The following is a 71,854-nucleotide window of genomic DNA, read 5'->3' on the forward strand; positions in this document are numbered from 1 at the left end:
CAATTGATCACACGAATCAGCCGATGACAATATCATCTTCTTCAGACTCACACAACAGGAAAAATATCCTTTTTAAATGAGCTAAGTTTAGGCGAAGCTTTTATCTTCCAACTCTCCAAGTTGTTGTTTAGCTTAACCAACTAGCTCGGGGTATCCAACCCGGATTCTTGGAGAAGATGGCTTATAGAGAAACCAACTTGATCACGAGCTCTATCATAATAGTCAGGAAAGAACCTGGTAATACTTCTGAGAAGATATTTGAAAAATCACGAACCACCGATATGTTATTAAGCTCGGGAACAATCTCTCTTTTCAGGGCAAGATGATGTGATCAAAGAGCGAAGGATTGACAAAATCATAACTCATTGATCGAAAAGTGCACCATGAAACATGGACTAGGTAGCACGGCCATTCTTAGGATGACGACTCAATCACCATCACCATAAGAGTGAAATTATTGTCCATTAGCTACCAAGCAATAACATTGCTAGAAGTATTGATTTCTCACATCATGGTTCCCTTGTCGATATTCCAGTTACAACCAACACGGAAACCGAGTGATGAACAATGATAGCAAAAAGTATCACTACATCAAGAGTTCATAAGAGATGGTGCAATGCTCACGACACTCTTGACAAAAAGAGGGTAATACTCCCAGATAGAACAGAACAAAAGCTGGGTTAGCATTTCGATCTGCAGAGTACAGCTGCTTTGACCCAATCCAAGAATGAATGAGGTACTGGAGTTTCCTTCTCTCAGTCATTCAAAAATAGAACAACTTGACACACTACAGGAATAACAGACATCGATGACATGAATGCACAACTACTGTTGACTATCCTCTCATGGATGAAGGTCAGAATACAACTAGATAGGGCCAACTCAAGAGCACATGATTTCTTGAGTTGTGGATGCATAGATTAGCATGTCGAACGAGTTCAACATGATTCTTCCAGATAACCCATGCAGAAGGGATAAGTAGGCAGAATCACAATATGGAGTAGAGAACTCATCACGACAACTCTTGTTATGATCTTTAGTTCACGAAGAACTTCTGCCAAAGATGATCCATGGTGTTGGAACAATGATATACCACGAACCTTGGAAACTACAACAAGGTTACTAACCATTCTAAAGGAACTAGCAATACTATCAACAGAGGTGAGCAGAATGATCCTTGGATTCAAAGACCCAGAAATAGAATACCTACAAACTAATTAACATCACGAGATGTTTTCGGAAATGATGGCCAGAACTATCACACTCGAAACATAGCACACATCTAGACTATTGGGTAGTTTTCGGAGTAACATGTTTTCCTAATACTTCAACAAAACGTCGAGGTAATAGAGTACCTCAACACAATAATTACTGTGCTTTGTCTGGCCAAAAAGACATTAAAAATAAGAGGAAGGAATTTGCAATTGCATCAGATTGTTTAGAAACCTTGGAAAACTCGGACATCATAACGGTTGTACGGGCATGAAACATGAGGCAACCTGCAAGAAAACTGACAACATAACAATTGAATTCTTATGGAGACACTGGTTCGGGAAGACAACAACTTTTCTATAAGTCTCCAGCATAGTAACTCGTCATACTAATGATTAGATGAGAAAGCCTAATTCTTAAACCCCATAGAATAAAGAAGAGGATGACTCAGAATAAGAATGACACAAGGAAAGGAGTAAAAAGAGCCTTACGTTCCCTTCCACAAACAATTCCCTTATATAACTAAAGAGTTACTAGACAAAACATCGACCAGTTTGGCTCGGTTATCCTACAGGCAGTCAAGCTCTGATACCAAAGCTGTCGGGACCCCGATCCTGAATCATAAGAACCCAGCCTGTAACACATCACATCACTTTGCGGCCTCACGCACGGTAAACTCCAGGGCTGCCACCTTACCTTCGCAGGGACCGTTTGCGTCTTTTGGCTCACGTATATGAATGTGTCTCTAGCATTCAAACGACAACAACCCGGGTCGACATGGCTAGTTATAAAACCAAGTAGTACATCCGTATAGGGACATGCATACATAACCCAGCAAAGCTGGTGTCGGTCATCAGCGTGTGTAGACGAGTTGTAGCAAGCTACAAGGACTCCATTACACCGCGTGACATTTCCCCGAAGGGACAGACACAGCAGCAAAGAAGGATACATGTCGGTCAATCAATGTGTCCGGAGCAGTAGCAAGCTACCAAGGCTCGATGGAAGCACAAAGAGGCATTTCCCCGTAAAGACTACTACTAAGGGCACACAACTAGGTGTTGAATCCCAAAAATATAATGCATTTCATAACATACACACAATATGCACTATATTTGTAGATACAACATGGCATCACAACATAACTCTATGACTCAAGCTTTTATTAAAGACTCATAGGAGTCAACATAGTATGATATTACAAACAGGGGTCTCGTGACCCGTCACTCAAGTCATACAAACATCAAGCGGAAGCAAAACATGTCTGGGTACAGACATCTACTAAAAATGGCTGGAGGAGCCTGAAAAGCTACCACGACCCTACCAAAGGAGCCTGACCTCTGTTTGGGATTCCCAAGTTATTCCGGTCAACATCGAACACGTTGCGTAGAACCTTTTAAAGAGACTAAATCTTCTCTGCAAAACATAAATAAAGCAACCGTGAGTACAAAGGTACTCAGCAAGACTTACATCAGAACTATCTACATATGCATCATGTTTCAATGAAAGGATTGTGCGGTTTGATTGCAGAAAGCCAGCTTTGACTCTTGGCTAACCTGTACTACGACTACAAGTTCTTTCTTTGAGGTGGGATAGCGCACACAAGTCCACATATTCACCAATTCAATACATCACTATGGATCCACTCTCGTCTCCCTACGAGAAGGCCTTCCATAGCACTCACACTTATCTTGCATGTTTTAGAGTATCCATTTAAATTGTCTATGTACCACGTAATGTTTCCAAGTAGTCCATATCCGAGGACGCGGCGATTCAAACAGATTAATTCACCCTGCAGGGGTATACTTCTTCACACATGCTCTCACCACTTAGCACCATATGCACATCATGCATCTCAGCAACCTTCAAGCGGAAGCACTGGCGTGGGTGTCGGCCACGACCGTTAACCACACAAGACCCTAGTCCAGGTTTATCGCCTATTTGAGACTGAACCCGCAAGGAAGTCCGACCCTAGTCCCGTCGGGAAGAGCTAAACACGGCCACCAACACTTTTCCTACAAACACCAGAAACTATTTGCAACTCCTGGACAGAGGTCTAGGTAATTAATAAGCCGGGCGGGGTCATATTTCAGGGCCCAATGCATGGTAGTATCTTGTGCTAAATAACATACACAGAACTCAGTTCTTAAGGACGGTCCCAATGAGACAACCCACCATGTACTCCTACATGGCCTCTCATCGCTACCTTTACCAAATCGGATTCACACCTTTACTCTCACACGGTACAACATGAACACAACCATTCCGATTCATCATCCAGATGGATCAGACTCGACACAACTCTAAGCATAGCGGGCACAGTAAGCAAGCACGGATGAGTAAGCACATCATGGCTCAAGCAGTTGCTACTCATGCTAAGTGGTTTCAACTATTTACTGTGGCAAAATCAGGTCATGCAGGGGAATGGGTTCAACTACAGAGAACATGAAACAGTTGAATCGTGTTTGTCCTAATGCAATAAAGAGATCAGGAGTGAGAGAGTGGGTTTATATCAGTATGCTCAAGGGGGTTTTGCTTGCCTGACACGTCTGAAGATAGCAATGAGTCTTCATCAATGTCAACGATCACATCGTGGGAACCATCGTCTACCAAGAGGTTACAGCACCCGCAAACAAGAAAGGAACAACAATTACTTCACAAAAATGCAACACTATGATGCATGATCATGACATGAAAATGAAAGGTGGCAGGGCTAATATAGCTATCATTTCTTAAGTTGAAGTTGGTTCGAATCAGGATTCAAATACCACTTCAAGCAGGGTATTTTCCGGATATCCTTTCAATTGATTTGACCTGATGCTCGGGTAAAACTTGTTTTAGCATGCATGAAGATGGCATTTTGAGGTACTCGTTTTCCTAGCTCAATATTTGGTCTTGTTAGTTGAAGTGGAATTCAAATATATACCAAATTCCATCTCCAAACTATTTATTAAATTTACCCTAATCATCATTTTGCCAATTTGGTGATGTTAACTTTCTCAAACCAGTATGAAAATGCCATAATCAGATTCTTTGGATTTTTCTGATCATTTTTCATATATAAATTGTTTTCATTGGACTTACAGATTATTTTCTATGATTTTTAGAAATTTTAGCAATTTTCTGGAATATAATAAATCAGAAAAAACTATTACTGTGTCAGGCTGATGTCATCCCTGCGTCAGCAGGTCAACCAGCCGGTCCAGGTCAAACCTGATCAGTGGGACACACTAGTGACTGACCCAGAGGCTAAACCCGCGCTGACCAGCCCCTAATTGGGGTTTGACCAGGCGTGGGGCCCTCTGGCAGTGACTGAGGGGGGGTTTAATTATGCGCTAATGGTCGGCCACGTCGACGCCTACCGTAGGGTGGTCGCCGGCGACCAAGCCCACGGCGGAGGGCTCGCCGGAGTTGGCCGGAATTGCGCTACGGGGCACTATTTGGCATGCGGTTTGCGGCTACGGGATGCTGGCGAAGCGCCCGATCTGGCAGGGGCATCAGGAGAAGCTCAGGTGGCCGGAAAAGGTGCCGGCGACGAGCATCCGCGGCGGCCGGAGGTCGGGCTCGTCGGGGAGGAGCTCAGGGGGAAGCTATCACGCGGGGAAGAGAGGGGAAAGGAGCAGGGGCTCACTGCAGCTCCATTTTTGGCATCGGGAAGATCGGAGAGGGTCGCTGGCTGGCGAATCGAAGCGGGGAGCTCCGGCGACTGGAGGAGGAAGAAGGTGGCGATGGCGACACTGCGGTGGCTCGGGTGCTCGGGGAGGTTGATGGTGAGAATCTTCTCGGCGAGGCGGAGCTAATGAGTCCGTCGGGGAGGCGAGGGGTGCCGGAGACGAGCTGGAGGAAAGCTTGGCGATCTCGGCAATGGCGGCAGCGAGGGGAAAACAGAGAGAGAGAGAAGAGGGGACTGGAGAGAGGAGAGGAGATAAGGAGAGGTGTTGCTCGACGTGCTGGCGCGGAGAGGCAGGAGGGAGCTCCACACGAGCAGGAGGTGGCAAGGTGAGCCGCCGTGCTCATCTTCTCCCCTGCCCACTGGCAGGAGGAGGAAGACGACAAGGGTACCCCCCCTGGTGGGCTGGGCCTGGAGGTAAGCGTTAGATAGGTTATTTCCCTCTGTTTTTCCTATTTTTGTTTCATTTCTTTCTGACATTTAGGTTTTGGATTTTAAATAAATTGTTTAACCAATTTATAAAACCCTAAAATAGTGTTATGTGACAGTGATAAAAATAACCAATGCCACATAATAGTTTCAATATTTTTGAAACTTTTAATTTATAAAAATCAAAATAACTCCATTCTAAAGAGTTATTTGATCAAATCAAAAATCCATTTCAAAATGTTCGTGTGACCTAAAATTTTGGTTTGACAAATTTATTTCACGTCACTATTTTCTCAAATATTTCGAACATTTTCGAGGTTCATTTTAAGGTAATATTTTTATTGCCTTTTTGTCAAAGTTCAATTCATTGGGGCTTGATCACTTCCCATTTTCAGATTCAATGCAATTTCAATGCATGCATTTGAAATGCAATGGCAAGCAAGGCAAACTTGGGCTGTGACATGTTGTTGCTCCTACTGCAGCAGTTGGTCCTGCTGCTGCTCCTCCTGCTGCTACCACCGAGGTTTCTGCGGCTGAGCAGAATGAGGAGTATGATGATTATTATGATGGTGATTACGATGATGAGGGAGATGTTGCTCCAGTTCAGCACTAGGAACAACAACCACCACGACAAGTCGCCGGACGTCCACATGGATACAATCACAACGGTAGGGATGCACCACACCCTCAGGTACGGGATCATGACCATCTCCCTAAACTTAAATTGAATATTCCTACTTTTGATGGTCGATATGTTCCTGATATATATCTTACTTGGGAGTTAGAAACACAGCAACGTTTTACATGCTTGCAATTTCCTCAAGATAGATGTGTTGTTGCTGTTGTTTGTTCTTTCACTAGTTTTGCTTGTATTTGGTGGTCTGAATATTGTAGAATACATCATGCTAATATTCCAACTACTTGGCCTGCTTTGAAAACCGCTATGCATACTCGTTGGGTTCCACCATATTATCAACGTGAATTACTTAAAAACTTGCAGCGTTTAAGACAAGGGAAAAAGTCTGTAGAAGAATATTATCAGGAATTACAAACTGACATGATTAGATGTGGTATTGTTGAGGACAATGAAGCTATGCTTGCACGTTTTATGGGTGGATTAAATAGAGATATTCAGACTATTCTCGAATATAAGGATTATGACAATATCACTCGTTTATTCCATCCTGCTTGCAGAGCTGAACGTGAAGTGCAGGATCGACAGGCATTGGCGAGAACTAATTTTTCTGCAGGTCACACTTCCTCATGGACGCCACGAACCACATCTACTTCCACATGTCCTCCTGCATCAACACCGCCCCCTTCAGCCGCCAATTCAACCAGAGATACCAGGAATCAAGCCCCTGCACCACACTTCGCCAAGAGCACACCTTCCGGGCCCGCACAGAGATCTTCTTCATCCATGGCATCCACAGGTCAAACACATGAGGTTATTTGTCGTTGTTGCAAGGGTGGAGGTCATTATGCGAGAGAGTGACCATCCAAGCGCGTGATGATTATTACTAAGGATGGTGGATATGACTCCGCCAGTGATTATGACAAGGAGACCCTAGCTCTTATTGCAAGTGAAGAACGTGGTGTTGATGATACTGAACAAGAGACACATTACATGGCTTCTGAGTACGCTGACACGTATGAAATCTTAGTTGCTCAACATGTTTTAAGTGTGCAGGTAACACAGGCTCAGCAAAATCAGAGCCACAACTTGTTCCATACTAAGGGAGTGGTAAAGGAACGTTTTGTTCGCGTAATCATCGATGGAGGGAGTTGCAACAACTTAGCTAGCATGAAGATGGTGGAGAAGTTGTCTCTCACCACCAGACCACATCCTCATCCTTATTATATGCAGTGGTTCAACAACAGTGGCAAGGTTAAGGTAAAACATACTGTTCGTGTGCATTTTAGCATTGCTACATATTCTGATTTTGTTGATTGTGATGTGGTACCCATGCAAGCATGCTCCGTTTTACTTGGTAGACAATGGCAATTTGATAAAAACTCTGTACACCATGGTAGAACAAATCAGTATACTCTTGTTCATAAGCATCAAAATATTACTTTGCTTCTTATGTCTCCTGAACATATTATGAAAGATGACATTGCTAGAGTTAGTAAAGCAAAACAAGACCTCCATAAGAGTGAAAATTATATTGTAGCAAAGGAATTTGAGCAACACAATAAGCCTACTAAATCATCATCTAGTGTTGCCTCTGAAATAAAACTGAAGAGTGGTTGTTTACTTGCCACTAAATGTGATATTACTGATTTGGATATTACTACATCTGTTTGCTATGCTTTCGTTTGCAAAGAGGTAATATTTTCATTCAAGGACATGCCAACCTCTTTGACTCCTGTTGTCATTAACATTTTGCAGGAGTTCGCTGACGTCTTTCCACAAGACGTGCCACCGGGATTACCACCTATTAGAGGGATTGAGCATCAGATTGACTTAATTCCCGGTGCATCGCTACCCAACCGTGCACCATACCGCACCAATCCAGAGGAGATGAAGGATATTATGTGTCAAGTACAAGAGCTGCTCGACAAAGGTTATATACGTGAATCTCTTAGTCCTTGTGTTGTTCCTATTATTCTAGTGCCGAAAAAGGATGGTACATCGAATATGTGTGTTGATTGTAGAGGCATTAATAATATTACTATTCTTATCGTCATTCTATTCCTAGGCTAGATGATATGCTTGATGAATTAAGTGGCTCTATAATTTTCTCCAAAGTTGATTTGCGTAGTGGATACCATCAAATTCGCATGATGAATGGAAAACGGCATTTAAAACTAAGTTTGCCTCATATGAGTGGTTAGTTATGCCTTTTGGATTGACTAATGCGCCTAGAACTTTCATGATATTAATGAATGAGGTTTTACGTGCTTTCATTGGACGATTTGTGGTAGTCTACTTTGATGATATACTGATTTATAGTAGATCTTTGGAGGAACACTTGGATCATTTGTGTGCTGTTTTTAGTGCTCTATGTGATGCATGTTTGTTTAGTAACCTTGGGAAGTGCACCTTTTGCATAGACCGAGTATCTTTTCTTGGCTATGTTGTTACTCCACCGGGAATTGAAGTTGATAAAGCCAAGATTGAAGTTATTGACAGTTGGCCCCAGCCCAAAACGGTCACACAAGTGAGGAGTTTCCTTGGACTCGTCGGGTTTTATAGGCGTTTTGTGAGAGATTTCAGCACCATTGCTGCACCTCTCAATGAGCTTACAAAGAAGGACATGCCTTATTCTTAGGGTACCGCACAGGAAGAAGCCTTCACGGTTTTGAAAGATAAGTTAACACATTCTCCTTTACTCTAACATCCTGATTTTAATAAGACTTTCGAGCTTGAATGTGATGCTAGTGGAATTGGATTAGGAGGTGTGTCATTACAAGATGGTAAACCCGTTGCATAATTTTCTGAAAAATTAAGTGGGCCTAGTCTGAATTATTCTACTTATGATAAGGAATTATATGCTCTTGTTCGGAATTTGGAAACATAGCAACATTATTTATGGCCCAAAGAATTTGTCATACATTCTGATCTTGAATCTTTGGAACATATTAAAAGTCAAGCAAAACTGAACTGTAGACATGCTAAATGGGTTGAATTCATTGAGACTTTCCCGTACGTCATTAAACACAAGAAGGGTAAAGAAAATGTTATTGTTGATGCTTTGTCTCGTCGTTATACTATGCTTTCACAACTTGACTTTAAAATATTTGGTCTGGAGACCATCAAAGATCAATATGTGCATGATGCTGATTTCAAAGATGTGTTGGAGAATTGTAAAGAACGGAGAACATGGAACAAATTCATCATTAATAATGGATTTGTGTTTCGTGCTAACAAGCTATGCATTCCAGCTAGCTCGTTCATCTTTTGTTGTTACAGGAGGCGCATGGAGGAGGATTGATGGGACACTTTGGTGTAAAGAAGACGGAGGGCGTACTTGCTACACATTTCTTTTGGCCAAGGATGCGATGGGATGTTGAGCGTTTTGTTGCTCGCTGCACGACGTGTCAAAAAGCTAAGTCACGACTCAATCCTCATGGTTTATATATGCCTTTGCATGTACCTAGTGTTCCTTGGGAGGATATATCTATGGACTTTGTTTTAGGTTTACCTAGAACAAAGAAGGGGAGGGATAGCATATCTGTTGTCGTCGATAGATTTTCTAAAATGGCACACTTTATACCCGGTCATAAAAGTGATGATGCCGCTAATGTGGCTGATTTGTTCTTTCGTGAAATTATTCACTTGCATGGTGTGCCAAATACGATTGTTTCTGATTGTGATGCTAAATTTCTTAGCCACTTTTGGCGATGTTTATGGGCTAAGTTGGGGGATAAAATTGTTTTTTAGTACTAAATGACACCCCCAAACTAATAGACAAACTGAAGTAGTCAATAGATCTTTGTCTACTATGCATAGGACTGTTTTGAAGAACAATCTAAAACTGTGGGAAGAATGCTTGCCTCATATTGAATTTGCTTATAATCGTTCGCTGCATTCTACTAAAAAGATGTGTCTGTTGGAAATATGCCCTAGAGGCAATAATAAAATGGTTATTATCATATTTCCTTGTTCATGATAATCGTCTGTTGTTCATGCTATAATTGTATTAACAGGAAACAGTAATACATGTGCGAATAAATAAATCACAACGTGTCCCTAGCAAGCCTCTAGTTGGCTAGCTCGTTAATCAATAGATGATCATGGTTTCCTGATCATGGGCATTAGATGTCATTGATAACGGGATCACATCATTGGGAGAATGATGTGATGGACAAGACCCAATCCTAAGCATAGCACTAGATCGTATTGTTTGTATGCTAAAGCTTTTCTAATGTCAAGTGTATTTTCCTTCGACCGTGAGATTGTGCAACTCCTGGATACCGTAGGAGTGCTTTGGGTGTATCAAACGTCACAACGTAACTGGGTGACTATAAAGGTGCACTACGGGTACCTCCGAAGGTGTCTGTTGGGTTGGTACGAATCGAGATCGGGATTTGTCACTCCGTGTGACGGAGAGGTATCTCTGGGCCACTCGGTAGAACATCATCATGTGCTCAATGTGATTAAGGAGTTAGTGATAGGATGACGTGCTACGATACGAGTAAAGAGACTTACCGGTAACTAGATTGAACAAAGGTATAGGCATACCGACGATCGAATCTCGGGCAAGTTCTTTACCGACAGTGTAACGACTAAAATGCGGTCCTTTCCGATTTGGGGAACGAGGCCCCAAATTGGAAAGAAGCGCATATATGCGTTTCGCAAGCACGATAACATAGCACATACATAATAACAGACGAATGACAATAAGGGTTTCAACTGCCATTCCATAAATATATCAGAGTTACATCACGCATCCAAACAAGGTAGTTCCGCTACGGACTACAAAACATGAGAAATGGCTATGCTACCGTGCATGCTTGCCCACGATCACGACCATGCCTCAGTCTTCTGGATAGTTCACGTACAGGCGGTCATTCTCCTCATCGTACTGCCACGCCAGCTGCATGTCGTCGGGATCAACTGTCTCGAGGGTAAGACAACACTAGCAGGACCTCGCGACGTGTTGACGACCCTGATAAGAGCTGCGTATCTCAGTCTCAGGACACGCCGGATGAGCGATGGTTACCACGCCAAAACACCGAGTTGCCCCGGGGAGCGTAATAAGCTGCTCTGGGTTGGACCAACACTCATGAGGAGCACTGGCCCGGGTTGTTGATTAAGTTCCTCGGGGTAGCTATTCCCTATGCAGATTATTATTAAGTGATTAGCAAATTAACACCAATGTTGGGTCCTGCCGGACAAGTCTTAGCACTACGCGATTTATCAAGGCGGTCCCCATAACAACCCCGAACGTGTTAGGAGCGATCATTATGGAATCAAACACCGGTAACCGGTAACTATGGCGGAAATAACGGAACAAAACACCCGGCAAAAGGCTAGGCCTTCCGTTATTTACCAAGTATATAGTTGCATTAATTAAATAACAGATCTATCAATAATGATATCAACCTCATTTATCACATGAGATAAAGCACCTGCAACTAGCAACGCTAACATTAGTAGCTGAGCAAAGCCTACTTAGCCATACAAGATTTGCTAGGAAGGGATAAGTGTTTGGGTTTCATGGTAATCCAGGAGGCAATTATTTCAGTGGTAGGCAGCGAGCATATGACGAAGGAAACGTAATCTAGCATAACAAGTCTAGAGATGGAATCAAGGTCATATCATCTTGCCTGTGATGTCCTCACCTTGGAACTGCTCTTGTTCGTCCTGCACGTACTCTCCCGGATCCACGTACTCGTTCTCCGATCCCGGTGCTACCCAACATAAAAGTAGCATCCAATGAACAACGGCACCTCAAGATGCAACAAGCACATGATGCATGAGATGAATATGAACATGCATCTCTATTCTACTCACTAGCACAAGCATGAGAAGTAAATACATGTTCCTAGACAGAACTTCACTCTAAGCTATCTTGACATGCATGAGGATGACATGAAAAGATGCGTCACACGAAAACGATGCAAAAGGATATAAAGAACATTACAAGTGGAGCTACGGATCAACGGGAAACAACAAAACAAGAAAAGAAGTGCTACGTGTCAAATACATCACAACACACTCCAATGCCATAAGTCTGGTGTTTCCAGGTTGCCAAGACATAAAACAAACCAACATGTATGTGGTGGTGCAAAGAATAACACCACACCATCATCTATGCACTCACAATCATCAAAACACCAAAACTACACAATCTGCCATAAACAGCATCATAGCACTTTGAGAGCTACATGCAAAGCACCTACAGCCACCCAAACATGCCAAATAATATATGTGGCACAAGCTATCCAAGAGTACTACAAGCACAAGCCAAAATATAATGCAAAGGAGTTTTACACAGAAAGTTACACAGCTGCTAACATGGCCAAAAATATCAGTTTTCAGGGACTTAGTGAAAATTCCAGATTCTCAATAGATGTTTATGCTCTGAAGCATTTTGACAGCACCCAAAACAATATCTACAGGACTCCAAATGGAATGAAAATTTACAGAGAGCTAGACAAACACAAAAGCTACAAGTTCCTAGTTGAAAGCTAAGGCTGAATCACAACACATGGACCTGCACAAGCTCAACAACAGGAGAAGAAAATATAAGCAGATTCTCAGACTTATAAGCTATTGCACATATAGTGAATAGTGCATCATCACATATGCAAATCACTAAATCAACAACTACATAAGCTATTGCACACTCTCACAAGGCCAATGGAGACATGAGGGTTTAGACCTCATGCATGTGTGCCATTGCACATCACCATTCCCACACAAATACCACAAGCACAAGCATCACAACACCTACACATGCTAAATAGAATTCACTTCTACATTGCACTCACATAAGCATTTCTACACCTACTCATATAATCTACTCATGTGCTCTCCAAGGCACTTCATGCCTTGGGCATGTGTGAAACCACACACACAAACACCAAAGATATATGCTCAACTATCTACACACACACACAAACACAAGGGCACCTACACAACACACTCACAAGGTATGTGGGGGAACCCACACACACATCACCACACTTGCACTCACTAGTGCATCAACTCATCACCAAGAGGATGATCCGCTCACACACACACAACACTAGGCTAGTGCAAGGCCCACAAGGTGCACACACACACATAGTTGGCACTATACTTACATGTATGCAAAACAACCCACACATGCTCTTCTACCAAGTAAATCTACAAACCCACACAAGCCTACACCATCATATATTCACAAACTAGCAAAATTTCTATGCACCACATGCTGATTTTGAGAGGAGGAAAAAATACCCTCATGGTGTAAAGCACACCACATCATCATCTACAACAAGCCATAGGGAAAACTGCACAAGAAAGCAAAATAAAAAATAACAGGAGGGGGTAGGAATCGAAGCCTAGACCTCCTGGATCCAACACTGCAACAATGCCACTGGGCTGAGATGCTCTGGTTTGACAGATACAGAGAAGAGAGTAGGAAGTGCTCTCTACTAAGCTACTGTGCCGACAGAATTAAAATGCAAAAGGGTGCCGAGGGGGAATCGAACCCACAACCTCCAACTAGCATCAAAACCACCCTACCACTGCGCTACTACTTCGGAGCTTAACACGAGAGGGGAGTTTACTCTTTTGTGTAACCCCTCTCAGCAACTCATCTGCCCGACGGTGGCCGGAAGAGGGGACGTGCTCGCCGGCGATATACTGGAAATCCAACTACGGCTCCTAGATGGAAGGGAAAACGAGTTCCCATGGTTCCATTTCTAGTCTTAGCTCTGCCCGAGAGGCTCTGCATCGATGACTCGACGTAACGCAGCGGCTCCGGTGACAGGGAAGAAACGCCGACGACCCTATGGCCCGCTGCTCGAGATATGGGACAGGGAGGAAGGGGAGATGGCTCTACCTCACCTACGGGATGAGGTGGAAGCTTCGGCCGGAGAGGAAGTAGAGGAAGAAGCAGGAAGTAGCCGCTCGAGGAAGCTCGTCGGGGAAAAAAGCCGTCGTCGTGGAGGAGAGGAAGCAGAGCAGATCTTGACGTCCTAGCCGCGGGAATGGACTCCTGGAGGGTCCCGCGTGCTCGTCTAGGAGTCGGAGGGGAAGTAGAAGTACGGGCGCGACGGCTGGAACTCCTCATGTCACGCCCATGGTGGAGGAGCTGATCCTCTTACCTGGAGTTCGTTGACAGAGAAGAAGAAGGCGAGGGAATGGTGGTGCCGGCGCGAGAGGGAAACCCTAGGCTGCACGGACGCCAAGGGGGGCCTTTTTACGAAGGAGGAGGGGCGAGGCAGGCACCTCGACGTCCGTGACGGCGTCTGTTGCCGTCGCTCTGTCCCTGACTCTAAAGAAGAACTGACGGAGGAAGGGGGAACATTACACGGCGTCTACAAGAGAAGGAGGCAGCTGGGCTGCGAAGGAAAAGAGAGGAGGGGGGAGATGGGCCTGCTAGTGGGAGGGAGCCCACTAGTGGCGACACATAGATAGGAATTAAATCCCTAGGGGTTTCCAATATAAAAAATAAACAGGGAAAGAAAAAGAAAGCCAGACAAATCTGTTGGGGTTTAAAACAAAACAAAAATGCCCCTGGTCATGATAAATTATGACCTACTTGAATAAATTATAAAATGAATATTTGAAGCAACTAAATATTTACAAAACAGAATTATTGGATCCGTTTTGTAACTATTTGCACCATTTGCACACCTATTCAAAACAGCAAAACCACATCTCAGATCCACCACCAAAAATATCCTAAACCTTGGGCATTTTAAAAACAAGGAAGAGACAAGTGAAAATAGAGCTTAGGATAAAGAGAGGGGGGAAGTTTAAACCCTAGAGCAAGCACATAGCATTACTACTAGCAATACACCACTCCAACTCTCACACACACTATCATCACATGACTTAATCATCAAAGCACATACACACATATATTCACAAAGCACCAAGACAAGACAAGGACATGAAATGATATGGCATGCATGCATGCAAAGGAAGAGTAAAAAAAAGTGCCATCACATGAAATCATATGCATAGGAAGCTCTCATATCAATGACAAGTTGGACCCACATGAAGGAGGTTCCAAAAAGGGAAAGATACACTCTTGGGGCATTACAGACAGATAAAGGTAATTATATACGGGATTGATTGAATCCTTGACATCGTGGTTCATCTGATGAGATCATCATGGAACATGTGGGAGCCACCATGGGTATCCAGACCCCGCTGATGGTTATTGGTCGGAGAGTGTCTCGGTCATGTCTACATGCCTCCCGAACCCGTAGGGTCTACACACTTAAGGTTCGATGACGCTAGGGTTATAAAGAATTGTTATACGAGGTTACCGAAGGATGTTCGGAGTCCCGGATGAGATCTCGGACGTCACGAGGAGCTCCGTAATGGTCCGAAGGTAAATATTGATATATTGGATGGATGGGTTTGGACGCCGGAAATGTTTCGGGCACCACCGGCAATGTACCGGGACCACCGGAAGGGTTCCGGAGGCCCACCGGGAGGGGCCACAAGCCCCGAAGGGCTACATGGGCCAAGTGCAGGAGGGAACCAGCCCCTAGGTGGGCTGGTGTGCCCCCCCCCACACCCAGCCCATGCGCAACCAAGAGGGAGGGAGGGGAAACCCTAGGCGCTGGTGGGCCTAAGGCCCACCTAGGGGTGCGCCACCCCCTCTCCCTGCCCTGGCCGCCGCACCTCCCATCTGGGGGCGCTGCCGCACCACCTAGGGTGGGAACCCTAGGGGTGGCACACACACCCCTCCCCTCCTCCTATATATAGAGAGGGTTTTGGGTCTCTTTTGCACACAGTTTTCCCTCTCCCTCGGCGCAGCCCTGCTCCCATCCTTCCTCCTCTCCCACGGTGCTTGGCGAAGCCCTGCCGGGAGACCTCATCCCTCCATCAACACCACGCCGTCATGCTGCCGGATATCTTCCCCAACCTCTCCCCTCCTCCTTGCTGGATCAAGGTGCGGGAGACGTCACCGGGCTGCACGTGTGTTGAACGCGGAGGTGTCGTGGTTCGGCACTAGATCGGAATCACACCGCGATCTGAATCACCGCGAGTATGACTCCATCAACCGTGTTCTAGCAATGCTTCCGCTTAGCGATCTTCAAAGGTATGAAGATGCACTCACCCCTCTCTCGTTGCTGGTCTCTCCATAGGAAGATCTGAATATGGCGTAGGAATGTTTTTGAATTTATGCTACGTTTCCCATCAGTGGCATCCGAGCCGGGTTTTCTATGTGTAGATTATATGCACGAGTAGAACACAAAAGGTTGTGGGCGATGATTTGTCAATTGCTTGCCGCTACTAGTCTTATTCTTTTCCGGCAGTATTGTGGGGTGAAGCGGCCCGGACCGACCTTACACGTACGCTTACGTGAGACAGGTTCCACCGACAGACATGCACACCGTGCATAAAGGTGGCTAGCGGGTGTTTGTCTCTCCCACTCTAGTCGGATTGGATTTGATGAAAAGGGTCGTTATGAAGGGTAAATAGCTTTGGCTTATCATTGTTGTGGCTGTCACATAGGTAAGAAGGCGTTCTTGCTAGAAACCCAAATCAGCCACGTAAAACATGCAACAACAATTAGAGGACGTCTAACTTATTTTTGCAGGGTTTGACATGTGATGTGATATAGCCAAAGTTGTGATGTTGCATGTGTGATGTATGAGATGATCATGTCATTGTAATAGGATTCACGACTTGCATGTCGATGAGTATGACAACCGGCAGGAGTCATAGGAGTTGTCTTAATTTATTGTATGAGATGCAACGCCATGTGTTTACTACTTTTACTTCATTGCTAACGGTTAGCTATAGTAGTAGTGGTAGTAGTAGTTGGCGTGACGACTTCACAGAGACACGATGATGGAGATCATGATGATGGAGATCATGGTGTCACGCCGGTGACAATGATGATCATGCGATGCCTGAAGATGGAGATCGAAAGAGCAAAGATGATAATGGCCATATCATGTCACTATATGATTGCATGTGATGTTTATCATGTTTTTCATCTTATTGCTTAGAACAACGGTAGCATAATAAGATGATCCCTATTAAAAATTTCGAGAACGTATTCCCCTAAGTGTGCACCATTGCGAAGGATCGTTGTCTCGAAGCACCACGTGATGATCGGGTGTGATAGATTCTAACGTTCGCCAGATTTACACACGCGAAACGCTTAGGTTGACTCAATGAGCTTAGCATGTACAGACATGAACTCGAATACAAGAGACCGTAAGGTCGAACATGAGTCGTATGGTTGAATACGATCAGCATGAAGTTGCTCACCATGACGACTAGTCCGTCTCACGTGATGATCGGACACGGGTTAGTCAACATGGATCAGGTATCACTTAGATGACTAGAGGGATGTCGATTTAAGTGGGAGTTCATACTTAATTTGATTAAATGAACTTAATTGTCATGAACTTAGTCTAAAAGTTGTCTTTATAAATATTGTAGATGGCCAACGTCAACCTCAATTTCAATGCATTCCTAGAGAAAAACAAGCTGAAAGATGATGGTAGCAACTATGCGGACTGGGTCCGCAACTTGAAGCTCATCCTTGAAGCAGCTAAAAAGGATTATGTCCTTGATGCGCTGCTAGGTGACCCTCCTGCTCCTGTAGCAGCCCAGGACATTCTGAACGTCTGGTAAACGCGGAGTGATGACTACTCTCTGGTTAGGTGTGGCATGTTATACAGTTTGGAAACGGGGCTCCAAAGGCGTTTTGAGCAACACGGTGCATATGAGATGTTCCAAGAGCTGAAAGTAGTTTTTCAAGCTCATACCCTTGTCGAGAGATATGAAGTCTCCGACAAGTTCTTTAGCTGTAAGATGGAGGAGAACAGTTCTGTCAGTGAGCACATACTCAAAATGTGTGGGTTACACGGTCGTCTGACTTCACTTGGAGTCGAACTTCCGGATGACGCTATAATTGACAGAATCCTCAAGTCTCTCCCACCAAGCTACTAAGGTTTTGTGCTGAACTACAACATGCAAGGGAAGGAAAAGACCATTCCCGAGTTGTACTCGATGCTCAAGTCTGCAGAAGTAGAAATCAAGAAAGAGCATCAAGTGTTGATGGTCAATAAGACCACCAGTTTCAAGAAAGGCAAGGGTAAGAAGAACTTCAAGAAAGACGGCAAAGCCATTGCCGCGCCCGGTAAGCAAGATGCCGGGAAGAAGAAAAAGAATGGACCCAAGCCTGAGACTGAGTGCTTCTATTGCAAGGGAAAAGGTCACTCAAAGCGGAACTACCCCAAGTACTTAGCGGGCAAGAAGGCCAGCAACGTTAAAGGTATATGTGATATACATGTTATTGATGTGTACCTTACCAGCACTCGTGGTAGCTCCTGGGTATTTGATACCGGTGTTGTTGCTCACATCTGCAACTCAAAGCAGGAACTGCGAAATAAGCAGAGACTGACCAAGGACGAGGTGACGATGCACGTCGGGAATGGCTCCAAGGTCGATGTGATCGCCGTCGGCATGCTGCCTCTACATCTACCGTCGGGATTAGTTTTAAACCTTAATAATTGTTATTTAGTACCAGCTTTGAGCATGAATATTGTATCAGGGTCTTGGTTAATGTGAGACGGCTACTCATTTAAGACAGAGAATAATGGTTGTTCTATTTATATGAGTGATATGTTTTATGGTCATGCTCCGCTGGTGAATGGTTTATTCTTGATGAATCTCGATCGTGATGTTACACATATTCATAGTTTGAGTATCAAAAGATGTAAAGTTGATAATGATAGTCCCACATACTTGTGGCACTGCCGCCTTGGTCATATCGGTGTTAAGCGCATGAAGAACCTCCATACTGATGGACTATTGGAGTCTCTTGACTTTGAATCATTTGACACATGCGAGCCGTGCCTCATGGGCAAGATGACTAAGACTCCATTCTCAGGAATAATGGGGAGAGCGACCGACTTATTGGAAATAATACATACTGTTGTGTGTGGTCCAATGAACGTTGAAGCTCACGGTGGCTACCGTTATGTTCTCACTCTCACCGATGATTTGAGTAGGTATGGGTGTATCTACTTGATGAAGCGCAAATCTGAGACGTTTGAAAAGTTCAAGGAATTTCAGAGTGAGGTTGAGAATCAACGTGACAGGAAAATTAAGTGTCTACGATCTGATCGTGGAGGAGAATATTTGAGTCACGATTTTGGCACACACCTAAGGAAGTGTGGAATCGTTTCACAACTGACGCCGCGTGGCACACTGCAACACAATGGAGTGTCTGAACGTCGTAATCGCACTTTATTAGATATGGTACGATCTATGATGTCTCTTACCGACTTACCGCTATCATTTTGGGGATAGGCATTAGAAACTGCAGCAATCACTTTAACTAGGGCACCGTCTAAATCCGTTGAGACGACACCGTATGAACTATGGTTTGGCAAGAAACCTCAGTTGTCGTTTCTTAAAGTTTGGGGTTGCGATGCTTATGTGAAGAAACTTCAACCAGAGAAGCTCGAACCCAAAGTGGAGAAATGTGTATTCATAGATACCCTAAGGAAACTATTGGGTATACCTTCTATCTTAGATCCGAAGGTAAAACCTTTGTTGCCAAGAACGGATCCTTTCTAGAGAAAGAGTTTCTCTCGAAAGAAGTAAGTGGGAGGAAAGTAGAACTTGATGAGGTAATTACACCCCCTCTCGAACCGGAGAGTAGCGCAGCACGGGAAATTGTTCCTGTGGCGCCTACGCCAACTGAAGAGGAAGTTAATCATGATGATCATGAAGCTTCGGTCCACAAGGTTACACTCTGCACCAGAGTGGTATGCCAACCCTGTGATGGAAATCATGTTGTTAGACAACGGTGAACCTTCGAACTATGAAGAAGCAATGGCGGGCCCACATTCCAACAAATGGCTTGAGGCTATGAAATCCGAGATAGGATCCATGTATGAGAACAAAGTATGGACTTTGCTGGACTTGCCCGATGATCGGCGAGCCATAGAAAATAAATGGATCTTCAAGAAGCAGACTGATGCAAACGGTAATGTGACCGTTTATAAAGCTCGGCTTGTCGCAAAGGGTTTTCGACAAATTCAAGGAGTTGACTATGAAGAGACTTTCTCTCCCGTAGCGAAGCTGAAGTCAGTCCAAATCATGTTAGGAATTGCCGCTTTTCATGATTATGAAATTTGGCAAATGGACGTCAAAACAGTGTTCCTTAACGGGAATCTTAAGGAAGAGTTGTATATGATGCAACTAGAAGGTTTTGTAGACCCTAAGGGTGCTAACAAAGTGTGCAAGCTCCAGCGCTCCATCTATGGGCTGGTGCAAGCATCTCGAAGTTGGAACATTCGCTTTAATGAGGTGATTAAAGCATTTGGGTTCATACAGGTTTATCGAGAAGCCTACAAGAAAGTGAGTGGGAGCTCTGTAGCTTTCCTCATACTGTATGTGGATGACATATTATTGATGGGGAATAATATAGAGATGTTGGAGAGCATAAAGGCCTATTTGAACAAGAGTTTTTTATGAAGGACCTTGGAGAAGATGCATACATATTAGGCATCAAAATCTATAGAGATAGATCAAGACGCCGCATAGGTCTTTCGCAAAGTACATACCTTGACAAGATATTGAAGAAGTTCAATATGGAAAACTCAAAGAAGGGGTTATTGCCAGTTTTGCAAGATACGAGATTGAGTAAGAATCAGTCACCGACCACGGCAGCAGATAGAGAGAAGATGAGTATTGTCCCCTACGCTTCAGCCGTAGGCTCTCTAATGTATGCCATGCTGTGTACCAGACCTGATATAAACCTTGCCATAAGTTTGGTAGGGAGGTACCAAAGTGATCCCGGTATGGAACACTGGACAGCGGTCAAGAATATCCTTAAGTACCTGAAGAGGACTAAGGAGATGTTTCTCGTTTATGGAGGTGACGAAGAGCTCGTCGTAAAGGGTTACGTTGATGCTAGCTTCGACACAGATTCGGATGACTCTAAGTCACAGACCGGATACGTGTATGTTTTGAATGGTGGGGCGGTGAGCTGGTGCAGCAGCAAGCAAGAAGTCGTGGCAGCATCTACATGTGAAGCGGAGTACATAGCTGCTTCAGAAGCGGCTCATGAAGGAATTTGGATGAAGGAGCTCATCACCGACCTTGGACTGGTTCCAAGCGCGTCGGGTCCAATGACACTCTTCTGTGATAACACTGGGGCCATTTCCATAGCCAAGGATCCCAGGTTTCACCGGAAGACCAAGCACATCAAACGCCGCTACAACTCCAACCAGGACCATGTCTAGAGTGGAGTAATAGATATTTGTAAAGTACACACGGATCTTAATGGTGCAGACTCGTTGACTGAACCTCTTCCTCGAGCAAAACATGACCAATACCTTAATGCTATGGGTGTTCGATACATCCCAATGTAACTAGATTATTGACTCTAGTGCAAGTGGGAGACTGTTGGAAATATGCCCTAGAGGCAATAATAAAATGGTTATTATCATATTTCCTTGTTCATGATAATCGTCTGTTGTTCATGCTATAATTGTATTAACAGGAAACAGTAATACATGTGTGAATAAAATAGATCACAATGTGTCCCTAGCAAGCCTCTAGTTGGCTAGCTCGTTAATCAATAGATGATCATGGTTTCCTGATCATGGGCATTAGATGTCATTGATAACGGGATCACATCATTGGGAGAATGATGTGATGGACAAGACCCAATCCTAAGCATAGCACTAGATCGTATTGTTTGTATGCTAAAGCTTTTCTAATGTCAAGTGTCTTTTCCTTCGACCGTGAGATTGTGCAACTCCCGGATACCGTAGGAGTGATTTGGGTGTATCAAATGTCACAACGTAACTGGGTGACTATAAAGGTGCACTACGAGTACCTCCGAAAGTGTCTGTTGGGTTGGTACGAATCGAGATCGGGATTTGTCACTCCATGTGACGGAGAGGTATCTCTCGGCCCACTCGGTAGAACATCATCATGAGCTCAATGTGACTAAGGAATTAGTCATAGGATGACGTGCTATGGAACGAGTAAAGAGACTTACCGGTAACGAGATTGAACAAAGGTATAGGCATACCGACGATCGAATCTCGGGCAAGTTCTATACCAACAAACAAAGGGAATTGTATACGGGATTGATTGAATCCTTGACATCGTGGTTCATCCGATGAGATCATCGTGGAACATGTGGGAGCCACCATGGGTATCCAGATCCCGCTGATGGTTATTGGCCGGAGAGTGTCTCGGTCATGTCTGCATGCCTCCCGAACCCGTAGGGTCTACACACTTAAGGTTCGATGCTGCTAGGGTTATAAGGAATTGTTATACAAGGTTACCGAAGGATGTTCGGAGTCCCGGATGAGATACTGGACGTCACGAAGAGCTCCGTAATGGTCCAGAGGTAAAGATTGATATATAGGATGGATGGGTTTGGACGCCGGAAATGTTTCAGGCACCACCGGCAAAGTGCCGGGACCACCGGAAGGGTTCCGGAGGCCCACAAGGAGGGGCCACAAGCCCCAAAGGGCTACGTGGGCCAAGTGCGGGAGGGAACCAGTCCCTAGGTGGGCTGGTGTGCCCCCCACACCGAGCCCATGCGCAACCAAGAGGGGGGAGGGGAAACCCTAGGCGTTGGTGGGCCTAAGGCCTACCTAGGGGTGCGCCACCCCCTCTCCCTGCCCTGGCCACCACACCTCCCATCTGGGGGGGCTGCCGCACCACCTAGGGTGGGAACCCTAGGGGTGGCACACCCCCCCTCCCCTCCTCCTATATATAGAGAGGGTTTTGTGGCTGTTTTGCACACAGTTTTCCCTCTCCCTCGGCGCAGCCCTTCTCCCCTCCTTCCTCCTCTCCCACGGTGCTTGGCGAAGCCCTGCCGGGTGACCTCGTCTCTCCATCGACACCACGCCGTCGTGCTGCCGGAGATCTTCCCCAACCTCTCCCTCCTCCTTGCTGGATCAAGGTGCGGGAGACGTCACCGGGCTGCACGTGTGTTGAACGCGGAGGTGCCGTGGTTCGGCACTAGATCGAAATCACATCGCGATCTGAATCACCGCGAGTACGACTCCATCAACCGCGTTCTAGCAACGCTTCCGCTTAGCGATCTTCAAAGGTATGAAGATGCACTCACCCCTCTCTCGTTGCTGGTCTCTCCATAGGAAGATCTGAATATGGCGTAGGAATTTTTTTTAATTTATGCTACGTTTCCCATCAGTGTCCTTTTGAAGTTGTATATGGTTTCCTACCTCGTGCACCTATTGATTTTTTACCTCTTCCATCTTTAGATAAGGTTAATTTTGATGCTAAAGAACATGCTGATTTGATATTAAAGATGCATGAGTTAACTAAGGAAAACATTGAGCGCATGCATGCTAATTATAAACTTGCTGGAGATAAGGGTAGAAAACATATTGTCTTTGCACCTGGAGATCTTGTTTGGTTGCATTTGCGTAAGATAGGTTTCCTGATTTGCGCAAGTCAAAGCTAATGTCGCGTGCTGATGGTCCTTTCAAAGTGTAAGAGAAAATAAATGATAATGCATATAGACTTGAGCTGCCTGCAGATTTTGGGCTTAGTCCCACTTTTAACATTGCAGATTTGAAGCCATATTTGGATGAGGAAGATGAGCTTCCGTCGAGGACGACTTAGTTCAAGAAGGGGAGGACGATGAGGACATCAACACCATTGTTACACCCACAGCCCCAGCTGATATACATATTGGACCAGTTACTAGAGCTCGTGCACGCCAATTGAATTACGAGGTATTTTCGTTTCTTGGGAATACTTCTAATGTTCATGAACATATGATGTTGCCTAAGTTAGATACTTTTGTTGTGCTCATGGATGAAGGACCTAGCATGGACAAGAAGGATATCCGTTGGAGCGGGATCAAGCATGGAGAAGAAGGTGCAAGTGCGGGAGAGAACAATGGAGCTTCCACTAATGATTTTCGCACTCTAAAGCCACCATAAGGAGAGCATGAAGGCTTTGGACGAAATATTCAAGACGTCACTTTATAAATTTTGTCCATAGGCTATTATAGGTGTTGCGCCACCTTATTTTTGGGCCAGGCCCATGTAATTTCGACATACCATAATATAGGCTATTTTTAGAATCCGTATGTGTGGGGAAACCGAGTTTAGGGCTGTTTTCGGACCCCTCCTCCAAGGGTCACGAAATTGCCTCTCTATTCCCTCATATATACAGCCCTTAGGGCACCGTTTAGACTTGGGTTTTGTTTAGATTACAAGTTCGCCAAAGCTGCAACTTCGTTTTCTTCATTTGTGTTCTACGACCAGACAAAGGCGTCACATAACCCCACCTTCATCAATAAAGCTTTCCTCTTATATTCGCAATATCTTGATTGCATCTTAGTTTCTTGCTTGTTCTTCGTTTGCGTGCAGGAAACAGACCCTCGTGGTCAGGTTGATCGTGCTCCGGTGTGGTCAATAACCTCTCGGAGTTGGTTTAGCGATTGCTAAGGCGCGACGTCCTCACACGTTCGTAGTCGGATCGTCGAAGTCGACTCTACCAAAATGATAACCACGATCTCATCAAAAGACAGGGACAACTTTGCCTCTATCATTGAGGGGGTAAAAACCTACGTCCTGCTTGATTATATTGATGTGGATAAGAATTATAGAGTTGATCTACCTCGATCATATGAGCTAAAACCTTAGATGAGTCCACCTACCTATACGGATTAAACCCTCTGTTTATATAGACACCAGGGGTTCCTGGGGTTATATACAACCGACCTCCAGCCGGGGACAGATGCGCCGATCTAGCCTACTTAACTTGGATGACACTCCAGTCTTTGGAGCTTTCCTTCCTGAACATGAGGTCGTCACGTAATATTTTCTTCAACAACATGGCCCATTAGGTCGGCCTGTAAGAGATGGGTCGACCGTCCGAGGACCCCTTAGTTCCGAACCCCCTCACATGGCATATACAGCTAGCACAAGAACGAGTAAATGAGCGGCAGTAGCAGCCTCGATGTTGTCCGTGGCCTTCTTCTTGGCGGCGGTGGCGACGACAACGTTGTCGACCATGGTGTCGATGCAGGGAAAGTAGTCGAAGCACAGGAGGACGAAGACAGGGACGGATCGGGAGCAATCGAGCCGAGACGCTCCCCAAAAACCTTATTGCCGTTCTCCCAGACGGGATCTCAAACAATAGGGTTTCAAAGGCACCTGCTCTCCCGACCAACCGTGCACGTGGTTGTCGGGTTGGGATCGTCGGAGGCAGCACATTAAGAGAAACAGTAGATGACGGCTAGGGTTGTACAGAAAAGAAGAGAGTGAATGGATTAGTTTACACTTCACAATCGTCGCCTCCTAATATAGGTCGTCGAGTCAATGGGCCTGGGCCAGGCCCTCGACAGAGTCCGCGAATAGCCCACGGTCCAACGCCTCGGATTTAGCGACTTGTTAATTAATCCATAATTAATTAATCATTTCTGACCCGTAAAAAAAAGCTCGATTCAGCTCATTCCCACGGTGCTCGCGCGTCGTGATGAGGCGAGGCGGCGGGGGAGTAGTGGTGCACGTGTACAACTTCTCTTTCCAAACACTCAATAACAAGTGATAAAGCAGCCCTTATAAAGGGGTCTTGTTCTTATTACTGTAGTAGTATGGTATTAAAATTCTCATCACTTACGATACGCTGACGTGGACCATAAAGATTAAGAAGGGATTATCGTCTTATATGAGTGTAACCCCATCTATAATCTAACACAGTTTTTACGGGTCCAAACCCATCTATAATCTAACACACTTTACTACAGTGTTCTTATTCCCATGAAGAACACTGTACAAAGCGAACCTCGCCCATGAAATTATCAACCACACATTTTTTTAGAACTTTTAGATTTTTCTACTATTTATTTTAATTTTTTTCGTCGCCGATGCAGCTTAGCTCGGGAGCCAAATCGGCCCTTCTGGTTCTAGCCGGCTTCATCGGAAATCGTCGGCTCGATGAAAGATCTCTTAAAAATGAATGGTAACGGTTTCCAACCTTGCTACACATCACTGCATTTTGCAGATCGTTGATTGCACATCAAACAGCATATGGCACTAGTGGGAAGGAACGTGAACGGCTTGTCGTTGATTGCAGATCATGGATGAACCACAAAAGCTCCCAACACTTGCAGAGATCAGATAAGCATGTATCCACATCTGCAGCCTGGCTAGAATGGCTTCTGCAGCAGCGCGGTGAGGTAGACGAGCTCGTCCTTGGCGCCGTTGCCGGTCTTGTCGGCGACGGCCCACTTGATGGTCTTGTAGCCCAGCCTCCGCAGCATGGCTGCGTACACACCGTCGAGGTCGCCCTTCCGGCACCAGAGGTGATCCACCCAGAGCAGCCCGCCCGGGCGCAGCACCCGGTCCGCGTCGTACCAAAGGAACTCCAGTGCCGGCTCCGGGATCCACCGGTTCACCGCGTGCCCCGCTCGCACCAGGTCCATCGTCCCGTCCCCCACGGGGAACCGCTGCTGCAGCGGCGCGTGCAACGGCACCACCCCGCGCGCCGCCGCGGCCTCCGAGTAGGGCGCGCCCAGGTCCATGGTCGTCGTCAGCACCGTCGCGTTCGCCGCCCGCTTCAGCCGCGCCGCCAGCGTCCCCGTGCCGCCGCCCACGTCCAGCCCCAGCCGAATGGGCCCCGCGCGGCTCATCGACGCCAGACGGAGCAGCTGCGGCACCGTCAGGTCCAGAGGCCCCAGCGACCGGAGGAACTTGCCGGCCTCCGTCCGCGCCACGTCGAACCCGAGCGACGCCGGCAGGCAAGAGAAGGACCTGCATTTCTTCGCGTCCGTCGGCCAGCGCACGGCGGAGTCGGGGAGCGGCGCGAAGGGGTCGGTGGGGAGCTGGACGGATCCGGCGTCGGGCGTCGGGGAGAAGCAGCGGCGCCTGGGGAGCGGGTGGCAGCCGCGGAGGATGAGAGGCTCGGCGAGGGTGTGGACGTCGTCGGGGCAGGAAGCGAAGGGGACGTAGGTCATGAAGCGGTGGAGGAGGTCGGGGTGCGCGGAGCATGCGGAGGCGACGGGGGCGAGGCGCGAGTAGAGGACGAGCTCGGGGGGCGGGGGAGGGGTGGCGGAGCGGAGGTGGGAGACGGTGGCGCGGATGGCGCTGAGCTGCTGGAGGACCTGCTGCTGGTCGAAGTCGGAGCCGGATTGGAGCGCCGGCGTGGTGGGGGAGGCGCGGATGGAGAGGTGGTAGAGGGAGAGCAGGTTGGTGGCCACCATGGAGAGCAGGAACAACACGTTGAGGTTCAGACTGCACGGCCAGCCTCCCCCCGTGGAGGCGGAGCCCACCACCGTCTTCCTCATCGCCGGCCGATCCGATCCCCTTTCCCCCGTCCCTTCACTCCGCGAGGGACAGCGATAGGCAGAGTGGTGCCGGTGTATTGGTGTGTGAGTGCGTGAGAGGGGATTTGTGTCGGTGCTGTGCTGTCGGATGTGGACTGCAGTGCGGAGACTTTTGTTGACCGCTGTCTAGTTGCCATTTCTTCTGGGACATCACTACCATCAGACTACAAATAATTTACATGCTATCAGGCTAGTCTTTGACCGTCGGATCAAAAGCATTACGTACGTTCGATCTGCTAGTTTAGGTGCGTAGTAACTGTTCCCACAATCCTCGCTCGGGTTACCAGCTTCATCTGCTAGTTTAGGTACGTGGTAACTGCTCCCGCAATCATCGCTCGGGTTACCAGCTCCATCTTCATCTGCTTTCACCTCCCTCATGTTGCTTCCTTGTTTGGGTGCTTCCTTATATCACGCCGGCTTACCAGATGAATGCAGCCATGTGATGGAAGCATTATTTGTGAGAACCAAATGTGTGTCTTTTAGAAAACAAATCAACTAAATTCTGGGAAATAAATCCCGTAAATGATGCTTCCACAAATATTCAAAATACTGCCTGATTGTTTCTATCCCAACAACAAAGTATGGAATGGAAGCATTTTTCTTATTAGAGGAAAACAATCTACATAGACTTACGCGGCATTGGTCACATGACATGGAAGCATTGGTGCTCATTAATGCAAATATATTTTTCTTGGATCAATGGATACAAGTAATGTTTTGTAATAGAGGCATTTTTCAGTGTTAATGAACCTTCTTCACAACGGTGAAAACACATCCCACGTCATTAGAGCTTCATACAAAATTAATAAAGCTTCATTGTTTAGCACCCGCTACCTTGGTATGGATATGTTAAATATAGTTGCTTCATACATAAATTAGTAAAGCTTCGTTGCTTATCATTTGACGCGTCGGTGCTAGTTCAAAAATGAGGTGGTTAGCACGGCGGTTATCATTTCACTGTCTAGTTGTCATTTCTTTTGATAGCTTTTCTATCTTTCAGAATAAGCGGCTCACTACCCAATTTATTTTAGAATTTTAACTAAAAATATATTTTTAAAATTTAAATTTAGTTAATATGTTTTTGAAAATATAAATTTGGTTAGGCTTCTAGAATAAGCTATGTAGATGACAGTTTATTTCAGCTTATTCTAAGAGCTATCAAAAATATTGTCTCATAAATACACTGAAGGTAAGGTGCCTGAACTTGTCCTATGCGATTAGTTTGATGTCCAAACTTATAAAATACATATAATTAGTGTGTGAACTTGTCTTTTTTTTTAGACAACGTGTTTGAATTTGTCTGGTCGTGTAAATACGATGCTTTTTTTCGTATTGTACGTCCAACCGTGTGGTGCATCAGTGTGGCGGTGATCCACCTATAAGTGGCTCAGAGCTGGAAAAATGCTAGGTACTCCACGCGTGAATTTTTTCTTTGCATCGAAATTCTTTATATTTTATTTAATCATACAGAAAAACCTTAAATACAGTATATTCTATCAAGAAATAACATTAAAAAATCATCACAGAGGGGTTTAAAACCTGACACATGTCTCCCCTCGCTCGACACAAGTGCAGATGAAGGAGGCGCTAGGGAAGCTAGACATCTTTGAGGAGTAAGCGACATCTTTGGTCATCGACGAGTCCAACGATGGTTCTCCGGAGAAGTGGCTTCTAGCGGGCAAGGTATTATTTCGAAATTTGCTACACATCCACACGATTCAGAGCGCCCTTCGTCCGGCATGGGGAAACCCTAGAGGTCTAATCTTCCCCTCTCTCGAAGAAAACATGTTTGCCGCTGAATTTGAGTCTAAGCGGGGTGACGATCGTGTGTGGGAGGGATCCCCATGACACATCAACAAGCATGCAGTGATCCTGCAGGATTTTGAAGAGCAGATGCAACCGTGAGAACTCAAGTTTGACAGTGTGCCGGTTTGGGTTCGGGTAGTCAATCTACCATATAATCTTAGAAACAACAACTGGGGTTTCGCGATCGCGCAGTAGATTGACAAGACTGCCACCACTATCCAGATTGATCCAGTCGGAGGGTTCCTGAGGGCTAGAGTTCCAATTAATGTTCAGAAACCTTTACGCACATGGATCTTGATCAATTCGGCAAAAAGAAAAAGTACGGACAAGTATGACATAGAACATGAACAGATTCCACACGTTTGCTTTAGGTGCGGCCGACTAGGTCATGCTAATCCTTTCTGCCCTACTCCTATGACTAGAGATGAGAACGGAGACCTTCCGTTCAGGCTGAGTCTGCGGGCTTCGGAAGATTGCAGAAGAACGAACTCAGGTGAGAACGAGTCAAAGTCCAATATTCGTGTTCTTCAAGCTCTAAAGGGAAGGATGGATTGAGGTTACGTCGCTAGCAAAAACTCTGGTCCAGAACAAGAGAAAAGGAGGAGCACGGAGCAATCAGGTCTACAGGTCGGCTGCAAAACTTCCTCTCGCAATCACTGAACATGGCGAACCCATGGCGTGCGTGGTGGTAGCAACCTGTGATAGCCTGGCTTATTAGGGATGATAGACTACTCATGTCAATAAGGAATTCCTTCTTTTCCGGGAGCCCATTCGAACAGAACTCCCGGGTTAAGCATGCTTGGCTTGAAGTAGTTCTAGGATGGGTGACCGACCGGGAAGTAATCCCGAGTGCGCATGAGTGAGGACAAAGTGCGCAGAAAAGACTAGTAATGATATGTGGGGCCAGTTTAGATCCCGCCAGGAGTAACGACCGTCGGCGGGTGTGTCCGGGGCGTTACAAGTTTGGTATCAGAGCCAACCCTCGTGGTTACACGGATGTTTGCGGACAGGTGTGCAGTCATGTTGTTCATGACGTTTGTGATCCGTCGTGGCACACGGCATGGTACATGTACTGGACTGGGTGCACAGACGTTTGTACCAAGAGGGAACGCTCCTGTGGCCCGACGAGGACGTCGGTTCCTCTGAGTGGTGGTGTATGTGATAGCCTGGCTTATTAGGGATGAGTCTAGATCCCGCCAGGAGTAACGACCGCCGACGGGTGTGTCCGGAGCGTTACACAATCGATTTGGTTGCTCAAGGAGCGGCAGGTGTTGAGGGTCCTGCTGATGTGATTACTAAGAGAGATCCAAAGAAAAAGAGGCCTACACCACCATCTTCTGAATCTTCGGGAGCGGATGCAAGTCAGTCCTGCCCAGGACAATGAGTTATTTAAGTTGGAACTGCCGGGGGCTTGGGAACCACGGGGCAGTTCGTGAGCTTCGCAACATCGTGAAGCAAGAAGGGCCCGGTCTCCTCTTTGTTATGGAGACGAAGATAGCGACAGTGAGAGTGGAAAGACTGCAGAGCCAACTGGATTTTGCGGGTTGTTTTGCAGTTAACAGTGCATGACTAAGTGGTGGGATTGGCATGTTTTGGACAGCTGATTTTGACATTGATTTGAAGAGTTACAATGCCATGCGCGCGCGGGGGAGGGGGTGAGTATCATGATCAGATTGGAAAATCCATAGGATAGATTAGGAAGTATTCGGGCTTGTCTTGCACTTTAAGAAGATCATGTACTCATATATATACTCATGAGGCTCAAGCAATACAATCCAATTATTTCACCAATCTCTCTCCATTTTAACAGTTGTGAGGTCACTCTTAAGTTAATGATAGTTTGTTCTTTCTCTTTTTCTCCTTCCTCTTATCCAAGAGCATGTGTACAGATTGACTCTTGCATGAAAGCACATGTAGAGGCTTATTCTTGCATGAGAGTTCACTTCCTTCCTTTTTCCTTGTCTCTTTGCTCCACATAGGTAAAAGACCACGTAAAGCCAAAGTGTTGTTTTAATCCTGAGCTCACGTGAGCTCATATGAACGGTAAAATAAAAAATATAGAAAAAATTCAAAAAATCTGAAAATAAATGTGAAACGTAGATAATTGTTTTCATGGCTTGCAAAATTTCATCGTGAAATGACATTCGTAAAAAATGTGATCGAAAAAACGAATGTCTATCTTTTTGCCACGATTTACATGAATGTCATATGGTGATGAATTTTGCAAGCAAACAAACATTTTATCAACATTTCACACGAAAAAATGGTATATTAATATATGCATATTTACTGCTCACCCAAGCTCACATGAATTGGGATTAGAACAATCATGTCCCCATGTAAAGGAGATAAATTCATCGGTGGTCTCGGACTCGTCCTCAAAATTCACTTCAGTCATTGGACTCAGGAATACCCCGATTACGATCACTGCGTACGCTTGAGCTACGTATTTCGTCGACGTGGCATACACTTTGAGTCGTGGTATGCCGCCACCGTCGCCTTGGATGGTCGTGTCGCAGGAAACTGCATCGCTCGTCGGGGAGCACCAACGCCTCGAAACCAACTCCCGAGGAGGCATATGGTCAGATCTCAGATGGCGTGCATCTCGACGGTGGCAGGCTTCCGCTCTTTCTGCTTGCGACCACAAGCCGCCGCTTCCCCAGCTCACCAACCCCACGTACTGCTACTCACCGGCCGCATACTACTGCTGGTGTGCTTGGGCCTGTCGCCGCCTCATATTGTTGTCTATGTTGCTCACCTCTTGGTGCTTTTGGACCTCGTCTTTGAGGCCACCCGAGAGATTTCCTGAATCCTGATGGGGGGAGAGGGGACATACGTGTCATGTGAGGAACTCCCATAGCTGCACGGTTAAGAGATTCCCATGGCGGCGTGATCCAGGTACTCCTCCTATGATGAATCAATTTTTTCCCTCTCGTGTGGACAATCGCGTGTTCATGCTTGAAGAAAGCGGGAGGTCAACAAGTCAAAGTTCGTATGCCACCTCAATTTTACGAAAATGAACCTGATTTCGCCATGCTGTCACCTTGCATGTGGTCAATAAGTCAAAGCGTATGCCACATCGGCAAAATACATATCCCAAATGTATGCGGTGACCGTCTCTATTCGCTGATGCAAGTTTAACGGCCGTAATTCGGGTATTCCTGAGTCCAGTGACTGAAGTGAATTTTAAGGACGAGTCCCATGACCACGGATGAATTTATCTTCATATAAAAAGGCTTATAGCCAACTATATTGTATACTTGCTCTAAGGATGGGCAAGAACCAATTTGTAGCCAACCAGATAGACATGCCAATTGTTGACACCAAACCAAATAATAGGAGAATCACAAGGAGAAAAGCAATCAATGAACATTTGCAGCTAAGCAAGCAAGGGAATACTACTCAGTACTCACGCCTTGACTTGTTTCAACCATCCATCTTTACATGAGCCAAAGTTATGCACATATTTTTGTTGGGAAATTTTGCATTTTTTTTCTCCAAAGCACTTACCATTCTTTTATAAAAAGGAAAATAAAAACTCATCACAAGCTGCTGCTGTTGCTGTATGCCTGTGTACTAGTGTATATGTGTGTCAGCCGGCTATGAACACGAGGCTTTGCCTGACGGCCGGAGAGGAGCAGATCAGGGAGCCGAAAATGCCGGTGAGCGCGTAGGCGATGGCGCAGAAGGGGAGCGCCTCAGGCTCCTTGGCCGACAGCGCCGCGGTTCCCAACCCATGAGCACTGCAGTGCACCCACCATCAAATTCAGCACGCTTTCAGAGCGAGCACAAGGAGGACAGGATCCCAAAGTTTCATCAACTTTACCTGGAAGCTGTTCCGATCCCTCTGGCGATGGGGTCGTTGAGGCCAAGCTTGTCCATGGCCGCCTGCACGAAGTTGGCGCCGATCAGGCCCGTCAGAACAACCACGGCAGCCGTCACCGAAGTGTTTGCGCCTGCATCCATCATCGATCGACGCACAAAGCACATCAGTTATTAGCTAGTTATATATCACCGCATTCCAAATGCCATGGCTACACACTGACACACAGAAAGAGAATGCAGGGGGGGTTTAAATTTAATCACCTTCGAAGAAAGACACTATGCTCAGAGCCAACGCCACGGTTATGCACCTTGGCAAGATCGAGATGGTCAACGTTGGCTCCAGCCCAACCAGGCGTCCCAGGATGGCCGTCGAGTACAGGGAGAATGTCGACGCAATGGCGATCGACGTGAATATCTCTGCCGCGTGCCTCTTCACAAGCTGAGAAGTTCCAAACAGCGACAGAGGTTATTACGGATTCGATACACAGCAATCGTAACAATCTTGCAAGATGACAATTGCTAGCTAGCTGGGAATCGCATGTACCTTTCTCTGCTTGAACATTGAGAAGGCAAATGATAAGATGACAGAGCCAAGAAACCCCATCAGGACGTCACCAGCTCCAGGATTCGATGGCACCTTTGTCAGGTAATCGCCTGCATGCAAAACCAACCGCTTGCGTTAGAGCAGAGTATATATGGTCGCAATTACAAGGCGACTGTTGTGAAACTACAGGAAAAAATTTATCAGAATTTGATTGCAGGTAGGTTTAGCTTGAAACCTAGCGCAGCATCCATTCCGGACCCGGACAGGTACCCATATGCCACCGCCGACAAATTCGCGGAAAGCGCGCAGCAGATGATCGGGTGTAACAATGTCTTGATGCCAGATGGTAACCTGAAAAAATAGCATACCATACATGATGCAAATGCAAATGCAAATGCAAACGCAAATGAAGTAGTAGTACTAAACCCTGTACATAGTACTGTATTGGTATCTTAACTGTAAGTGTATAGGAATATATACTGTATACGTTAGTAGTAGTAGAAAGACATGGTGATGAATTACCCAGAACCAACCATGTATCCCAGTACAGTGGAAGCGAGCATGAACGGGAGGCACGTCCTGGCCGTGGTGCCAAGCGCCGTGGGGTTCACGAACGCCGTGGCGAAGGAGGCGACGAAGACGGCGCCCCACGCCCAGAACTCCAGCGTCACGAAGGCGGACGGCTTGCCCATCGGCTCGGCCGCGATGAGCTCCGTCTTGACGATCTTCCTCACGGTCAGCGCCGTGTACCCCGCCACCGCCAGCGACGCGAACCAGCCACCGACTGCCAGGCGACGCACCCAAAAGAAAAATGCAGCATACATCAGTGAAGGAAAGAAACATCGTAGCAGGACAGGACTGTCAAATTGGCACTGGCGTGCGTGGTGGGAGTAGTAGAGTACATGTGATTAGGCAGATCTTGAGGCCGGAGGCGGCGGGGACGTCCCTGACGGCGAGGGGCAGGACGACGAGGGAGGGGACGTAGAAGAGCGGCAGCCACCGCTGGATGAAGAGCGTGGCGGGCTCGAAGAAGTCCATGAAGCCCTTGGCCAGCGCCGGCGCGACGGTGTCGAGGACGACGAGCACGGAGAAGATGCAGAACATGCCGAAGAGGGCGCTGGGGAACTTGATGGACGCCGCCACGAACGCCTGCTTCAGGTACTTGTCCGTGGCCAGCACGATGCCCAGCGACACCGCCAGGTGCGCGATGCCAACAACCTGCTATACATACATACATACATACATACATACATACAAGCGCAGAGCATAAGAACATATACGTACCATCTGTCGTGGACGATTGTTCGATTCTCTATCAACAGGAAGATGAGGAGGAGGAGCACTCACGCTGGGCAGGCCTCCGGCGGCGGCGGCGGCGGCGTCTCCGGAGCCGCCGGTGGAGTTGGGGGCGATGAGGCGGTGGCGAAGGGCGGCATTGTTGGGAGCCAATGCCATGAAAGCAGCCGAGTCGGGGGCGCCCGAGGAGAGCGAGGCGCGAGGGGAGGAGCTGCAGGGAGAATGGGGGAGGCCGCGTCGGCATCGGCATCGGCATCGGCATCGTAGAAGCGTGAGCAGACTGGGTTGGTGCGACGTCGGCGACGTGGCGCGGGGGAGAGCCGCGGCCGGGCGCGCGGTCGGCAGGGGGAGCGGGTGGTGGGAGCGCAAAGCGGAAATGCCCATCATCGTCGCGGCCATGGACGACCGGCCGCCCAGCGCCCAGTGGAGTGGAGCAGAAGCAGAAACGGAGACGGAAGCAGCGGGGTTGGCTGCCTCTCGCTGCTGCTGATGCGAACCGGACGGACTTTTCGGAGCTCTGCCTGACGCAGGTCGGCAGGTGTATGTATGTGGCCAGGAGCACCAGTCCAGGATGTATCCGGATTGGGATCCTTGGGTTGCCATTTCAGCACCCAGCACACATCACTACTTCATCAAGCGTAAACACCAGCATTATTTTCTTCTTTTTTTGTTGGGGAAAAACACCAGCATTCTTGATGGGTTACACAAATTTAAGCGCTGTTCATCTCAACATGTGCTCCATTTTTCTTACGGAGTAACCACACAAAAAAAATGCCACATATCCATCCCTCATTACAAAAGATACAGCCTACAAAGAACAAGGGCAACAAAACTCTCTCCACATAGTAAAAAAAAAAAAAACTCTCTCCACATAGTAGGTAGACGCTCGACACCAAACGCCTCTGCTATAGACATCTGCGTAGTAGTACAAAACTGTGAAACAACACACACGCACGCACGCACATCCTCCACCAACAAACAAAAAAACAATAATACAAAGGATTTGCTCAGCTAACTCAACCACTTTACTCGCACAAGCATCACATTCCATGACACAAGCACACAACTAGCAACTTCTCGCTTTCTCGGTGTTCGTTCAAACCCATCACCAAGACCTGGTCTGGAAGATCAGGCCGCCGCCACCGGCTGCCGCATGAGACCGGCCGCTATGCCTTTGCCGGCCTGCCTCCCCAGCCTCTCCTGTATCCGGTCCTTGATGGCAGTCTCCTGCGATAATTATTACAGCAGCAGCAATCAGTATACGTCTCTTTCTCCTGAATTTCATGTTCTACTCGACTACTCTGTTCGTTCGTAGATTCTAAGCAAAGTATACAATACCATGACGTGGCAGTGCTCCTCGAACTTCTCCAGGAAGCCCGCCACCCAGCGATCCGCGTTCGCCAGCCACTCTTCGTGGTTTATCCCAGCCGTCTTCGCCACCGTTTGCAACTGCATACAACACAAGGAGATCAACACAACTGATAATCATCAGGCCTATAAAATGTCTATTCTGCCATGTGGATAGGACGGTCGATCTTTATAGATTGCCGGCAAGTATAATTTGAGCAGAGAACGGGCATGGCTGGTTACCTTTTCTTGCTGCGCCTTCACAGTCTCCCGCAGTTTATTGATCTTCATATTCACTTGCAGTTGTTTCTCCTGAAAACAAGACGACCAACACGAGTTATTCCCTGGGCTGGCAGACCAAACGAATATGAAGATTGGTTAGGTGTCATCAGAAATGTGGCTGACCTTAACATAGCTCACGCCCATATCTTTCCTTGAGTAACCTCGTGCTAAATTCCTCATGACATACTGGTTGTAATCCTTCACTATCCTCATTATGAGGTCCGATGTCGATACTCCATCAGTCCTTTTTGTTTCCTTGAATTTTCCAATCTTCTTGACCTGATATTACAATAGCATAAAGTAAGCAATGGTAAACACAATGCCGTTAATCGACATATACTGGTTGTGGAGATGCAAACGTACAAACTCATAGACGTCATTTGAAGCACCGCTTGTATCAGCATAACTGCAATGAGTACAAAAGGAAAATGTGTAGTCAGTAGAGCTGATTAGAGGGGGGAGTGGGGATTTGATATAGCCCTTGTGTGGGTATGACTTACGGCAAAGCATCATGTGCGACATAATCAATCTGATGCTTCTCGATGAATTCTGGCGTGAGAACCCAGGGGGCATCAGGAATGACCTCATCAACCCACCTAAAGCAGGAGATAAATAGTTAGACGATCGGCAGATCAGAGAATATCATTTGAAGCTAGATGTTATTAAGAAAACCGGGCATAAAACCATCGGGATGAGTGTTCTACTTGATTCTTAAATAAATATAGCATATGCTTAAAACAGGGGGAATGTCAAATGGGCCAACTCAAGTATTTATATAAGCACGGTATTGCACTGAATGACACCGTCTTATTCTCCCGGTGGTGACCATGAACAAGAGAATAATACGTACAGTAACATGCAAGGATGCCCCCCGATGCATAATTGGAGACACCCAATGGATTAGATTAACCCTGCTGGTATTTGACATCGAAAGTCATGTGTAACTGGCATACTGTACTAGTGATGATGATGTGTGTCTGCTTCTAGTCTGGTAACAATAAAAACAACTGAATGAAGAAAGAAATGCAGCGTGATGTAATCGGAGAGGGGTGATGGTTGTTACGCTTACGCACTTGCAGTGGCGCAGGGACTCGTATCGCTCCTCCTGGTTCATGACGGTCTTGCCCTTGTAGCGCCGTGTGAGGTCGTCGTTGCAGCATCCCACCAGCAGGTACGTGTTGGGGAACCTGCAGCCGGCCACGGATCGAGATGAGCATGCCGCAGCCGATTCAGAGAGTCGTCGTCTTCAAACGAGACGACGGACCCCCAGATCCAAGAAACCCAAGCGCCCTAGATCTATCTACGCGCGTGATGGTCGCTCTGTGGCGTGCCGGGATGGAGGATGCTACTAGCAGGATGGCAAGAACGTACAGCAGCTTGGCCTGCTCGAGGGCGCGGGCGTGGCCGAAGTGGAAGAGGTCGAAGATGCCGTCGGCGTAGACGCGGACGGGGCGGCCGTCGCTGGCCGTGGCGCTGGCGGTGGCGGTGGCGGCAACCTCGTCGCCCTTCTTGTTGCTGTTGGTGTGGAGCATGCGCTTCCTGGAACTGGAGACGCGCGCCATCGCTGGTTGCTCCGGGACAGGGGTGGCGATTGAGGCTGGGGATGGGAGGAGGAAGCGGCGAGCGCGGCGCTAAATAGGCGGAGGGAGAGGGGGGACGGACGGGACTCACTCGGGAAAGCTTTTCTCTCTGACTTTCCGGCTTGATCCTGAGCAAACAAAACAAACAGTGTTGTCATCGCGTGGGCCCGCCCGCCAAATCCGTCTGGTTAAGCAGGCCCGTCCTGGGTTACGGATGACCCACACCTACCTGATGCTGTGGACGCGTAGCATCACGCGGCTGCCCATGTTTTCCATCACCCTTCTGCGCGCTTTCACGTTTATGCTTTTTCTTTAACACTATGAACACAGGAATATGTATACCATATCCTCGTCAACGCCTCCGAGGTACTGAATTGACACATCGTTTTAAAATTAATGAAGTTGTCATAAACGTCTTTATAGTCTCTCCTTTCACTTAAAACACATCGTAACAAGGTTTAAAATCAATTCAAACAAATGTAATTGTCGATATTAAGTATATGACTTGAATCCTGATAGGTTGGTTCACGTTTAGGATTTGTACGTTCGATCATTTCATCTCCTTTTGATGTGTTGGTCTTTTATAGCTTTTTTTAGCAACACGCACAAGCTATGTCTTTTCATTAGAAAGAGTAAAAATTAACCAATTAACGAATAAGGAAAATTGGTTGAAATATAACTTTTTCTATAGCTTGCCACATATGTCATGCAATCATTTCACTTTACACATGTAAAAGTAGTCTTTCCTATAAGATTTCTCTCGCCAATTTACTCAATTAATGATAAATTACAATAATGTTATCACATTTAAATATTTTCTCTAAATTGGCCAGGGGATTGTTGATGAAGACACATCGAGATCTATGTATGAGTGTTTTATACCTTTTTCTTTGAGACAGCGATGTTCTATATGTGGCATAGGGCAATGGGCAAATAAGCAGCTTGCTAATCGAGCTTGATTGGGCTTCAATCTACGAATCCATCAAGAACATTGTTGGAAATATGCCCTAGAGGCAGTGATAAAATAGTTATTATCATATTTCCTGTTTCAAGATAATTGTTTATTATCCATGCTATAATTGTATTGAATGAAAGCATAGATACATGCGTGGATATATAGACAAAACAATGTCCCTAGTAAGCCTCTAGTTGACTAGCCAGTTGATCAAGGATGGTTAAGGTTTTCTGACCATGTGCAAGTGTTGTCACTTGATAATTGGTTCACATCATTAGGAGAATGATGTGATGGACAAGACCCAATCCTAAGCATAGCACTAGATCGTGTTGTTCGTATGCTAAAGCTTTTCTAATGTCAAGTATCGGAGTGCTTTGGGTGTATCAAACGTCACAACATAACTGAGTGACTATAAAGGTGCACTACGGGTATCTCTGAAAGTGTCTGTTGGGTTGGTACGAATCGAGACCGGGTTTTGTCACTCCGTGTGAACGGAGAGGTATTTTTGGGCCCACTCGGTAGAACATCATCATAATGAGCTCAATATGACTAAGGAGTTAGCCACGGGATGATGTGCTACGGAACGAGTAAAGAGTCTTGCGGTAACGAGATTGACCAAGGTATGGGGATACCGACGATCGAATCTCGGGCAAGTATCATACCGATAGACAAAGGGAATTGCATACGGGATTAAGTGAATCCTTGACATCGTGGTTCACCCGATGAGATCATCGTGGAACATGTGGGAACCAATATGGATATCCAAACCCCGCTGTTGGTTATTGACAGGAGAGCGTCTCGGTCATGTCTGCATGCTTCCCGAACCCGTAGGGTCTACACACTTTAGGTTCGATGACGCTAGGGTTATATGGGAATAGTGTGCGAGGTTACAGGAGGTTGTTCGGAGTCCCGGATGTGATCCCAGACATCACAAGGAGCTCCGGAATGGTCCGGAGGTGAAGATTGATATATAGGATGAGGGGTTTTGGGCGCCGGAAATGTTTCGGACGTCATTGGTAACGTACCGGGACCATCGGAAGGGTTTCGGGGATCCACCGGGAGGGGCCACCAGCCCCAAAGGCTAGCATGGGCCAAAAGGTGGAAGGGAACCGTCCCAGAGTGGGCTGGTGCGCCTCCCACCAAGGCCCAAGGCGTAGAAAAGGAGGAAGGGGGGCAAACCCTAGCGCAGGAGGGGGCCCAAGGCCCATCTGGGGCGCCGCCCCTCCTCTCCCTTGCCCTGGCCACCGCCCCCTGCCCTAGATGGGGTTGTCGCACCCCTTGGGGGTGGGAACCCTAAGGGTGGGCGCCCCTCCCTCTCCCCATATATATATTGGAGGGTTTGGCCTTTTGTAGACACACAGAAATATCTCTCCCTCTCTCTCAGGGAGCCCAATTCTTCCACTTCCTTCTCTTCCGCGCAGCTTGGAGAAGCTCCGCCGAAAAGCCTCGTAGCTCCACCACCACCGTGCAGTCGCGCTGAGGGAGCTCTCCCTCAACCTCTCCCTCCTCCTTGTTGGATCAAGGCGTGGGAGACGTCACCGGGTTGTACGTGTGTTGAACGCAGAGGTGTCGTGGTTCGACACGTAGATCAGAATCACACCGCGATCTGAATCGCTGCGAGTACGACTCCATCAACCGCGTTCATAGTAACGCTTCCGCTTAGAGATCTTCAAAGGTATGAAGATGCTCTACCCCATTACTCACTGTTGGTTTCTCCACAGATAGATCCTTGTTTGGCATAGGAATTTTTTTTTGAAATTACTACGTTCCCCAACAGGAACAACGCCAAAAATTGCCATGTCAACCTTTGTGCTTGATCTTCCTTCCCTATCCTCTACTTTACATTTGTATGTCTTTACTTTCCGCTGCTATACTCTTAGATATGCATGTGTAGGATGAACTTGACTAGTCATAATTGCTAAAACTGGCCCACAACTAAAATTGGGAAAAGACTAAGTTTTTATTTGGTGATGAAGTAGTCTAATTACCCCCCAAACATACTTCGGATCCTACACTGTGCGTCCAGTCCGGTACATGTGTCCTGCCATGTGCCATGATGGGACACAAACGACACACTGGTCGGTGGCCGTTGCTCCTAACGGGATCTAGACTGGCCCCACAGATCAATACTAGTCTTTCATACTCACTTTGTCCTCACTCATGCCCACACGGGACCAACCTCCCGGTTGGTCACCCATCCTAGAACTACTCTAAGCCAAGCTGAAAGGATCAATATGGTTGACTAGAGGGGGGTGAATAGGCAACGACCACTTTTTAATTAATCTTAGCAAGTTAGGGTAAACAACATACGGGTTCACAAGAATAACAACAATGGGGTGAACCGTAATGAAGCTAACAACAAGAGCTACTAAGACAAGTAAGAGATAGACAACAACATAAGCATACACAAAGTAAAGGTTAGATTCCCCCCCCCCCCACTATATAAGGGGTTCTTCTAGCTGTGGAACCTTTACTTTGTGTATGCTTATGTTGTTGTCTATCTCTTACTTGTCTTAGTAGCTCTTGTTGTTAGCTTCATTACGGTTCACCCCATTGTTGTTATTCTTGTGAACCCGTATGTTGTTTACCTTAACTTGCTAAGATTAATTAAAAAGTGGTCGTTGTCTATTCACCCCCCCCTCTAGCCAACCATATCGATCCTTTCAATTGGTATCAGAGCCACGTCTCTTTATTAAGGGTTTAACCACCCGAAGAGTATGGAAGGCGAAGAGGGAATTAACCATGGTCAACCCGAGGCCATGGACTTGACTTCGGTCACAAGAGACGACTTGAATACGGCTATGGCCGCTCTCAAGACGTCCTTGACGAACGAGGTCAATACCATGCTTAAAGAGTTAATCGAGGGATTTAAAAGTTCACCCGAACCGGCTATAGTGGTTAAACCCACCGTTTCCGATTCGGAGGCCAACTCCTCTAAGGAAGCGGCTAAAGGTATGCAACCTCCCTCATCTCACGAAAAGGATGGGACTGGAACATATGCCTCAGTTCCACCCCCCATGGTCTATGGAGGATCCGTTCCCGCACCAAGTCTTAATCCTGTTGGTCCTCCTCCTAAGCTTGTGAAAGGTGACTTTGCTAACTGGGTATTTTCTATTAAGTCTCATTTGAATCACAGCTCAACAAACTTGTGGAGAATCATCGAGCAAGGATATTATCCCCACGATCCAAGCAACCTCACTCCAAGAGAAGATGCAGACAATCAATACAATCACTCTGCTTTGTTTATTCTCCAGTCTGCCGTGCCACCTGAAGATCTTCCTCACTTGCGTCCCTTCACTTTGGCCAAGGACTGTTGGGAGCATATTATGGTATTGTACAAGGGAAGCTCAAGCATTCAACGATCCAACTATGAAGTGATACTTGATAAGGCCGATGAGTTTGTGATGAAGGAAGACGAGGACCCTCGTGATCTCTATCGGAGGGTGACTGCTATTGCTGTGGCACTCAAGGATCATGGGAGCAAGGATGTGGGTGATACATGGGTCAAGCGCAAGTTCCTTAAAGCCATCATGCCTTTCAACAAAGTCATGTCATCTGTCATTCGTCAACGGCCAAACTTCCACTCCTTGTCTTCCAGTGAGGTGTTGGATGAATGCATCGCAATGTCAATCATGAACGAAACAACCGACAATGCACTTGCTCGTGTTCGATCAAAGACAACTTCACCCAACCTTGCGTTGAAAGTAAAAGCAATGCTTGAAGAAGAAGAAGAAGATGATGAGGAAGAGGAGGGCTGCCCTGAAGAAACAAAGCATGCCTATCATGAGCACATGGCTCTTGCATCGAGGCAATTTTGGGGCAACAAGAGGAACTCAAGACCCTCCTTCACCAAGAACAACTCGAGTGGATTCAAACCCAAGCAACTAGTAAGGACATGTTATAACTGTGGTAACGTGAGTCACTTCGTGGCCGAATGTCCCTATGAGAAAAGGGAAGATAACGGAGGCAAGCTCATTCGCAAAGACAAAATCAAATCATTTCCAATCAAGAACAACTTTGTGAAGAAACCTCACCCAAAAGGGATGGTGGCCCTTGAAGAGTACCCTTCCGATGATGATGATGATGATGATGATACAGTGGCAACGGCAACTGTTGCTATTGCCACTACACCTCCCCAGAAGGTGTCTCTCTTCAACGCCCCCAACGAGAACCACATCACCAAGTGCCTCATGGCAAAAGGTATCAATCAGGAGTTTGCTTCCGGTGGGGTGTCATGGTTGCTCGATAGTGGAGCAACAAATCATATGACCGGAAGCAAGGATTTAGTGGTGGATGTGCATCCTTCTCCATCTATGCCCACCCATGTCCAATTCGCCGATGCATCTTCTTCAAAGGTATTGGGATTTGGTAAGGTGGTCGTCTCTCAAGATTTATCTATTGAGAAGGTCATGCTTGTTGAGTCACTTGCCTACAATTTACTTTCGGTTCGTCAACTCGCAATTATGGGTTTTTCGACATTCTTTAATCTTGATACTGTGGTCCTCCTAAGGAGCAAGACTCTTAAAGTAGCCTATGTTGGATATGTTGAAAACGGTCTTTATGTGGTGAACCTCTCAAAGCGACCCACTAAGACTGCGACATGTTTAATGGCTAAAGTTGACGTGCGCTGGCTTTGGCATCGCCGTTTAGCTCATGTCAATATGAGATCTTTGCAAAGTCTTCTGACAGGGGACCATATTCATGGACTAACAAATGTGAGTTTTGCTAAAGATCATGTTTGCAGTGCCTGCATTGAAGGAAAGATTCATGAAACTGCTCATCGTCCAACGACTCTTATCTACACTAAGAGGCCATTGGAACTTCTCCATATGGATATGTTTGGTCCTCTATCATTTGATAGTCTTGGAGGCAGAAAGTATTGCTTAGTGATTGTTGACGACTACTCAAGATATACCTGGGTATATTTCTTTAAAAAGAAGAGTGAAACTCAACAAACGGTCATCAACTTTGCTAATGAAGTGCAACGTCAACATGAAGCAAAGATCTTGATGATTAGAAGTGACAACAGCACCGAGTTCAAGAACTACACCTTAGATGAGTTTCTAGGTGATGAGGGAATAAAACACCAATATTCTGCACCATATACCCCTCAACAAAACGGCGTGGCAGAAAGGAAGAACCGGACCTTGATAGACGCTGCAAGGACAATGATGGCAGAATTCAAATCTCCATATAACTTCTGGGCAGAGGCCATCAACACAGCATGTCATGCATCCAATCGGCTCTACATCCGCAAAGGCTTGAACAAGACTCCGTATGAGATTCTAACTAGAAACAAACCCAATCTCAAGTACTTCCGGGTATTCGGTTGTAAGTGTTTCATTCTCAAGAAAGGTGCACGGTTAGCTAAATTTGATTCTAGAGCACATGAGGGTATCTTTGTTGGTTATGCTACAAACTCTCATGCTTACCGTGTCCTCAACAAGTCCACCGGACTAATTGAGGAGACGTGTAACGTAGAGTTTGATGAAATAATGGCTCCCAAGTGGAGCAAAGTGGTCTTTGTGATGTAGGTGATGAAATTGCTCCCCAAGCCATAAGAAGAATGGGGATTGGTCAAATACTCCCCATTGAGGAACCCCTTGTGGCCGAAGGAGAAGGACAATGCTCTACTCAAGTGGAGTCATCACCTCCACAAGCCCCACACGCTTCCGATGAACAAAGAGAAGACTCTCAACAAAATAAACTAGCTCAAGGTCAAGATAAATTGCCCAACAATGATGACGTGTCTCAGGATATTCAAGCACTACCCCAAGACTCCGAACCGGCTCATGATCAAGATCAAGTGCAACCCCGAGATCCAGACCAAGTAGAAGCACAAGATAAAGATCAAGAGCAACCACAAATACAAGAACAAACTAGTGAACCTGCTCAATTCGAAGGACAAGATGATCAGGAGACTGTCTCACAATTCCCTTCTGGAGCACCAACAACCAGCTCAAGATGCAAGGGCAAGCAAAGGAAACAAGTCGATGCTCCCCCGTTATCTAATGAAGAACTCTTGGAGCGTCGAGCAGCCAAAATTGCGAACAAGCTGAGAGTCAAGTCACATCTTATGAAGAATGTACTGGGCAGTTTAAAAAGGGGAGTATCCACCCGTCAACAGATTTGGAATTATTGTGAGCATCACGCGTTTGTTTCATATTGTGAACCTCAACAGGTACAGGAAGCGCTCGATGATGAGGATTGGCTTATGGCCATGCACGAAGAACTTAACAACTTCGAGCGCAACCAAGTCTGGGATTTAGTGCCTAGGCCAATGGAGGAACATAATGTCATCGGGACCAAGTGGATATTCAAGAACAAGCAAGATGCCAATGGGATTGTGATTCGAAACAAGGCAAGATTGGTGGCTCAAGGCTACTCCCAAGTCGAGGGTATCGACTACGGTCAAACATTTGCCCCTGTTGCTCGTCTAGAATCTATTCGCATGTTGCTTGCATTTGCTTCTCATCATAACTTCAAATTACAACAAATGGATGTGAAAAGTGCCTTTATTAATGGTCCCTTAAATGAGTTGGTCTATGTCAAACAACCCCCGGGATTCGAACATCCCAAGCACCCCAATCATGTGTACAAACTTAATAAGGCACTCTATGGCCTTAAACAAGCCCCACGCGCATGGTATGAGTATCTTACTGAGTTGTTACAAGATCGTGGGTTTGAAATTGGGAAGATAGATCCCACTCTTTTTACTAAGAGGGTTAAAGGGGATTTGTTCATATGCCAACTATATGTTGATGATATTATCTTTGGTTCTCCTAACATTTCCTTCAATGAAGAATTTGCTGCACTAATGACTGAGAAGTTTGAGATGTTCATGATGGGAGAGCCGAAGTTCTTCCTCGGGTTCGAGATTAAACAAGGTCTAGAAGGGACATTCATCAAACAAGCCAAGTACACTCAAGACATGCTCAAGCGGTTCGAGCTCGAAGATGTCAAACCGGTCAAGTTCCCCATGCCAACAAGATGCAAGCTTGACAGTGATCCCAATGGTAAAGTAGTGGATCAAAAGGTATATCGCTCCATGATCGGATCCCTCCTTTACCTTTGTGCATCTAGACCGGATATTATGTTGAGTGTAGGGATATGTGCACGGTTTCAATCCGCACCAAAAGAAAGCCATTACATGGATGTTAAGCGAATCTTTCGATATTTGGCTCATACCCCAAACTTTGGTCTTTGGTATCCCAAAGGAGAAAACTTCAATCTAGTTGGCTATTCTGACTCAGATTGGGCAGGAGATTGTGTGGAGAGGAAGTCAACGTCTGGAGGATGCCAATTCCTTGGTCGCTCATTGGTAAGTTGGTCGTCAAAGAAGCAGAATTGCGTCTCTTTATCATCCACCGAAGCTGACTATGTGGCAGCTGCAAGTTGTTGTGCACAATTGCTATGGATGAGGCAAACTTTAAAGGATTATGGTGTCACTTGTGACAAAGTGCCTCTTCTATGTGACAATCAAAGTGCTATCAAGATTTCCCTCAACCCAGTGCAACATAGCAAAACCAAACATATTTATATTCGCCATCACTTCATTCGTGAACATATCAAGCTAGGTGATATTGAGGTTCACTTCATCCACACTGAAGAGCAACTTGCAGATATTTTCACTAAGCCTCTAGATGAAGCAAGGTTCCGGGAGTTAAGGCATGAGCTAAATATCATTGATTCAAGTAATGTGGATTGAAACTAGGCATGTTGCACCTCACTTTGCATTCCATCTTGGTCTAGATGTAGGCATGGACATAGGGGGAGTGTTGTTCTCTCAATGAACTTTCCCTCCCCCCATTATGCATAAATCAGTCTAGTCTTTCACTTTAGCCATCGTCAAATGGCACTTGTGCTTCAAAGACGAGCATTGGTCATGAACCCAAGGATAATTCTTCGCGGTGTCATACCATTGTCTCAAACATAGGTGGCCTCGGCCACCGCCTCTCCCACCTTTCTTTTGTATAGAAGAAAGGATATACAATGACAAGTCAGTACTTTTTTTTAGGTGCTATCTCTTTTTACTTACTTGTCATTTGCCCAAGTTCTTCTCTTATCCTAGGACACGTTGTGACATTTGCAGCGGTACTACTACCAGGGGTAGCGGTACTACCGCCAGGACCCCAGCGGTACTACCGCCAGGGGTAGCGGTACTACCGCTAGGTATGGCGGTACTACCGCCAGGATTCCCATCTAACACGACCTGCTAGGAAATTTTTAGGGCTGTCTCAAGGGGGAGCGGTACTACCGCCAGGACCCCAGCGGTACTACCGCTGCATCCAGCGGTACTACCGCTGGCCCGTACCCTTGGGCTATATAAAGGAGGGGGAGCCCGTTTTTCTCAGGCTCTTTCTTCTTCCTCGCGGCTCCTCCCTCCCCTAGCCCGAAATCCCCCTGGTTTGATCTCGTTTCGTGGAGCTTCTTCTTTCCGTTGGATTGGAGGGGTTGCTCCACTTCTCCTTCCTCCTCCAAGGGCCATGAATCCCGGTAAAGCTCCTCCCCTTCTTCTATTGGTTGATGTTCTTGTTCTAGGGCTAGGAGCATTGGGGGATTGGATCCATGTCTTTAATCTTGTGCCCTGTTCTTGGATGGCATGAAGGAGATATTTGAGGGGAGTATGGGTCCTATGGATCCTTGTTGATTATTTTGCCATGCCCTAGGACTTACTTGTTTTAGATCTAGCACTAGAACTATGTTTGGATTAGATCTACAACTTGCTCTCTCTTGCCTAGGCATATTCTTATTTCGGTGATTCCGGTGATCCTCATGTGAGTAGGGTTGTGGTGGAGTTCTTAGTGTTCATATACAACCTCTGCCCCTCGTAAAAATCATGTAGCCCTATGCATGAGGTCTATTTTTATCCGTCAGATCTGAAAGTCAAACCCCAGCGGTACTACCGCCAGGGGTAGCGGTACTACCGCGAGGACCCCCAGCGGTACTACCGCTAGGACCCCAGCGGTACTACCGCCGGGAGGATTCACTGTGCATTCTTTTTTATGTGCTTGGCAATGAGTGTTTATTTTTCTGTTTTTTCTAGTTCATTGCCTTGACTCTTTTTGTCGCTTCTTTTCGCTGTGTGTTTTGTGTCACAGGTGGTTCTCGCCGTTCGAACCCCTCACGGGACACGCAGTCAAAGCACTATCGCAACCCAGAAGCTCCAGAGGGGTCTGCCACTTCAGGTCTGCAACCCAAAAAGCAGTCCTTCAAGAAGACCGCGCACAAGGATAAGGGGATCAATGTCCGAACAATGCCCCCCAAGGACTTTCTGCAGTTTCGCACTCAGAACCATTATCTCAAAGAGAAGGCTGTGATCAAGAATGTTGACCATGTTTGGGCAAAGGATCAGTGCAGGATCTACCGTGATATTGTCATGCAATTCAAGAAGAACTATGTCCCCGTTCAGTGGATTGACCTAGCTCATCTTCAGCGGAACCTGGACTATTTTGGTGATGCCCTCTCTCTGATTGACAAACTGGGCATCAAGGACATCATCACTTTCAAGACAGATTTTGACCCCACTGCTGTTGCTCAGTTCTATGTCACGGTGCACTTCTCTCCTGATGAAGAGCACTCTATGATATGGATGACTGGGACTCAGAAGATGACCGGTTCCTGGCGTGAATTTATGACATTCCTCAAGGTTGATTTCCAGGGAGCTGACACTCCACTTGGGTCGCGTCCTCATGCTGCAGCCCCCACCGATAGGCCCCCCGCAAAGGACAGATTGCAGCAACTCTATGTGAGGAAGGGTGTGCTCCCCAAGCATCTTGACATCATGCATCGGATCCTTCGCAACACCCTCTTCCCTCGCATTGGTAACTTCGACGAGGTTCATGGCTCTTTGGCTGAGATGCTGCTGCTTTGTGAGGAGGCTATGACTAAGGAGTCTGCCCCTCTTGATATTTCTGATGTGATGTTCACGGAGCTCTGGAACTGCATCATCATGTGTAAGGTACCCATCTACGGGCCCTATCTGTTCGCTTATATTTGTCAGAAGTGGCACGATACTTTTCCGGAGGAGGTGCTCTACGCTCAGTCTGACTACATTGTGCACGACCCGATCAAGCTTCGCGTCAAGGATAAATGGGCCAACCCGTCAACTTCCTCTCAGCACATGGATACTGACACAGAGACTGCTGCTAACAGAGGAACCGCCTCTCAGTCCCGCTCTTCTGCCATGCCATCTTGGGCCATCAAACTGCAGGATAAGATGAAGACTCTATTCTGTATGCAGGCTAAGGGTCAGTACCAGACGCACGTGGCTCAGAAGGAGAGCCGCCAGAGGCACAAGCGTGTTCTCAGGACTCTTGATGTGGACATCTCCAGCGGATCAGAGGACGACATCACTCCAGAGGCTGCTTGGATGCAGGCTCAAGGTTACCAGTGGTCTGGCGATGAGGAGGCAGAGGAGGAGCAGGACGATCAGGAGGGTACCGACGAGTCTGGCGATGCTGAGGATGAGGAGTAACCACCTGTGGCGTTAGGTGTACCCCTTTTTGGTGTCTTGTGCCAAAGGGGGAGAGAGTCTAGGAGCTGGATTTGCTTTCATAGTCGAACTTTGTTTTGCTTTGCTTTCTTTTGTGGTTTGCTTCGAACTTGGTTTGCTTCTAGTTTGCTATCGTTTGTGAGACATGAACTTATATGAGATTTATTTCCATCATATGCTGTGAGTCATATGCCCCGTATTGTCATATATCTCTATCTTTTTGTTCTCATATTATTCTCTGTGCAAATCCGATATTGTCATCAATCCACCAAAAAGGGGGAGATTGTTGGGGCATAGTTTATGCCTAAGTAATTTTGGTGATTGATGACAGTACCGTAAAGGCCTAACTGTGTGTGTTAAGGTTTTAGAGAACACACGTCAACGGCACAAGACGACTCGCCTCCTCATTCATGGAACGGAAGCACGACGCTCTCTACGATTCTCTTTATTTGAGTCATAGGAAAGCCGTACTATTAAGAGGGGATCCGTAGTGGAAAGGTTTGGGTGGAATCTATCTTTGCACGCGCACACTTCACATATTCTCCCTTGCCTTCATCTTTGGAGCGCACCCCCCCCGCCACTGTGTTTCTTTCCTCCTTGCAAAATGGTCCCCAGCGGTAGTACCGCTGGAGTGCTAGCGGTAGTACCGCTGCAGCCAGCGGTAGTACCGCTGGCTGGCGATAGTACCGCCCCTGATCAGCGGTAGTACCGCTCGAGGAGCTTAGTACCGCCTGCCTAGTGGTTGTTCGTGGACGGACCTTTTTGCGAAGACTTTCTTGGCGGTGGTAGTGCTTTTGCACTACCACGGGCCCAGCGGTAGTACCGCTGGAATGCCAGCGGTAGTATCGCTGCAACCAGCGGTAGTACCGCTAGTAAGCGGTAGTACCGCTGGAGTGCGAGCGGTAGTACCGCTGCAGCTAGCGGTAGTACCGCTGGAGCTCGGGCAGAGAGTGGGAAAACGGTTGGATTCCCCCCCACTATATAAAGGTTTCTTCTAGCTGTGGAACCTCACCTTTCACTCTCTCAAGCTCCATTGTTGCTCCCTAAGCTCAAAAGTGCCCGATCTCTCTCCCTAGCCAATTAAACTTGTTGATTCTTTAGGGATTGGTTGAGAAGGCCTAGGTCCACACTTCCACCAAGAGAAAAGTTGATTCCCCCACCAATCCCTTGCGGATCTTGTTACTCTTGGGTGTTTGAGCATCCTAGACGGTTGAGGTCACCTCGAAGCCATATTCCATTGTGGTGAAGTTTCGTGGTCTAGTTGGGAGCCTCCAAGCTTTGTGTGGAGTTTGCCCCAACCTTGTTTGTAAAGGTTCGGTCGCCGCCTTCAAGGGCACCTATAGTGGAATCACGGTACCTTGCATCGTGCGAGGGCGTGAGGAGAATACGGTGGCCTTAGTGGCTTTTTGGGGAGCATTGTGCCTCCACACCGCTCCAACGGAGACGTACTTCCTGTCAAAGGGAAGGAACTTCGGTAACACATCCTCGTCTCCATCGGTTCCACTTGTGGTTATCTCTATCCTTTACTTTGTATTTGCTTATGCTCGTGACTATATCTTACTTGTCTTAATAGCTCTCGTTGTTAGCCTCTTGAGGGTTCATCTCATTGTCGTATTATTTGTGAACCCGTATGTTGTTTACCTTAACTTGCTAAGATTAATTAAAAAGTGGTCGTTGTCTATTCACCCTCCCTCTAGCCAACCATATCGATCCTTTCAGGTACTACCGCTGACCAGGGGCGGTACTACCGCTGGCTGCAGCGGTACTACCGCTAGCACTCCAGCGGTACTACCGCGGGCTAGCGGTACTACCGCTAGGCACAGCGGTACTACCGCTGAGGGACCATTTGCTTGGATGAGATAAACACAGAGGCGGGAGCCGCTCCAAAGTTGCAGGTAAGGGGGAAGGAGATAAAGTGTGTGCGTGCAAAATTGATTCCACCCAAACCTTTCCACTACGGGTCCCCTCTTAATAGTACGGCGTTCCTATGACTCAAAGAAAGAGAATCGTAGAGTACACCGAGCTTCTGTTCCATGGAAAGAGGGGGCGAGTCGTCTTGTGTCGTTGACATGTGTTATCTGAAATCTTAACACACATGATTAGTCCTTTGCGGTACTGTCATCAATCACCAAAATTACTTAGGCATAAAGTATGCCCTAACAATCTCCCCCTTTTTGGTGGATTGATGACAATACCGGATTTGCATAATGAATAACATGTGAACATAAAGATAGAGATATATAAAAATAAGGAGCATATGACTCACAACATATGATGGAAATAAATCTCACACTTGAACTCTCACACTAGTTCAAGTCTCACATCACACAAACACAAAGATAGCAAATAAAAGCAAACCAAGTTCAAAGCAAACATGAAAGCTAGCAAATAAAAGCAAAGTTCAACTCTCAAATCCAGATCCTAGACTCTCTCCCCCTTTGGCACAAGACACCAAAAAGGGGCACACCTAAAGACACAGGTGGTCACTCCTCATCCTCATCATCCCCAAACCCGTCCGTGGCATCCGGATCGTCCTGCTCCTCCTCAGACGCCTCCTCCTCTGCATCAGACCACTGATAACCTTGAGCCCGCATCCAAGCAGACTCTAGAGTGATGTCGTCCTTTGAGCCGCTGGAGATCTCAACATCAAGTGTCCTCAGGACACGCTTGTGCCTCTCACGGTTCTCCTTCTGGGCCACATGAGTCTGATACTGTCCCTTGGCCTGCATACAGAAGAGAGTCTTCATTTTATCCTGCAGTTTCACTACCCAAGATGGCATAACAGAAGAGCGGGACTGAGAAGCGGTGCCTCTGTCAGCAGCAGTCTCTGTGTCAGTGTCCATGTGCTGAGATGAAGTTGATGGGTTGGCCCATTTGTCCTTGATGCGGAGCCTGATAGGATCGTGCACAAAATAATCAGCCTGAAGGTGGAACTCCTCAAGCAAATAGGTGTCGTGCCACTTCTGGCGAATATAGGCAAACAAGTAGGGCCCGTAGATGGGAACCTTGCGCATCATGATGCAGTTCCAGAGCTCAGTGAACATCACGTCAGAAATATCGAGAGGGGCAGACTCTTTAGTCATAGCCTCCTCACAGAGCAGAAGCATCTCAGCCAGAGAACCACACACCTCGTCGAAGTTGCCAATGCGAGGAAAGAGGGTGTTGCGGAAGATCCAAGGCATGATATCCAGATGCTTGGGGAGCACACCTTTCTTCACATAAAGTTGTTGCAGCTTGTCCTTGGCGGGGGCCCTATCAGTGGAAGCTGGAGCATGAGGACGCAACCCAATAGGAGTGTCAGCTCCCTGAAAGTCGACCTTGAGAAACGCCATGAATTCACGCCAGGAACCTGTCATCTTCTGAGTACCGGTCATCCAAACCATGGTGCGCTCGTCATCAAGCGAGAAGTGAACAGTGACATAGAATTGGGCGACAACATCTGGATCAAAGTCTTTCTTGAAGGAGATGATCTCCTTAATGCCAAGCTTGTCAATCAAAGAGAGAGCGTCACCAAAATAATCCAGGTTCCGCTGAAGGTGAGCCAAGTCAATCCACTGAACTGGAATAAAACTCTTCTTGAAGTGCTTGATGATGTCGCGATAGATCGTGCAGTGATCCGTTGACCAAACATGCTCGACATCCTTGATCACAACCTTCTCTTGGAGATAGTGATTTTTGGTGCGAAACCGCAGAAAGTCCTGACCCCCTTGTCCTTGTGAGCTGTCTTCTTGAAAGACTTCTTTTTGGGTTGCAGACCGGAAGTGGCGGAGCCCTCTGGAGCCTCTGGATTGCGATAATGTTTCGACTGGGTGTCCCGTGGGGGGTTCGAGCGGCGAGCACCACCTGTGGCGCACAAGACACACACCGAAAAAGAGCGACAGAAAGAGTCAAGGCAATGAACAAAAAAGAGGCATAAAAGTAAACTCACATTGCCAAGCAAATGAAAAGAAGACAAAGAATATCCTCCTGGCTGTAGTACCGCTACCCTTGGCGGTAGTACCGCTGGGGTCCGAGCGGTAGTATCGCTACCCCTGGTGGTAGTACCGCTGGGGTCCTAGCGGTAGTACCGCTACCCCTGGCGGTAGTACCCCTAGGGGGTTGACTTTCAGATCTGAATATGAAAAAGGACCCATAGAAACGGCTAGATTGGATTTATGAGGGCCATGGGTACTGTGTATAATCACTAAAAACACCACCACAACCCTAAACACATGAGGATCACACGAAACATCTAAATAAAGGCATGCCTAGTCAAGAGGATTCAAATTTTAGATCTAATCCAAAATAAGAGAAGAAGTGCTTGATCTAAAACATGAAGAACCTAGGGCATGGAAATATAAAGGCAATGAATCATAGGACCTACACTCCCCTTGAATATCTCCTTCATGCCATCCAAGAACAAAGCACAATACCATAGGCATGGATCCAAATCACCAATGCTCCTAACCCTAGAACAAGAAAACATCAACCAAGAGAATAAAGGGAGGAGCTTTACCGGAGTCCATGGCACTTGGTGGAGGAAGGAGAAGTGGAGCAAACCCTCCAACTAAACGGAGAGAAGGGGCTCCACGGATAGATATCCAAATAGGGGGAGTTCGGTGTTGGGGAGGGAAGAGCCACGAGGAAGAAAAAAGAGGCAGGAAAAACGGGTTCCCCCTCCTTTATATAGCCCAAGGGGTACGGGCCAGCGGTAGTACCGTTGGGGTCCTGGCGGTAGTACCGCTACCCTGGCGGTAGTACCGCTCCCCCTGGTGGTAGTACCGCTCCCCCTGGAGACAGCCCTAAAAAGTCCTAGTTAGGTCGTGGTAGACTGGGGTCCTGGCGGTAGTACCGCTGGGGTCCTGGCGGTAGTACCGCTGCAAATGACACAACGAGATATAGGAGATGATAAGGACGTGGGCAAATGACAAGTTAGTGAAAATAAGAAGATAGCACCAGCAAGATATACTGACTTGTCATTTGGTATCCTTTCTTCCATATGAGAGAAAGGTGGGGGCGGTGGTCAAGGCCACCTATGTTTGAGACAAAGGTATGACACCGCGAAGAATTATCCTTGGGTTCATGACCAACGCTCGTCTTTGAAGCACAAGTGCCATTTGGTAATGGCTAAAGTGAGAGACTAGATCAATTTATGCATAATGGGGGGAGGAAGAGTTCATTGAGAGAACAACACTCCCCCTATGACCATGCCTACATCTAGACCAAGATCGAATGTATAGTGAGGTGCAAGGTGCCTAGCTTCAATCCACATTACTTGAATCAATGATATTTAGCTCATGCCTTAACTCCCGGAACCTTGCTTCATCTAGGGGCTTAGTGAAAATATCTGCAAGTTGCTCTTCAGTGTGGATGAAGTGAACCTCAATATCACCAAGCTTGATATGTTCACGAATGAAGTGATGGCGAATATCAATATGCTTGGTCTTGCTATGTTGCACTGGGTTGAAGGAAATCTTGATAGCACTTTGATTGTCACATAGAAGAGGCACTTTGTCACAAGTGACACCGTAATCCTTTTAAGTTTGCCTCATCCATAGCAATTGTGCACAACAACTTACAACTGCTACATACTCAGCTTCAGTGGATGATAGTGAGACACAATTCTGCTTCTTTGAAGACCAACTTACGAGGGAACGACCAAGGAATTGGCATCCTCCAGAAGTTGACTTCCTCTCCACACAATTCCTGCTCAATCTGAGTCAGAATAGCCAACTAGGTTGAAGTTTGCTCCTTTGGGATACCATAGACCAAAGTTTGGGGTATGAGCCAAATATCGAAAGATTCGCTTAACAGCCATATAATGGCTTTCTTTTGGTGCGGATTGAAACAGTGCACATATCCCTACACCCAACATAATATCTAGTCTAGATGCACAAAGGTAAAGGAGGGATCCAATCATGGAGCGATATACCTTTTGATCCACTGCTTTACCATTGGGATCACTGTCAAGCTTGCATCTTGTTGGCATGGGGAACTTGACCGGCTTGACATCTTCAAGCTCGAACCGTTTGAGCATGTCTTGAGTGTACTTCGCTTGTTTGATGAAGGTCCCTTCTAGGCCTTGTTTAATCTCGAAGCCGAGGAAGAACTTCAACTCTCCCATCATGGACATCTCAAATTTCTCGGTCATTAGTGCAGCAAATTCTTCATTGAAGGAAATGTTAGGAGAACCAAACATAATATCATCAACATATAGTTGGCATATGAACAAATCCCCTTTAACCCTCTTAGTAAAAAGAGTGGGATCTATCTTCCCAATTTCAAACCCACGATCTTGTAACAACTCAGCAAGATACTCATACCACGCACGTGGGGCTTGTTTAAGGCCATAGAGTGCCTTATTAAGTTTGTACACGTGATTGGGGAGCTTGGGATGTTCAAATCCCGGGGGTTGTTTGACATAGACCAACTCATTTAAAGGACCATTAAGAAAGGCACTTTTCACATCCATTTGCTGTAATTTGAAATTATGATGAGAAGCAAATGCAAGCAACATGCGAATAGATTCTAGACGAGCAACAAGGGCAAAGGTTTCACTGTAGTCGATACCCTCGACTTGGGAGTAGCCTTGAGCCACCAATCTTGCCTTGTTTCGAATCACAATCCCATTGGCATCTTGCTTGTTTTTGAATATCCATTTGGTCCCGATGACATTATGTTCCTCCTTTGGTCTTGGCACTAAATCCAGACTTGGTTACGCTCGAAGTTGTTAAGTTCTTCATGCATGGCCATAAGCCAATCCTCATCATCGAGCGCTTCCTGTACCTGTTGAGGTTCAAAATACGAAACAAACGCGTGATGCTCACAATAATTCCAAATCTGTTGATGGGTGGATACTCCCTTTTTTAAACTGCCAAGTACATTCTTCATAAGATGTGACTTGACTCTCAGCTTGTTCACAATCTTGGCCGCTCGACGCTCCAAGAGTTCTTCATTGGATAACTGGGGAGCATCGACTTATTTACTTTTCTTGCCCTTGCGTCTTGAGCCTCCCTTGGCACCGGTTGTTGGTGCTGCAGAAGGGAATTGCGAGACAATATCCTGATCATCTTGACTTTCGACTTGAGCAGGTTCACTTGTTTGTTCTTGTACTTGTGGTTGCTTTTGATCTTGATCTTGTGCTTCTACTTGGTCTGGATCTTGTGGTTGCACTTGATCTTGATCATGAGTAGGTTCGGAACCTTGGGTAAGTGCTTGAATATCATGGGACACATCATCATTGTTGGGCAATTTATCTTGACCTTGAGCTTGTTCATCTTGTTGAGAGTCTTCTCTTTGTTCATCGAAAGCGTGTAGGGCTTGTGGGGGTGATGGCTCCACTTGAGTAGAGCATTGTCCTTCTCCTTCGGTCACAAGGGGTTCCTCAATGGGGAGTATTTGACCAATCCCCATTCTTCTTATGGCTTGGGGAGGAATTTCATCACCTACATCACAAAGACCACTTTGCTCCACTTGGGAGCCATTATTTTCATCAAACTCCACGTTACACGTCTCCTCAATGAGTCCGGTGGACTTGTTGAGGACACGGTAAGCATGAGAGTTTGTAGCATAACCAACAAAGATGCCCTCATGTGCTCTAGAATCAAATTTAGCTAAACGTGCACCTTTCTTGAGAATGAAACACTTACAATCGAATACCCGGAAGTACTTGAGATTGGGTTTGTTTCCAGTGAGAATATCATATGGAGTCTTGTTCAAGCCTTTGCGGATATAGAGCCGATTGGACGCATGACATGCTGTGTTGATGGCCTCTGCCCAAAAGTTATATGGAGATTTGAATTCCGCCATCATTGTTCTTGCAGCGTCCATCAAGGTCTGGTTCTTCCTTTCTGCCACGCCATTTTGTTGAGGGGTATATGGTGCTGAATATTGATGTTTTATTCCCTCATCACCTAGAAACTCATCCAAGGTGTAGTTCTTGAACTCGGTGCCGTTGTCACTTCTAATCATCAAGATCTTTGCTTCATGTTGACGTTGAGCTTCATTAGCAAAGTTGATGCCAGTTTGTTGAGTCTCACTCTTCCTTTTGAAGAAATATACCCAGGTGTATCTTGAGTAGTCATCAACAATCACCAAGCAGTACTTTCTGCCTCCAAGACTATCAAATGATGGAGGGCCGAAAAGATCCATATGGAGGAGCTCTAATGGCATCTTAGTGTAAATGAGAGTCGTTGGACGATGAGCAGTTTCATGAATATTTCCTTCAATGCAGGCACTGCAAGCACGATTTCTAGCAAAACTCACATTTGTTAGTCCACGAATATGGTCCCCTGTTAGAAGACTTTGCAAAGATCTCATATTTACATGAGCTAGTCGGCGATGCCAAAGCCAGCCCACATCAACTTTAGCCATTAAACACGTCGCGGTCTTAGTGGGTCGCTTTGAGAAGTTCACCACATAAAGACCATTTTCGACATATCCAACATAGGCTACTTTAAGAGTCTTGCTCCACAAGAGGACCACAGTATCAAGATTAAAGAATGTGGAAAAACCCATAATTGCAAGTTGACGAACCGAAAGTAAATTGTAGGCAAGAGACTCAACAAGCATGGCATTCTCAATAGATAACTCTTGAGAGATGACCACCTTACCAAATCCCAATACCTTTGACGAGGATGCATCGGCGAATTGGACATGGGTGGGCATAGATGGAGAAGGATGCACATCCATCACTAAGTCCTTGCTTCCGGTCATATGATTTGTTGCTCCACTATCGAGCAACCATGACACCCCACCGGAAGCAAACTCCTGCAATAGATCAAGGCTTGGTTTTAGGTACCCATTTTTTAATGGGTCCTTTCATGTTAGAGACAAGGGTCTTCGGAACCCAGATAGCCCATTCAATGGAATCATAGTAGGAACCAACAAATCTGGCAAAAACATGCCCATCACTAGCACGACATAAGACATAAGAAGAATTGAGTTTGTCGACTGTGTTAGTAGGAATGGTTTTGCCCTTCTTGACGTTACCATCGTTCACCTTGTTCCTGTTCACCTCCTGAGTCCCTTCATCCTCTTTGACAAAGATGTCCATGAGGGTAGGAGATCGTTTGTTCCTGTTCCTCCTTTTTCCTTTTGACTTGGAGGTAAGTCCAAGTCCCTCCTTTCCTACAACAGCCTTTTGAGTGCTCAAGAGGTCGTTCAGGCTCTTCTCACCTTGTATGCATGCCACAAGGCCCTTCTCAAGTTTTTCCTTTAACTTGGCATTTTCCTCCACAAGATGTACATGCTCACAACAAGGGTTAGTTGTACAAGCATTATCGATTAACACAAAGGGAGGACAAGTAGAGATCTCCTTGGTAAGCTTTGCTTGGAGTTGATCATGAGACTCTTTCAGAGAGAAATGAACACCTTTCAAGACCTTGTGAGCCTTGTCAAGTGTGTCAAACTCCACTTTGAGTCTGTCATGGCCAACCCCAAGAGCATACTTCTCAGACTTAAGCATACGAGTAAGAACAGTATCATGATCTAGTTTCTTTTGCATTTTAGCGCAGTCATCGTTGTATGACTCCTCAAGAGCCAAACGAAGAGTGCGCTCCTTTTCTAGAGCAATAGATAATTCAGCAATTTCATCGGCATAGTCACGACTATGTCCCAGAAGCTCGGAGATGGTCTCCTCATGAGACTCGATGAGGTCATTGGCCTCACCCAGTTGTTCCAAGAGAGCAACAAAGTGCTTCTTGGATTCTCCCTTAATAGTGCACAGAAACTTGTCAAGATCATGCTCATTAAGTTCCCCAACATCACTATCATCAGCACAATTTAACAATGAAGGAGCAGTAGCGATGTTGGTCTTAATGATAGGGGTTACCTGATTGATACCTTTTGCCATGAGGCACTTGGTGATGTGGTTCTCGTTGGGGGCGTTGAAGAGAGACACCTTCTGGGGAGAGGGAGTGGCAATAGCAACAGTTGCCGTTGCCACTGTATCATCATCATCATCATCATCATCGGAAGGGTACTCTTCAAGGGCCACCATCCCCTTTGGGTGAGGTTTCTTCACAAAGTTGTTCTTGATTGGAAATGACTTGGTTTTGTCTTTGCGAATGAGCTTGCCCCCGTTGTCTTCCCTTTTCTCATAGGGAATTCGGCCACGAAGTGACTCACGATACCACAGTTATAACATGTCCTCACTCGTTGCTTGGGTTTGAACCCACTCAAGTTGTTCTTGGTGAAGGTGGGTCTTGAGTTCCTCTTGTTCCCCCAGAATTGCCTTGACGCAAGAGCCATGTGCTCATGATAGGCATACTTTGTGTCTTCAGGGCAGCTCTCCTCTTCCTCATCCTCTTCTTCTTCTTCAAACGTTGCTTTTGCCTTTAACGCAAGGTTGGGTGAAGCTGTCTTTGAGCGAACACGAGCAAGTGCATTGTCAGCTGTTTCGTTCATGATTGACATTGCAATGAATTCATCCAACACCTCATTGGAAGACAAGGAGTGGAAGTCTGGTCGCTGAGAATGACAGATGACATGGCTTTATTGAAAGGCATGATGGCTTTGAGAAACTTGCGCTTGACCCATGTATCATCCACATCCTTGCTCCCATGGTCCTTGAGTGCCACAGCAATAGCAGTCACCCTCCGATAGAGATCACGAGGGTCCTCGTCTTCCTTCATCACAAACTCATCGGCCTTATCAAGTATCACTTCATAGTTGGACCGTTGAATGCTTGAGCTTCCCTTGTACAACACCATAATGTGCTCCCAACAATCCTTGGCCAAAGTGAAGGGACGCAAGTGAGGAAGATCTTCAGGTGGCACTGCGGACTGGAGAATAAACAAAGCAGAGTGATTGTATTGATTGTACGCATCTTCTCTTGGAGTGAGGTTGCTTGGATCATGGGGATAATATCCTTGCTCGATGATTCTCCACAAATTTGTTGAGCTGTGATTCAAATGAGACTTAATAGAAAATACCCAGTTAGCAAAATCACCTTTCACAAGCTTAGGAGGAGGACCAACAGGATTAAGACGCGGTGTGGGAACCGGTCCTCCATAGACTACGGGTGGTGGAACAGATGCATACGTCCCATTCCCATAATTTCCGAGAGGTTGGGAAGGTTGCATACCTTTAGCCGTTTCCCTGACGGAATTGGCCTCCGAATCCGTGGTGGTGGGTTTAACCACCAATGCTAGTTCGGGAGAGTTTTTAATTCCCTCCATTAACTCTTTAAGCATGGTCTTGACCTCGCTCGTCATGGACGTCTTGAGTGCGGCCATAGCCGTATTCAAGTCGTCCCTTGTGATCGAAGTCAATTCCATGCCCTCGGTTTGTGCACGGGGAACTCCCTCATCATCTTCCATACTCTTCGGGTGGTTAAACCCTTAATAAAGAGACATGGCTCTGATACCAATTGAAAGGATCGATATGGTTTACTAGAGGGGGGGGGGGTGAATAGGCAACAACCACTTTTTAATTAATCTTAGCAAGTTAGGATAAACAACATATGGGTTCACAAGAATAACAACAATGGGGTGAACCGTAATGAAGCTAAAAACAAGAGCTACTAAGACAAGTAAGAGATAGACAACAACATAAGCATACACAAAGTAAAGGTTAGAGATAACCACAAGTGGAACCAATGAAGACGAGGATGTGTCACCGAAGTTCCTTCCCTTTGACAGGAAGTATGTCTCCGTTGGAGCGGTGTGGAGGCACAATGCTCCCCAATAAGCCACTAAGGCCACCGTATTCTCCTCACGCCCTCACACGATGCAAGGTACCGTGATTCCACTATAGGTGCCCTTGAAGGTGGCGACCGAACCTTTACAAACAAGGTTGGGGAAAACTCCACACAAAGCTTGGAGGCTCCCAACAAGACCACGAAGCTTCACCACAATGGAATGTGGCTCCGAGGTGACCTCAACCGTCTAGGGTGCTCAAACACCCAAGAGTAACAAGATCCGCAAGGGATTGGTGGGGGAATCAACTTTTCTCTTGGTGGAAATGTAGAACTAGGCCTTCTCAACCAATCCCTAAAGAATCAACAAGTTTGATTGGCTAGGGAGAGAGATCGGGCACTTTTGAGCTTAGGGAGAAACAATGGAGCTTGGGAGGATAAGAGATAAGGTTCCACAACTAGAAGAACCCCTTATATAGTGGGGGGGGGAATCCAACCGTTTTCCCACTCACAGCCCGTGCCTAGCGGTACTACCGCTGCATGCAGCGGTACTACCGCTAGCACTCCAGCGGTACTACCGCTGGCTGCAGCGGTACTACCGTTGGGCCCATGGTAGTGCATAAGCACTACCGGGCCAACCACCGCCAAGAAAGTCTTCGCAAAAAGGTCCATCGAAGTACAACCGCTAGGAAGGCGGTACTAAGCTCCTGGAGCGGTACTACCGCTGACCAGGGGCGGTACTACCGCCAGCTAGCGGTACTACCGCTGGCTGTAGCGGTACTACCGCTAGCACTCCAGCGGTACTACCGCTAGGGCTAGCGGTACTACCGCTAGGCACAGCTGAAAGGACGTGGATGTCGCCTAGAGGGGGGGGTGAATAGGCGCTTTAAAATAATTAAGGTTTAGGCTTGAACAAATGCGGAATAAAACTAACGTTTAATATGTCAAGCACAAAACCTCAAACAACTAGGCTCACCTATGTGCACCAACAACTTATGCTAAGTAAGATAAACAACTAAGTGATAGCAAGATATATGACAAGAGACAATATGGCTATCACAAAGTAAAGTGCATAAGTAAAGGGTTCGGGTAAGAGATAACCGAGGCACGGGGAGACGATGATGTATCCCGAAGTTCACACCCTTGCGGATGCTAATCTCCGTTAGAGCGGTGTGGAGGCACAATGCTCCCCAAGATGCCACTAAGGCCACCGTAATCTCCTCACGCCCTCGCACAATGCAAGATGCCGTGATTCCACTAAGGGACCCTTGAGGGCGGTCACCGAACCCGTACAAATGGCAAACCTTGGCGGCGGTCACCGAACCCGTACACGTGGCAACCCTTGGGGGCGGTTACCGGTACCCGTACAAATTGCTTGGGGCTATCTCCACAACCTAATTGGAGGCCCCGACGCTTGCCCGGAGCTTCACACCACAATGATTGAGCTCCGAGACACCACCAAGCTTCTAGGATGCCAAAGCATCCACGAAGAACAATATCTAGGGTACTAAGTACCAAAGGTAGTAAGCTTCTCAACTTCTCACTTCCACGTCTCACCGTGGAGAACTCAAACCGATGCAACTAATGCAATGGCAAGAACACACGAAGTGGTCAAGTCCGTCACACCCAAATCCCTCCACAACAACAAAAGTTATGGAGAAATATGAGAGGAAGAACAAGGAGCTCACAAAGAACTCCAAGATCAAGATCCAAGGGGTTCCCCTCACATAGATGAGAAAGTGATTGGTGGAGATATGGAACTAGATATCCTCTCTCTTCTCCCTCAAGAACAAGCAAGAATCATTGGAGGGATTGAGAGTAAGCAAGCTCTAAGAATGTCAACAATGGAGGTAGAACAAGAGCTCAACGGATGGATAAGGCCAAGGGGGAAGAAGACCCCCTTTATATAGTGGGGGAAGGAATCAGACCGTTACCCCCACTTACAGCCCGAGCCCAGCGGTACTACCGCTGGCTGCAGCGGTACTACCGCTGACCAGGGGCGGTACTACCGCCAGCTAGCGGTACTACCGCTGGCTGCAGCGGTACTACCGCTCGTCCCGGCGGTACTACTGTTAGGCCCCTGGTAGTATAACTTTCGCATACGAGCTCCGAAAAGGCACTACCACCGCCAAGAAAGTCTTTGCAAAAAGGTCCATCCACGAACAACCGCTAGGCAGGCGGTACTAAGCTCCTGGAGCGGTACTACCGCTGACCAGTGGCGGTACTACCGCCAGCCAGCGGTACTACCGCTAACTCTAGCGGTACTACCGCCAACTCTAGCGGTACTACCGCTAGGTCCAGCGGTACTACCGCTCGCCATTGAAACAGCCATAACTTTCGCATACAAGCTCCGAATCGAGCAAACCCAAGCTTGTTGGAAATCTTAAGACCATGCAGATATGAAAATGCCAATGATATAGAGATGTGAGTCCTCTATGAATGAAGAACCGGCAAAAACTCCAACATCGAAAACACCATAGTAGATGCATATGGACTCCGTTTTCGATGAACTCGAGCTTGTCACGAAGATGACCATAAGCTCTAAAACTCACGAAGAGAAACACCAAACAAGAACCAAGAAGTATGATGCAAGGATGCAAATGGTTTGAGCTCTCAACGAACGATACGATCAAGCTACTCACTTGAGAGCCCCCCTTGATAGTACAACAATCTATCCTAACCAGAAAACCTATCAAGGGCAAACCTATACCTTGCACCTCGTCCTCTTGAGCTAGATGATGATGATCTTGGCTTCCTCAAGATGGACCACCTTTCTTGATTGCGTTGGGTTGATGAAGACTAGTTGATTTCTCCCCCATACTCACTATGGGTGAGCCACTCTTCAGCATATCTTCACAAGTCCATTGCCACCACAATGGAAGGCAAGCTTCAAGCATGCTATCTTCGTGCTGATCCACTTGAACTTGCACATCGCAATCTTGATGACGATCACAACTTAACGTCATACTCCATGGGTTGTATGAGATCTTCCCTTTGACGCAAGCCCATGGAAACACACCTAACCCCCACATAGAACTCTCACGAAGACCATGGGTTAGTACACAAACACGTAATGGACAATGCTTACCATACCATGGGATCACTTGATCCCTCTCGGTACATCTTGTATGCTTTGTGTGTTGATCATCTTGATTTACTCTTTGTCTGAGATCTTGATCAACCATTGATGATGATCACAACTTGACGTCATACTCCATGGGTTGTATGAGATCTTCCCTTTGACACAAGCCCATGGAAACACACCTAACCCCCACATAGGACTCTCATGAAGACCATGGGTTAGTACACAAACACGTAATGGACAATGCTTACCATACCATGGGATCACTTGATCCCTCTCGGTACATCTTGTATGCTTTGTGTGTTGATCATCTTGATTTACTCTTTGTCTGAGATCTTGATCAACCATGTGTCTCTATGACCATTCTTTGGATAATACCTTGAATACCATCTTGGTCATCATATAAACTCCTTGAACCCAACAGATGGACTTCAAGAAGTGCCTATGGACAAATCCTATAAATGTAACTTAAGGCAACCATTAGTCCATAGGAATTGTCATCAAGTACCAAAACCACATATGGAGATATATGCTCTAACAACAGCGGTACTACCGCTGAGGGACCATTTGCTTAGATGAGATAAACACAGAGGCGGGAGCCGCTCCAAAGTTGCAGGTAAGGGGAAAGGAGATAAAGTGTGTGCGTACAAAATTGATTCCACCCAAACCTTTCCACTACGGGTCCCCTCTTAATAGTACGGCGTTCCTATGACTCAAAGAAAGAGAATCGTAGAGTACACCGAGCTTCTGTTCCATGGAAAGAGGGGGCGAGTCGTCTTGTGCCGTTGACATGTGTTATTTGAAATCTTAACACACACGATTAGTCCTTTGCGGTACTGTCATCAATCACCAAAATTACTTAGGCATAAACTATGCCCTAACACAAGCACACATAACTTGGGAGTTTTGTTTGGATGGGCTACCGAAAAAGAAGAAATTCCTTATTGATATGACTATTCTAAGCCAAGTATCACACCCTCCTCCAAGGAGGGGGAGGCGGCCCCTAGGGAGGAGGAGTGCCCTCCAAGCCAAGTGGAGGGATCTCTCCCTTAGAGTCCCTCCTAGGAGCATGGCCCTTGGGGTGCTGGTGCGCGTGGCCCAATAAGGCAAGGGCGCCCCCTACAACCCATGCATGCCCTAGAGGTTGGAAGGACCCTTCCGGGACCTTCCGGAAGCTTCCCGGTACAATACCAGCAAAAGCCAAAACTTTTTCGGTAGCCAAAATATGACTTTCCATTTATAGAACTTGACATCTGGACCATTTTAGAGCTCCTCGTGACGTCCGGGATCTCATTCAAGACTCCGAACAACATTTGGTCACCAATATACATATCCCAATACTACCCTAGCATCATCGAATGTTAAACGTGCGGACCCTACGGGTTCGAGAATCATGTAGACATGACCGAGACACCTATCCGATCAATAACCAATAACGGGACCTGGATGCTCGTATTGGTTCCTACATATCCCACGGAGATATTTATCATTCGAACCACGATGTCAAGGATTCATACAATCTCGTATGCAACTCCATTTGTCCAATGATATGTTACTTGTCCGAGATTCGATTGTCGGTATCTCCATACCTACCTCAATCTCGTTACCCACAAGTCTCTTTACTCGTTCTGTAATACAAGATCCGGTGACTAACTCCTTAGTCACATTGTTTGCCAGCTTCTTGTGATGTTGTATTATCGAGAGGGCCCAGAGATACCTCTCCATCATACGGAGTGACAAATCCTAGTCTCAATTCACGCCAACCCAACAAACACCCTTAGAGGTACCTGTAGAGCACCTTTATGATCACCCACTTATGAAGTGATGTTTGATAGCACATAAGGTATTCCTCCGGCGTCAGGGAGTTGCATGATCTCATGGTCTTAGGAACAAATACTTGACATGAAGAAAGCAATAGAAACAAACTAAGTGACACGATCAAATGCTATGCTTACGGTTGGGTCTCATCCATCACATAATTCTCCTAATGATGTAATCCCGTTATCAAATTACAACTCATGTCTATGGTTAGGAAACCTTAACTTTTTTTGAAAAGGAGGAGGACCCCCAAGCCTCTGTACCAGGACGATGCATGCAACCATATATTATTAATAATGCAAAATCCAGTAGCCGAACACCATCGACCCGAAAATAAATCAGAAAACAAACCCTGAGGCCATATACCTTGCGATAGTACCTCCCCCAGATATCCACTAAACCCTATGATACAAGACACAACATAAACGAAGAATTCACAACTCCTAGGCTACGCCTTCAAGAAGGAATCGTCGCACGTGCGCCGATGATGGCCAGTCCCCCACAAGGTTGAACTCCGGATTCTCATCCCCAAAGCCAAGCTTCAATCCACCACCTTCAACAATAAAATGACACATGCGCGTGCTGACATAGTCTAATTAGAGATCTTGTGTTTCCACTTGAGTGCATAAACTCGTTGTTGAAGCCGTCTGTACCATCCGCCCTTATCCGTCTACTGGCACCTTGATAGTCGTATACGTGTGGAGGAGACAACAGAAGACAAAGATGTCCCATACCTCATGCCTCCCGCTATTGTCACACCACCTTCGACCACCAGCAACAGGCTAAACATGACACCTCCGCAAGAGTCTGCGTGCATCATGTTGAGTAACGTGGTTGTTTAGGAAACATAGATAGACTAGGATTTGTTCCTGCCTTGACTTGTACTCCAAGATGATCATGTACTCCTATATATATGCCCACGAGGCTCAAGCAATACAACAACAATTCCACCAATCCCTCTATTCCCATTTAACATGGTATCTGCCGTAAGTTTATAGACCTAGCCATCGCCACTACTTCCGCCCCGCGCGCCGCCCCCGGGGCGGTCGGACTCCATGACCCGTGTGAGGGGCCACGCCGCCCGTACCTAGGGTTCGTTTGCCAGTCCTGTTGACTGACTACCCTAGAGAGTCTTTTTCCCGACTATGACTAACTTGGCGCCTCCTTGCGCCCGCGGGTCCACGACGACTTCCTCGACACCGGCTACCCCGACTCGACATCGACCACAATATTCTTCGCACGACTACCTCGACCACGGCTACACCATACGCTCTCGGCTACATCGACAAACACACAAAGGGCTACTGCCTTGCTTGAGCAACCTCATCGATTTCCACTCCAGCCACAACTTCTGTGACGCATCGACCGTTACGGCTGTGGGGGGATGATCGTCGGTTTACCTTCAGATTCTTCTCCAGTCTCACCATCTGCGTCGCTACCGTTGTGACTGTGGGGGATGTTGAGTAACGTGATTGTTTAGGAAACACATATAGACTAGGATTTGTTCCTACCTTGACTTGTACTCCAAGATGATCATGTACTCCTATATATATGCCCACGTGGCTCAAGCTACAACAACAATTCCACCAATCCCTCTATTCTCGTTTAACACATCACGTACCGGTAGCACATCCACCGATGGCTTCACCCGCCGGCGACAGGCAACACCCGACAACTCCGAAAGAGGCACATGTGTCGCCTGTCGAGCCGCATCGGACCCGATCTGTTGATGGAAGGGACGTCCCATACCGCCACCAGCCTCAGAAGGTCGTCCACCTCGAGATGCAGACTCTGAATCGCCCACACGATCCGGGAGTAACTATCTTTGATCAACGAGCTAGTCTAATAGAGGCTCACTAGGGACACAATGTTGTTTATGTATCCACAGTTCCACACATGTATCTAAGTTTCTAGTCAATACAATTCTAGAGTGGATAATAAATGTTTATCGAACAGGGAAATACGTATAATAACCAATTTATTATTGCCTTTAGGGCATATTTCCAACAAGCCTAGCTCGAGCCCGAGCCCGGGGAACCAATCGAATAGCAACATTGCATATTTTGAATATGTCGTTAACTGATGTATCAAGTGATAAAATATATCTAATACAACAAAGTTTGGCCGCTTACATAGTTGCTAATTAAGTTATTGTGTTTATTCACCATTTGGTTAGGTTAAATGTCGCCTAAATTGCCCCAAGCAGTTTGAAGCAAATGAAATTATAAAGGCTGCAGTTTGACGATTATGTGGTTGCGCAACTGTTTATTAACTATTTGGTTAGAGTAAATGTTGCTTAAATTGCCCTGGAAGTTTTAAACAGTGAAATTATAGTTCACTGTTTGAGGATTATAGAGCCTTTAAAACATTATGAAACATACTTCATATGAAGGATGACGGACTCAAGTTTTGGCAACTGTTGCCATACATATGAAGTGTCCAAAGAAATGGCTCTACTCCATCCTTATTACTCTCTCCGTGTCATAATATAAGATTGTTTTTTAATTACACTAACTTGAAAAACGATCTTATATTATCAGATAGAGGGAGTAGTTTATAAGAACTTGAAACATTCAATTGCTACGCCGTGGCAATTCAGTATGTAAGTGAGCAGTTGATTGCCATTTGTGTCATTTCTAGACGCACAAAGTGAAAATTAATGTTTACATATCCACGTTCTCTCCAGAAGATATGAACAACCGATCGACACAGATGCCTGCCTAATCAAGCAGGCAAGGCGTATGGATACACGCAGCTCGTTGGTTGGTTGGCAAAATTGAATTAATTAGCTGAACATGTCAATCCACGAATCCAAAACCCTGCATCACAAATGCCACCAGCACATTCCATCCAACGGCCGCATATTCCCTCTTCCAGAGTTCTCATTTTGTTGCTATATTTATATATGAAAACCAGTCAAGTTCCATTTTAGCAGCTCCACGTATGTTGCTGCCTCCAGAAGAAGCACACATCCGTCACGAGAATCAATCATTAGTCTTTTCTGCCGTTTCAACTTTCAACAAATCTATCTATAGACTATAGTAGCAGTAGCACACAGACATGTATTTCACTGATAGACTCACACGCACATCCTATGGGACTATGGGAGTATGGAATGGTACCACTAGTATGGAATTACAAACAATCCCAATCCCTGGTGAACCAACATATCACACACACACACACACCAAAAAAACATACGGTAGCCAACACATGTATTTCATCCATTTTGATGGAAGCTGCTCGACTCCGTTTACAGCCTTGAACTGGGTTTGGTGTGATCAGAACGGGAAGCAGCGGCATCAAGGCGCAGAGAGTCCTTGAGAAGCCTTCTCAGAACCTTGCCAGCCGCTGACTTGGGTATTGCCTCAACGAATATCACCTTGCGAACTTTCTTGTACGGGGACACCTGCACCCACCATCATCAGAGCAATTCGCAGCTTCAGCAAAAGAAAAAGAAAAAAATCTTATCTACAGAATCGCAAGCTGTTAAATTTTCGGCGTAATAAACCACCAGTCCTGTCTCACTACTTGGACATGGTTCTTGGGGCCATCTTCCTTGAACTTCTCTCTTCCTGCCTGACAAGGTCTCTCAGGAGCAGCCGAGCTCCTGTATTTTGTCCAGCACCGCCCATCACTCTTGAACGAATCATGGGTTCGATTGATGAGTCAACAAAGAGAGGGGAGGAGTGCATGCCAGCCTGACCTAGTATACACCCCTAGCTCTGGAGTATAGAATGGCATGTGTGCCAAATAACCTGACCTCATGTTAGTGAGAATGCGTTTCCATCCGCACAGCGAGTCGGGACAGGTGGGAAGCATGCACAGCAATCACTCATGGACACTGTCTCTTGACAACTACTGATATCTCATCTCAGGATTTCTTAGAATGTTTGTCGTGTTCGATTGGACTAAAAACTTACGATTAAAAGGATGCGTCATACTGTTAGGACACGTCGGTTTCAAGGAAGGAAGCAGAAGAGTGTTGATGTGCTGTGTCATAGCATCTTTTTACCTGCTTGGCCACATACTCCATCACTTGCACACAGGTGAGATGGCTTCCAGATCTCCTCACCACGAAAGCTACTGGTATCTCTCCAGCTTCTTCATCTTCAACGCTACGTGCAAGTCAAGAAAAGCGAAAGAGAAATTGCTCAATTCCATGCCGACAGAAAAGTTCAACCAGCATAATATTATCTAACTAACGGTTTCAAACTTACGATGTCACAGCAACATCAACAATTTCAGGGTGCTGCACCAAAACTGCTTCAAGGTCAGCTGGAGCTATCTATTCAGAGTGATAATTTGTTATAACCAATAACTTCTTGCACAATCTGTCACAAACAAGAGCAAATGCGGTGTAGGCATACCTGAAATCCTTTGTACTTGATAGTGTCTTTCAAACGGCCCACTATGTACAAGTACCCATCTGAATCAAAGTAAGCAAGGTCACCAGTCTGAAACCAGCCATCGTTTCTCATGCATGTGTCCTCATCATTCAGGTAACCTGTGAAAAAATAAAATTCCGACAATCCAAATATAAATGAGGAAAAATGATATGGATTATAGATTAAGTAATTCAGGCGGACCTTAGCCCCGGCCCAGATAGAGTTAAAGATTAGACCTGAGAGCTGAATATATTTACCTTTCTAAAGAGGTAAAAACTCATAGCAGTAAAGGCAGCATAAATCAATTATATTGCACTAGTATAATTAGATATTTAAGCACTACTGTGAGGACGAAGGGAATTGTATGGACACAGGGGAATCGTATAAAAGTAACTATTAAGAGGACGAAGAAATCATGTTAAGCACACGGATGATCTTATTTCCTAAGGGAGCTGAAAAAGAATGGCAGAAAATGGAGAGACAATGCATATGTCAAGTCTTCATAGGGTCTTCAATAACCACCTCAACAGTGAGTTAAGTAAAGGCCAGTCAATGTGTTTTTAAGGAAGTGATCTTTTTAAGTAGAAATCGATTTGCATCAGACTACAAATGCCCAAAATTCAAGGTGTGTTTTCTGTTTGGAGTGGCTGAGTTGGGCTCATGAAATGTTACCTTTCATTATAGCTGGCCCATGGAGCCATAACTCCCCACAAGAGCCAGGAGGTAAACATAAGCCAGTTTCCAGATCAACAATTTTGGCATGCATGTTTGGGGCTAAAAGACCTACAGATGCATATTTCTTGTGCTTGGAGGTATTGAAGCCACGAGTTCCCACAGCAGTAGATTCAGTCATGCCATAGCCCTGTTCAAAGTGTAAAACATTTACTCAGAATATTACAAGCAGTTGGAACTGGAGCAGTCTATTTCAGTGATTACATTGCAACTATTTACTCTGAATATTGCAGGCAATTGGAATTGCTAACTTTGAATCACACTGCTAACTTTCAGTGCTCCAATTGCATAAAAAATACTCCAATTGCAATTGCAATTGGAGTAGCAGTTTACTCAGAATACTGCAAACGAACTGGAACTGAAACTGCGGTAATAGTTTCACACTTTTGCTGCTTGATTTCAGAAGTATTACTTATTTGTAAAGTTCGTTTTAACTAGTTAATCCCTACTTCGATGCCCCATCCCAAATATGCACATGCGTATGTCTATCATGTTTGCAAAGTCAAATCAACTGCATCTTCATCTGCAGAAAATTGGCAGGCTGAACTTTAAGGTGAGAAAACAAAAGGGAACTTTATACTCAGAATATGGACAAATGGAGTACAACAATTGTTTGCCTTCACACCTGCCTATGTTTCCCAGAATACTACAAACAATTTGAATTTGGTAGGTTGCGTACCTGAATGAAATCGACGTGTGGGAAAGCCTTGAGAAAGTCTTGAACGAGTTTGCCGCTGAGTGGAGCTGCGCCGCTGGAGACCTGCACCAGGGATTCCAATGACGAGGCGCCTGTGGCCCT

At 46.4% G+C, this 71,854-nt stretch overlaps 4 protein-coding genes across 7 annotated transcripts in view; all 4 read right to left on the reverse strand.

The window, feature by feature from the left end:
* Positions 1-25,897: 25,897 nt before the first annotated feature.
* Positions 25,898-27,486, reverse strand: LOC123436774 (probable methyltransferase At1g29790). Its single transcript, XM_045115658.1, has one exon. It carries the CDS (start codon positions 27,247-27,249, stop codon positions 26,113-26,115), a length of 1,137 nt encoding a protein of 378 aa, XP_044971593.1. The 5' UTR covers positions 27,250-27,486; the 3' UTR covers positions 25,898-26,112.
* A 4,963-nt stretch (positions 27,487-32,449) lies between these two features.
* Positions 32,450-35,377, reverse strand: LOC123436790 (plastidal glycolate/glycerate translocator 1, chloroplastic). Of its 4 annotated transcripts, none has more exons than XM_045115662.1 (8): positions 34,811-35,377; positions 34,366-34,681; positions 33,986-34,247; positions 33,699-33,814; positions 33,464-33,573; positions 33,181-33,358; positions 32,921-33,050; positions 32,450-32,837 (listed from the first exon to the last, which is right to left on the reverse strand). In XM_045115662.1, exons 1-8 carry the CDS (start codon positions 35,360-35,362, stop codon positions 32,687-32,689), a joined length of 1,815 nt encoding a protein of 604 aa, XP_044971597.1. In that variant the 5' UTR covers positions 35,363-35,377; the 3' UTR covers positions 32,450-32,686. The 4 variants fall into 4 exon arrangements, with proteins under 4 accessions (XP_044971597.1, XP_044971596.1, XP_044971595.1 ...); XM_045115661.1 differs by having other exon boundaries at positions 34,366-34,684; XM_045115660.1 differs by having other exon boundaries at positions 34,748-35,377.
* An 82-nt stretch (positions 35,378-35,459) lies between these two features.
* On the reverse strand, positions 35,460-38,064 carry LOC123436836 (choline-phosphate cytidylyltransferase 2-like). Its single transcript, XM_045115663.1, has 8 exons — positions 37,760-38,064; positions 37,462-37,575; positions 36,889-36,984; positions 36,752-36,794; positions 36,512-36,667; positions 36,350-36,418; positions 36,098-36,208; positions 35,460-35,986 (listed from the first exon to the last, which is right to left on the reverse strand). Exons 1-8 carry the CDS (start codon positions 37,948-37,950, stop codon positions 35,888-35,890), a joined length of 879 nt encoding a protein of 292 aa, XP_044971598.1. The 5' UTR covers positions 37,951-38,064; the 3' UTR covers positions 35,460-35,887.
* A 30,846-nt stretch (positions 38,065-68,910) lies between these two features.
* LOC123410993 (4-coumarate--CoA ligase-like 3) overlaps positions 68,911-71,854 on the reverse strand; it is a 4,135-nt gene continuing 1,191 nt past the window's right edge. The window contains exons 1-6 of the mRNA XM_045103913.1: positions 71,735-71,854; positions 70,996-71,185; positions 70,306-70,442; positions 70,156-70,223; positions 69,951-70,053; positions 68,911-69,344 (exon numbers count right to left, since the gene is read on the reverse strand). The exon at positions 71,735-71,854 is cut by the window's right edge and continues 1,191 nt beyond it. Coding sequence (XP_044959848.1) covers positions 69,189-69,344; positions 69,951-70,053; positions 70,156-70,223; positions 70,306-70,442; positions 70,996-71,185; positions 71,735-71,854 — 774 coding nt within the window. The 3' untranslated portion in view covers positions 68,911-69,188. The remainder of the gene's footprint in view (positions 69,345-69,950; positions 70,054-70,155; positions 70,224-70,305; positions 70,443-70,995; positions 71,186-71,734) is intronic.

The sequence above is a fragment of the Hordeum vulgare genome, chromosome 1H (genome assembly GCF_904849725.1).
Source record: "Hordeum vulgare subsp. vulgare chromosome 1H, MorexV3_pseudomolecules_assembly, whole genome shotgun sequence".
Classification (NCBI taxonomy): domain Eukaryota; kingdom Viridiplantae; phylum Streptophyta; class Magnoliopsida; order Poales; family Poaceae; genus Hordeum; species Hordeum vulgare.

Excerpts from the sequence above, each read along its gene's own strand:
- LOC123436836 (XM_045115663.1), bottom strand. The coding sequence starts at position 37,950 with ATGGCGCGCGTCTCCAGTTCCAGGAAGCGCATGCTCCACACCAACAGC. Across the intron at positions 36,795-36,888 it reads GTCGCACATGATGCTTTGCC|TTATGCTGATACAAGCGGTG; the intron begins GTAAGTCATACC and ends TACTCATTGCAG. Across the intron at positions 35,987-36,097 it reads AGGAGCACTGCCACGTCATG|GAGACTGCCATCAAGGACCG; the intron begins GTATTGTATACT and ends TAATTATCGCAG.
- LOC123436774 (XM_045115658.1), bottom strand. The coding sequence starts at position 27,249 with ATGAGGAAGACGGTGGTGGGCTCCGCCTCCACGGGGGGAGGCTGGCCG.
- LOC123436790 (XM_045115659.1), bottom strand. The coding sequence starts at position 35,362 with ATGGCAACCCAAGGATCCCAATCCGGATACATCCTGGACTGGTGCTCC. Across the intron at positions 33,574-33,698 it reads CGGAATGGATGCTGCGCTAG|GCGATTACCTGACAAAGGTG; the intron begins GTTTCAAGCTAA and ends TTTTGCATGCAG. Across the intron at positions 32,838-32,920 it reads GGGATCGGAACAGCTTCCAG|TGCTCATGGGTTGGGAACCG; the intron begins GTAAAGTTGATG and ends GGTGCACTGCAG.